Genomic DNA, 72,089 nt, shown 5'->3' on the forward strand with positions numbered 1-72,089 from the left:
GTTAAATCTTCAGTTAAATCACACCTGTTGTGTTAACTCACCTTGAGTTTAGGTGTGTCCCTGTGCACAGCTCCAATAATGCGAGCACTGATTACAACGCGTTGATCCCCAGCCATTGTGTGAAGGGTGTGTCTCAGCTCTGTGGATGAATAGCAGCTGTATGGTCTGCAGGTGAGCTGTTTCTTCTGCTGGATCACAGAGTCTGCAGCAGTACATATACCCTGCTAATAATGGAGGCGGAGTCAGAGGCAGGGAGAAAAAAGGATGGATACACAGACAGAGGCGGGGTCAGGTAGGAACTTCCACTTCTCCATCGATGACCAATACTGAAATCACACAAGACAATCACAAAGCTGTAAAAACTCGTTTCCTTAGAGAAAAACTCCCAGGTGATGAAATTCATTTATAAAAAAATGTTTTAAAACAAAAAGTTAAATATAGTTGCACATCTCTGACTTACAGACCAATTTATTTTAATACCCTCACACTCACGCAATTGTTGAATACTCAACAGAATTCTACAAAATAATCAGCTAACACAGAGACAATGGTCTTCTTTAGTATTCACAATGCACAAGAGCAGACAACAAACTAGTAAATTAATAGTTATTAAATGAGCAGCCAACAATCAAAATTATGAAGTTACTGTTTAAGGACATTACAGGCAAAAATATCGTTTTTTCATGTACTTGTTATTTTGGTCTATTTTGCTTCCATGTTTTCTTTCACTCTAATGGAAATAAAACTTCCAAGAAACACATAAATGGTGTTCGTTTTACTACCATGTCTGAATTCATCTATAGATTTAAAGCTAATCTGCATATTTAAACATAACATTTCAGGGGAAAATATTGACTTGACGTAAGTATCTATCTGGAGAAGTTGTGAGGTGATGTGTTTTTTTGTTTTATCCATTTTACCTGCAATGCCTTGGTAACTGCATGCAAATAAGCGCATTTTAATTAGGCCTAGTTAACGCTTAATTTGCATATCAATGTGGCGATTGTGATGACGTTATTAGATACACATTTTACTGTATTCACTTTAAGGCCCCGGCTCCACGAGGACAAATACGGCAAAACGCATCGGAGAAACGCAAATGCAACCGCAAAAAACCTTCCGTCCCCACGCAATATACACCGGATTGTGTCAAGCTCCACGAGACGGCTCCGTTTACATCCAAACGCTGGAAAAGCTACAGTACATATGCCGAACCTGTACGTGGCGCTGTAACTTCCTCCACAAAAGCAGCAACTTCCTCCACAAAATCAGCGAAGAAGAATGGTTGTCATGGCTGCACTTCTGTGTATTCTCCGCGGTGGGGGCCGACAGAACCGGGCAGAGTTTTTCGCCGGTCAGCGTGTGTTAAAGTTTAAATCTTCCGGACAAAATTATAAAAGTGCCGGTCAAAGGTCTTCATTGTTATTTATTGAGCTTTAAAACAAATGAATAACGACTATATAATGATATATAATCATCAAATACACAGAGCCTGTCTCTTTTTCCTCTCTTCTCACAGCGTCAGTGTCTGTCTCATGCAGCAGCTGATCCTGTAATGAGTGACCCGACAGTAAAAATGAACATATTTATAACTAGTTTAGGTAGTTTGAGAGGTAATTAAAATAGCTAAGGGTGATGATCTGACTTGAACTGTGTGTTTTGCTCCCGCTGCATCACAGCGGCAGGAGCTGCGTGTCTCCGTCCTGTCAGATTAGACTTCACTCGCGTTTATGTCCATATCGAGATAAAGATAAATAATCTGAATTCAAGGAGGAGCTCCTGTAGATGTTGCACAAAGAACTGTAGCATGGTCAGTAGCGACTGGAACACGATAGCAACCCTGCGGGGGAGAGGCGGGGAGAGGCGGGGCTATAAAAACGAATGACCGTATAGGCGACTCCACGGCCCCGTTGGACCCCCCAGAGCGCTCTGTTCCCAGATCTATCCACCTTTGGACCCGTTGTCGTTTGCGGGGTCTGTTTCTACGTTTCCCTTACGGCGTCGTGGAGCTTAGAGGGCTATACGCATGAGAAATATGCGGATTCAACCAGTTTTCGTCCTCGTGGAGCCGGGGCCTAAGTGTCTCCCCTTAAGTACAGTACATTAGCCTGTATGCCCATGATAAATTGCCTTAGCTAAACCTTCAGCTAATTTATCCATTAGCTAGTAGCCTACCTTAGTTAACTATGTTTGTTATTGTCTTTTAGCTAATTAGCTGTAAACTTGAGGCACTGGCAGTTTAGTAATTTGTTCATCACTACTCACCTTCAAAATAAACCAAGAAAAGCCAGCATAACATGGAACAGTAAAGTGGGAGGTGCTGCTACCTGTCTGTCTGAAGGGACTGCCCCGCTGTGCACGAGACGTGGAGGGAGGGAGGGAGGGAGAGCTACGGAACTGCACAGTCTAATCTCCCGACCTGATATGTTAATTTTGTATTCAATCCATATATTTTTGGAAAGGGAAACTGTGCGCAAACAGCAGTAGATATATATTCATTCATAAAAAATAAAAAGAAGGGGGAAAAAAGAACACTTTCTCTGGAAGAAGAAAAAGGGCAGGGGCTCAAGCCCACTTTGATGATGTCTATGTGTGCACGTGCTCACCAGACAGAAATAATGTTGTAGTGGTATCATTAACCCTTTATGGGATTGTTTTACAAAATACTTTTAACAATTTCATGTCATTTCTGACCAGAATAATGTCTATATATAGCATAATATCAGCTGATGCACAAGGAAACAAATTGATCTCTATATTATCTTGACACTAATATTTTGACCCCTATTTTACTAACCAGTAGGAGCCATTTTAACTGCTTTACTTGCCCAGATGTACTCTTCATGATAGTGTCTCTGTAATAATATCTTGTTTATGTTAAAGGACTCTATTTTGCAATACCAAATGGATCAAAACCCACATGATTGTGTGATAGTGTGAACAGAAATTTGACATTGACGTCCAACAAAAATAAATTCCTTTCATGAGCAAAAATCATACATTTTTAGGTTGGCTTGTTTTTTATCAGCATCCAAACTTCGCATAAATATAAACCTACAAAAAACTTTAAGTGTGCGGATAGGCTCAAATAGGTAGATGAGTCTGAGCTGTACTGTAGACAGAAAACCAAGTGAATGTTTTACTTGCATAACTCACTGTCGTTAGCTGTCACAATAGGCAGCTAAAAGCTAAGCTAAACTCAAGGCCCGGGGGCCAAATCAGGCCATTGGTGGATTTAATTTCGGCCCGCAGGATCATTTCTAATTACTGTTAGATCTGGCCCGCCGGTATATTGCACGCACACCTTCACTCAATCCTGAGGGTTTCCTCAGCTCAGAGCCTGACCCCAAACATTGATGAACTTGCACCCAAGATGAGATGCCAAGTATCTGGCTTGAACTAGCATCACAGAGCAGCACACTGAGTTTCAATGGATGTTTCCTTCTGCACTTTTTCTTGAGACAACAGGGCATGTTTGGTTTTTTCTTTGAGGGAAATAGTTTTTTTGAAGCTGTTGTTGGCCTGTGGAAAAATGTAATCATAAGAAATGACTCTGCAGATAGAGCCATAAGAAATTAATGCAACTGATTATTTAATGTTTAATGATTAAGCCATGCAAGTCTAAGTACACACGGCCGGTACAGTGAAACTGCGAATGGCTCATTAAATTAGGCAATAATTTAAGCTTTGTTAGTTTAATATGTGCAATAAGTTCACTTCAATAAGTTTTGCAATACACATTGAACCAGACCGGCCCTCGACTAGAACCGATTTTATTATTTTGGCCCACTGTGTATTTGAGTTTGACACCCCTGGGCTAGCCCATCGTAGACTTAAGTCAGTCTCAGACTTGATCCTGATAAAACAGGGTTGAGCCCTTAAACCTTTGTCATAACAAGAATTATCATGCCTCATTCGCGAGTTTTAGAGGTTCCGCTAGACAGAATATGTTACCTTTGAACAGAGATAAGTTAGCTTTTCCCAGTCTTAAATGCTACACTAAGCTAACAGCTTCCTTGCTGTGGCTTCATATTAACAGATAGACATGAGAGAAGTCTTTATCTTGGCAGGTAAGAACATCAGGGTAATTCCCAAAATGTCAACATTTCCTTCATCTGTCCAATAGTAGGGGCATTTTTATTTTCTGGGAGGCTAGCAAACATGTTATTACATTCTCAAGAATTGATGACATGCTCTCCTTCAATCGCTTCCTGGCATCTCCTGCATCTTCAACTCCCATAATGAAAACCTCTTTACACGTGCAATCACTTCACACTTGTCATCTGGCAGCAATATCCCTTATCAGGAGCAAGTGTGGAGAGCTGTGTGCGTTTGTTGAGACTGACCAAATACGTATGAGTGTGCATGTGTGTGTGTGTGTGTGTGTGTGTGTGTGTGGGTGGCGGGGGGTTCGAGGGTGAAGAAAGCAGGTGTTTCTTCAAAGTGAGGATTGCATCAGAGGTCCAGAGTCTAAGGGGGTTATCCCGACCTCTCATCAGATGGACGTGGGTGTGCAGTCTTTGTCTGAAGGGATGCCAGGACTTTATCTCACACACACACACACACACACACACACACACACACACACACACACACACACACACACCCTGCAGACCACTGTAAAAGGTCAGGACTGTCCAATTGTTATGTATAACCCAATAAGATGCCAACACCTGTGTGAAAGCCACATGAGGACAGAGAACAATTGAGAACCTTCACTCTGGATTTTATTGCGCATATGTTTGTGACGCAATAGATGACTTATATGTTGGCACGAAACAAAGGACATTCAGTCCAAATGTACACAGTCATAAAATCCATCTATCACCACATTATACATTCACACAAAGCATTAGACCAAATGTGGGTGGAGATGTGGAGTTTCCATTTATGGCATGATAATAATCTTTGCTATGTTTCTGACAGCGCTCAGATTAGATCAGTGAAGGTTTTAACATCATGAGAGACTAGTGGAGCATATGGCGTGTTTCCATTCAGTACAAATGTACATAGTGTCCAGCACATTTCAAGTGAGCTTTTCAATGCATTCAAGAGACATTCAATGCAAACACGATTGAATATCAATACAGAAAGTAAAATTATAGGACATAATAGAGATGTGTGAAATGTGACACAACAATAACCCATCCAAATATAGGCTTGAACACTAAACAGATTTACAATATAGCACTAACACATCTAGAATTGGAGAACATTCATGTATAAGGCAAGTTTATTTTTATAGCACATTTCAACACAAGGCAATTCAAAGTGCTTTACAAAAATGAAAGACATTAAGAGCATTAAGAAACATTTCATGAAATGACATTTAAAAACACTCGTTTAAAAGCAAAGATACATGAATAAAAGTTACAGTGCAGTGTGAGATACACACGCCTGAAATGTTTCGGTCTGACTCTCAATCATTGCTAACCTTTTAGCAGAAATAGTTTTCTATCACCTCCCTTTGTTTCTACTTTGTCCTCTTTCAGTTGAGACACTGTAGGTGAAGGATGCTTCAGGAAAAGACCAAACACTGGATGTCTTTCAGTCGCCAACATGTGTTTTCGAGACACTGATATTAACGGGGAACCCTGCAGGACTCAAAGGCCTAGGTTGCAGTTGAATAGTCCATTTAGCTTAGGAACCTTCCTAACGGAGTGAAATGACCCGGAAGTCCCTCAGTGGCAGCCATGATAAGAGCCGTTCGAATTCTCTAGATCAGGGCTCTCCAACACGTCGATCGCGAGCTACCGGTAGCTCGCGGGCAGCTTTTCAGTAGCTCGCCGCTCGATTATTGATTATAGCGTAGTAAGGTTGCTTATTGATTTTTCGGCCGCGGCTGGACAATAACGTTTTTTTATTTTAGAATTTTTTCTGTCACACGAATATCAAATGGTCGGTGACGCAGAGATCAAGGAACAGACGTGACAGCAGCACAGCGACAACACACACGGAGCAGTCTGCTTTCTCCACCAACACCAGTCCAGAACTAACAGCAGAATGACCCGCTCTGAATCAGGCCCTGTCGCTGCGCGTCAGAGACACACAGGGAGGGATTTGTGTTTTTTGAAAAACACTCGTTATCGTCATGTCAGGTTTTTGGTGGATTTAATCAAGTCTTGGATTGCAGAGTATGAATGTCCTCTTGCTATTTTCAGTTGATAAATACTTGTGTAAAGTTTGTGAAGGCAGGAGGAAAGCTTCCGCGATCACCGTCTCCTCTCCGTTCCTCCAAACCCCGCCCCCTCCCTGAAAATAATGAGTGACAGGCTGATAGTGACCCGATAGAAACTTTATTATTCACTTAATCACTGATTGAGATATGATGAAGCTAACTTAATCTCATACATTCATGGGATTTATGTAACAGTAAGACAGATAATGTAAGTGTGCACCCACATGCACTATTTTTGTTTTTATAATGCTATTGTAAATACTCCTGCTGTTTTCAGACTCAAGTCCTGTGTGTGATGCATTCAAGACATTCAGTGTCTTTTTTTTCAACTGATGAGGGCTATGTGAATAAATGTAAGTGATGTGATGCAAGTAGCTCTTGGCCACTTTCATTTTTTGAAAGTAGCTCTCAGATGAAGAAAGGTTGGAGACCCCTGAGTTAGGGGAACAGAGAGACTAGGGTTGCAGTCGAATGGTCCAAAAATCAGCTCTTAACGTCTATCCCTATCGTCTATCCCTTGACCTCTGTGAAACGTCACGGGGTTAAGGGATAGTGGATAGGAGAATTCAAAAGGATTTAGGAGAAGAGACTGCGGTACTTTAGAGAATCCGACTGCACTTTCACTATCCGACGTGTTTATGATGCGCCAGCTGCTGTGGGGAAACGATGGAAACTACAGTTTTCTATACAGCGGACTACAACATGGATGTATAATAAGAACGAGGGACTACTGTAAACTCATCTAGAGACTCTGCACCGTGCTCTGATGCTGTTGTTTTATGCTTTATGAACGTGGACAACAGAGAAACATATTCTTCATGACCAAAGTTGGAATTGAAATAAAAAAGGAAAGGGAAACTTATGCTCGTCACCCTCTCCCTCCGGTCCACATTAATACAAATGATCCCAATACGTATGATTGTATGAAAAGATCTTAAAATCAATACAAATGTATTTATTATAAACGTTAGTCCTTAACATCTATCACTGTGTATATCACCATTCAAACATCTTTTAAAAGTTGAACAACCCCCACACAGCTCAGTAAAGACTGTGAAATGTTGACTTTATTTGATCATTTCAGTAAAAACTAACGTTCATATTTCTCTTTTTGATTATAATACTGATGAACGTTCAAAACAAAGCACTTTGGCAAGTTACCACATACGTTTTAAAAAGCTTAATAAGCACCGTAACTTTCATGATATCATTTCTCGGTCATAATCGGTTGTTTCCGTGAACGGCCGAATGTTGTGTGACGGCAAATGCTGCGGCTGCAAGGCATTGTGGGGCAGCATTTTCTCCTCTCCTTTCGTAAAGGGAGGTCCAGTGGTTCCTAAGCTAAAGGAGGTTATAAAGGAAGTTTGAAACCTCCTTTCCTTTCATCTAGAGCAGGGGTCTCCAACCTTTCTTCATCTGAGAGCTACTTTCAAAAAATGAAAGTGGCCAAGAGCTACTTACATCACATCGCTTACATTTATTCACATAGCCCTCATCAGTTGAATTAAGCTATACTTTTGTACACGTGTGAAATTGCAATACCTAAAGCTTATCAAAATAAGGTCCAAGAAAACGAAGATTTCTCACATATTATTATGGCCCACATAATAAGTACATCACTGAACATTCACATAAGTGTCCTTAATCACCACCTTACAAGCATTTCACTCTTTTGTTAGTGAGATGAATGGCACTGCATGCAGTCCACCATAGATGTGTATGCTGGAGTCATAGAATAGAGTCATTTAAATGTTCATCAGTTGGTCTTGTTCTGTATTTAGATTTCATTCATGTCAGAAAAAGCTGCTTCACAAAGGTATGTAGAACAGAACCAAATAAAGCAGACATTTTCAGTGCTGCTTGGTGAATGTTCTATAGTTTTCGGGGTCTACAAGGCTCCAGAAATGTTGTGAGTTTTGCTGAGACTTAAGCGGAACATTATTTTGGAGATCTCCACAGGATTGACACTGAACAGTTGTTCAGCCATCTTTTTCTTCTTCTTCTTCGTCTTGACATTAAATTATAAACCATAATAAATTAATTGTATAGGTCTAGCCTCCCTATATCTGTGTGTGAAAATGGTTCCATCCTCAAAAACAAAAAACTAATACTTCTGCAGTCTAGCTGCAGCTTCTAGCTACAGTCTTCTGTTAAAAAAAAAGACACTGAATGTCTTGAATGCATCACACACAGGACTTGAGTCTGAAAACAGCAGGAGTATTTACAATAGCATTATAAAAACAAAAATAGTGCATGTGGGTGCACACTTACATTATCTGTCTTACTGTTACATAAATCCCATGAATGTATGAGATTAAGTTAGCTTCATCATATCTCAATCAGTGATTAAGTGAATAATAAAGTTTCTATCGGGTCACTATCAGCCTGTCACTCATTATTTTCAGGGAGGGGGCGGGGTTTGGAGGAACGGAGAGGAGACGGTGATCGCGGAAGCTTTCCTCCTGCCTTCACAAACTTTACACAAGTATTTATCAACTGAAAATAGCAAGAGGACATTCATACTCTGCAATCCAAGACTTGATTAAATCCACCAAAAACCTGACATGACGATAACGAGTGTTTTTCAAAAAACACAAATCCCTCCCTGTGTGTCTCTGACGCGCAGCGACAGGGCCTGATTCAGAGCGGGTCATTCTGCTGTTAGTTCTGGACTGGTGTTGGTGGAGAAAGCAGACTGCTCCGTGTGTGTTGTCGCTGTGCTGCTGTCACGTCTGTTCCTTGATCTCTGCGTCACCGACCATTTGATATTCGTGTGACAGAAAAAATTCTAAAATAAAAAAACGTTATTGTCCAGCCGCGGCCGAAAAATCAATAAGCAACCTTACTACGCTATAATCAATAATCGAGCGGCGAGCTACTGAAAAGCTGCCCGACGTGTTGGAGAGCCCTGCCCTAACTCATTTGGGAGTGATTACCCATCAGCCCCGGGGGTAACGCTGCCTTTCCTCTGCACGTTGATTCTCTTTCAGAAACACAGAGAACTGTTTGTATGATGGGATCACAGACACGCTGCAAACGATGTCCGCCAAAAGTCGAGTCCAGTGTCTATGTAGTGTCATTTTTATTTGTTATAGTTTGGGAAGATTGAAAATCGGTAGGGAAAGCCAGCTAAGTCGGTAGGCGGTAGAAACATGTCAAAAGCGGTAGACTACCTCCCAAATCGGTAGGGTTGGCAGGTATGAACATATTTATAACTAGTTTAGCTTGTTCCAGAGGTAGATCAAATAGCTAAGTGTGTAAGGTCTAACTCTTAGAGTGTGTTCTGCTCCGCTCACCGGTCCGTCACAGCGGGTGGAGCTGCAGGATTTCTGCTTCACACACACGTTGCATACCGCAATTTTATTGTCCTTTTCGGACACCTTAAAATACTGCCAGACTGGTGAAGCCATTTTGGCGAGCTTGTTTTGCCGTGCACTGAGAAAAGTGTCATGTATTTTACGTCATCATTTTACGTCATGCAATGGGCTCTCGCGATCCCCATTTTTAGAGAGCACCGTATCGGCCGATTTCGATCGGCGGCTGATCGATCGGAGCATCCCTAGTATCAACACAGAGCGGATAATTACTTGGCTTACAGATAAGAATGTGAGTCTTTGTGAGGATCAGTTTCACTTACAGTGGATCTGTGTGCCTATTTTTTTGTTATGATAAAAATGCTCCATCTGTCATATTGACAGCTTTTTAACAAGGATGTTCCACATAGCCCCACAGGGCATCATTTTGTTTGATTTGGACTCCTTCACAATCACTTCTTTGTTTGGATTGCCTTGAAACTGAAAATTGTGAATTATCCAGGTGCATGGCTTGTAGCTTTCATTTCTCTCTATCTCTCTTGTGGGTATTTACAGTAATATGAGTTTCACCATCCTGAAAGTTTCACAGTATTAAAACCAATGCTTGAATTGGGCCGGTACCCACCGGTTGATGCATTTAACTTCAATATTTAAAAAAAAGATCTTGTGTTAGATCCACTCCCCACTTATAGAAATAGCACTTTACCCCTGCACCCCCTCTAATCTCAGATGCACCCTGAGTCATTTTGTTTAAGTACAATGAGCCTTTCTAAAATATACAGTAAAGAGACAAACCCACCAGCATTATAGGATATACTATGACTTTGAGCCAAATTCTTGTTTTTGGGCTGTATAAATAAATTGACTTGAAACAGTTGCTGATTTAGAGTACTGGCACCTTTTTTATTCCAATTCAAGCACTGATTAAAACAAACATGAGAACATTTAAACCTGACAGATTCCTTTGCATCTTCGTAACTGTGAATAAATGTGACACATTCTCCTTTAGCTGTTTATTGAAATTTCAAAGAAGAAGGAAGCAATACAGAATTCTCTTCCTTGTTACGCCTTTTCTTACCAAGGAAGAAACGTTTGTTGTGATGCTTCTCCAATCATTAATGGACAGCTGTGGACGTGACATGTGGCACAGATACTTGAAACCGAGCAAGATTGTTGCAGAATATTATGTATGCTTTTAATTACACAAACATTAAGCACTGACAGTTTCTATACCTATATTTCAACCATATTTGATGTAAATATCGCTTTATTTTTAATGTTATTATAGTTTTCTTTAAATCGTTTTTTAGTTTACATTTTATTTTTATTTTTATTTATGTACGCACCAAAATATATATAGTATGTGTTAACCTACTTGGCAATAAACCTGTTTCTTATTCTGATTTCGGTCTGCTTTTATGTGTTCACTTTTGGAGCAAATTATAAAAAAATTATAAAACAAACTGGCGTCGATGGTCTTACAAATACTGGGGAATTCTTCAGTATGTTGACAATAGCTTCCTGTTTCTTATCAATATTTATTTTCAGATAAAAAATAATCACTGATAGTGTATCTAAACCAGCAGTTATCAATTGTATATTTTGGCCTCTAACCAAGAAGATACTGATTTCAATACGTGCTTAATCTCAATAACAATGCTACGAAGCCATAAAAGCAACCGTTAAAAAGCTGTATTACCAAGTAGCTGCAGAAAATAAAGTTGCATGATAACAGAATTGTTATTGCAGAGTATATAGTAAATTAATACACCTGTGGCTAAAGGTTGGACAGTACTCTGCAAAGAAGAGGGTGGAGTTGATGTTAAAGGGTGTGCAGCTTCTCAGAAGTGTTATCAAAACACGGATGTAGTTGCACGGTAATAGATATCCCAGTGAGTGTGATATAAATAATGTACGCTTTCAGATTGCTGTAGTTCACTAAACAGAGACATTAACGACATGTTTGTGTTTGGTGGTGAAAATGTCAGAAAAAGTGAAAGAATGGGAGATAAATATCCCAAAATGTTATTATATTTTTTGTGTGTTTGTGGTCCTCTTTCAGTTGAGACCATAGACTGTATATATGTTGAGACACTGTAGGTGAAGGATGCTTCAGGAAAAGACCAAACACTGGATGATCTTTTCATAGTTCATACAATCATACGTATTGGGATCATTTGTATTAATGTGGACCGGAGGGAGAGGGTGACGAGCATAAGTTTCACTTTCCTTTTTTATTTCAATTCCAACTTTGGTCATGAAGAATATGTTTCTCTGTTGTCCCCGTTCATAAAGCATAAAACAACAGCATCAGAGCGCGGTGCAGAGTCTCTAGATGAGTTTACAGTAGTCCCTCGTTCTTATTATACATCCATGTTGTAGTCCGCTGTATAGAAAACTGTAGTTTCCATAGTTTCCCCACGGCAGCAGACGCATCATAAACACGTCGGATAGTGAAAGTGCAGTCGGATTCTCTAAAGTACCGCAGTCTTTTCTCCTAAATCCTTTTGAATTCTCCTATCCACTATCCCTTAACCCCGTGACGTTTCACACAGAGGTCAAGGGATAGACAATAGGGATAGACGTTAGGAGCTGATTTTTGGACTATTCGACTGCAACCCTAGTCTCTCTGTTCCCCTAACTCATTTGGGAGTGATTACCCATCAGCCCCGGGGGTAACGCTGCCTTTCCTCTGCACGTTGTTTCTCTTTCAGAAACACAGAGGACTGTTTGTATGATGGGATCACAGACACGCTGCAAACGGTGTCCGCCAAAAGTCGAGTCCAGTGTCTATGTAGTGTCATTTTTATTTGTTATAGTTTGGGAAGATTGAAAATCGGTAGGGAAAGCCAGCTAAGTCGGTAGGCCGTAGACCACTGGCGAGCCGTCAGGGCCCTCTAGGCCCTCTGTGCAATAGTATGAAGCTGCAGCCTCGGAGGATGCACTCTCAGGACCGCATGCACTCTCAGGACCGCATGCACTCTCAGGACCGCACTCTCTCAGGACCCTAGTTGTTTTGCAACATCGCCACCTAGCGGATTGGATGACTGCAAAAGTACAACCAGCGAGTATTGAGTCTCATACACTGCGAGTCTCTTTAGACATTGTAATGCTTGTTATTAACCATCTAAAAATGCATGAAAATATGTTTTTCTTACTGAAATTACATTATTATTATTATTAACAACAAGTTGTTGTTAATATGTTTTTGATTTTTAATAACAAATGTATTTTGTATGTCAGATGTAAAAAGATAGTCTTTTATATTTGTCTTATCAAATTTGACATACAACATAAATATATATATATATATATATATTGTAGTAATAATGATATAATCTATTTATAATTGTAAATGTATATTGTATGTAGACATACATTTAGATGTATATTTTGTTAAAAGAAAACAAAACTGTTAATTTAGTTTTTGGGAGAAGGGGTGGGGTTAAATAAGTGTAAACTCCTTTGAATCAATTTGATACTGCTTATGTTTCTACAGTATCATAATTCTCTTGTTTCATTTCATTATTATATATATATTTTTTATTGTATTACACGTTCGAAATAAATCAAATCAAATGTGTCTTTGAAGAGGTGCTAGATTACTCAAAAACAACTGTTAGTGTGTTTATGCACCAGGCTGCAAAAGATAAACATGCAATTTGACGAGAGGAATTTCAGTGCAGAATACATTTTTATTTATTGGGCACTGTGGATTCTTCACTGGGGTGAGGCGGGGTCTGCTGTTCCCTCAACCACCAGACAACAGCTCCAGCTGCAGTACCCCGGGAAGCCCTCTTCTGAGTAAAAACCCTGTAATGTTCCTCGCCGTCCACTTCCCCGGTAGCCTGTGCCAACGTCCTTATACAGGTTGTCGCAGTAAAAGCACCTGGAAATTTGGTAGGCCTTCCTAAATTCCTGTTTGTGTCCCTCTGAGAAGACATTCCAGTTGACGACACCTGAAGTAGAATGTCATAAGAAAATTACAATTCAGACAGAAAAACAACAAAACCTTCCTTAATTTAGCTGACCTTACTCTTAGTCAATCAACTTCATAATACTAGGATAGTAGCAATATTACAAAACATGTCAAAATGATGAGACTGTCTGATAAACAGTAAACAGGCAGTCAGCACAGTTAAGATTATTTACAATGAATTCAAATAGTAATACAATGACTATTAAAGAAGCATTTACACTGAAGACAGAACTTATATTAGGCTACTGCTGATTTAATGTAGCGGACAGACAGATCATATTGACATGCTTTTGTCATCCTTTGAAGTTTAATTAATTAGCTGACTATAATTAATGATCAGGGTTGGGAAGTTTACTTTTTTTAAATGTAGGTTACAGATGACTAATTACCCTGTTAAAAATGTAATACGTAATGTAACTGACTATGTAACTATTTGTATTGATAATCTAATGTTAATTATGGTTATTTTATGTTTTTTGTGAGTCACTTTGGATAAAAGCCTCTGCTAAATAACATAACCATAACATACGGTTTCATTAAACAAATAAACAAAAAGGCTAACAGTTGGTTTTGCAGCGAGTCATCATAGGCTAACAGATGACATTTAGCACGTGTTGCTTGTATTGCTGTCCAATTGAATACACCAGAATAGTTGTTAACTTTAAACAAACAACATGATTCACATTACTCACACTCTTACTGTAATTAGTGATTAAATCAACAATTAATATAGGACACCTAGTTGGGCTTGCCAAAATCACGCTAGTTTCATTAAACAAATAATCAAATATGCTAATGAAGCTAATGCTATTAGCATTAGCTTTTGCCGAAAGCTATAGCTAACAAATAATTGTTTTTAGTGCCTTTAATACTGTTAGAAGCTATCATAAGCTAACAGATGTTTGTTTGTATTGCCTTAAGACTATCATAGTTAATGTTAGCTAATCACACTTCATTTCAAGACACCGGAATTGTTATTAATGTTAAACAAATAAAACTTTAAAAGCACTTCACACTACTCACACTCTCTGCGTTGTCGTTCATATTCATGTCTCCTGCTCACTAGGTGGCGATGTTGCAAAACAACTAGGGTCCTGAGAGAGTGCGGTCCTGAGAGTGCATGCGGTCCTGAGAGTGCATCCTCCGAGGCTGCAGCTTCATACTACTCCCTCTGTGAGGGCCTAAGATATTCCAAAAAATAATATTTAAAACATTTAAAAAAAATATATATTTTTTAAATATATATTTTTTTAATATTATTTTTGTTATATTTTTCATTAGTTTTACCGAAAAAAAACTTGATTTAATAAAATAACATTTCCAAATAAATAAATCCTGCGAATCTGCCTGTTCAGTCTCTGTTTGAATGTGAAGGGTTACATGAAAGGCCCTCTCTGCGATTCACAGAGGGCCCGCTATAGTAACTGAACGAGAGAGTAATGTCAAATGACAGTACAATTGACCAATCATATCTTCCCTCTAAATGGGTGGGTTTTATTATCGCAGACTAGATGACAAGTTCGGCCCGCTGTGAAACTTCTCTTGTTTCCATAGCAACAACAACTTCCTGTCAACAGCGTGAACTCGCCTTAAAGCTCCCATGTCATGCTTTTCCGGTTATTACCCGTCCCCTTGTGTGTTATGAAGGTTTTTATGCATGTAAACGGTGTGCAGAGTCAAAACCCTCAAAGTACACCCTGTAGCGAGTAAAACTCTAACACAGAAAATACCTCCCCAAAACGCCTCGTTGGAGATACGTCACTGCCCATTTGAGTCTTCCATTTAGTTCCGGGTACCGCCTGATGTCATGCGGTACCCGGAACGAAATGGACCAATCCCGAAGAGCTATGGCCACACCAGCAGCGGCGTGTTCCTCCTCCAGAGGTTCGAAGAACCGGCATTTCACAGACGAAAGCTTCCAAAACATTGCCCAGTTTGAGGCCGGATATGCACAGCTTGTTTGGACCGTTTGGAGCAGGGGAAGATCTGGGTATACAACCTGTAAGTTTGCATTGTTATTTGTGTATTTATCAAACAAGACTGTTTAAATGTGTAAACTGTGTTGGACTGCTAAGCCATTGACACAGTGCTAACTGTGCTAACTAAGTTGCTAGAGTTTCCATATATCAACTCTAATATCAGCAGATGGCCTTGCATACATGTATCTCATAGCAGGAGAATGTCTGCATTCACACACAAAATACCTATTGACAGTATACTGCGGGTGATTTGCCGGTCAGTCGCGAAACGTAATTACATTATAGCTGGCGTAGCGATCTAACACACGGAGCTTGAGCTAGTTTTGGTCAGAAAAACATTTTTGTGATGCTACGTTGCTAGCGTTTAAATATATCAACTACAATGTCAGCAGATGGCCTTACATGTTTGTCATGGCAGGAGAATGTCTGCAGTCACACACACGGAATACTCATACAGTATACTCCGGTTTACCGTACATTGTGACCGTACATATACTGCATGTAGCTAACGAGGCTAGCTGTATGCTAGCGCAAAACAATGTATTCATGCAAGTTACATTGTATGGTAGCAGAATACCCGTATACGATTGCAATTATAAACACGTTATTGCTAGCCTAATATGAACCACTAGCTTTTGTTCATAGTAGTTTTATTACACTGCATTATAGTTGCCTTTCCTCCAAGCTAACGTTCATATCGTGTTAGCTACCAAGGTAAACAAAGCTAGGTTAGCATATTAGCAGGCAAGCTGTTCATTACACAACTACTACTAACGAATCTAAAACAACTAAGTTTCTCCAATATTTTGTGATTTGCATTTGATTTCGTCCAGCCAGATCCTGGCGGACAATCCATGACGGGGAAGGGATTCTACTGAGGGTGCTAAAAGGCACCGCACCGCACCGGCTGTGCGCAGGCAAGAGGAGGAGGAATGGATGATATACCGTGTATATATGTATATTTATGTTCATTTTGTACATTTCTAAAAATAAAGTTTAATGGAAATACTTAGTAGGCCTATCCTTTCTTCCCTGAATTCATATATAGCAAACCATGATTTGATTTCTCATCAAACAGTAGTAGTTTATAACGGGTAAAAATAACTTACTCTTTGTTATGAGAGTAGCTCGTAGGCCACAAAGACAAGGAGACATACACGAGTTTACAAAACCACGGCACATTTATTGTGGTAAATGCAAAGATACGTTGAGAGGATCGCAGAGTTAGTCTTCCTGCAGCCGCTTTGGAGAGAGACTGGGGCCGTAGTGTCCGGAGGTGTCCGTGATCGTGCTGATTACCCTCTTCAGCTCCACCCCATCGTAAGACAAAGGCCCTGGGGCCGTCACACTCTTCTATAACAACAGTTAAAAATATATATGTATATAAAATATACCGCTGTACCGACGCCATGATAAGACTGATGTTACGCTGAGAGCAGCCGGGAAAAGCACTGACATGGGCGCAGCCTCTCTGGTGGTTGACTAATCAGAACGAGTGGCCGAGCTGACCAATCGGAGCACACTAGGCTCACAGGGAGGGGGGGGCAAGAGCTCCAACGAGTCGTTTAGTGGAGAAAGTGAATACTGCTGAATACACATGCTTGACAGAGATGCTGTATGCGAAACCAATGTGAGTTTGGAAAATTGCACAGTATAAATCTATTTTAGTATACCTCAACAATGTAATTATGATCAGTGGAAATGGCCATGACATGGGCCCTTTAAAAAAAAAAGCATGCCAAATTACACTTAAGACATACAACTGCAACGAAAGTAACAAACACAATGCAATATCATTTTCAATGTCAAAGAACACAAATTGGGTTCACAGGTGTTGTTTTGTGTGGTAGAGGGTCGCTGTCATTGATGCGTTTTGCACCCTGGGCCGTTGTTTTGATATTCCGCTGAAGTATACGCTGTGACGTAATAACTCTTTTTTTTTCTTTTTTTCGAGGGAAGGGGTGGGGGTCAGAGGGCCTAGGTATAAAGCTCACAGCTCGCCACTGCCGTAGACACATGTCAAAAGCGGTAGACTACCGCCCAAATCGGTAGGGTTGGCAGGTATGAACATATGTATAACTAGTTTAGCTTGTTCCAGAGGTAGATCAAATAGCTAAGTGTGTAAGGTCTAACTCTTAGTGTGTGTTTCGCTCCGCTCACCGGTCCGTCACAGCGGGTGGAGCTGCAGGATTTCTGCTTCACACACGTTGCATACCGCTATTTTATTGTCCTTTTCGGACACCTTAAAATACTGCCAGACTGGTGAAGCCATTTTGGCGAGCTTGTTTTGCCGTGCACTGAGAAAAGTGTCATGTATTTTACGTCATAAGTTTACGTCATGCGATCGGCTCTCGCGGTCGCCATTTTTAGAGAGCACCGTATCGGCCAATTTCGATCGGCGGCTGATCAATCGGAGCATCCCTAGTATCAAAACAGGGCGGATAATTACTTGGCTTACAGATAAGAACGTGAGTCTTTGTGAGGATCAGTTTCACTTACAGTGGATCTGTGTGCCATCATTTTTTTTTTGTTATGATAAAATGCTCCATCTGTCATATTGACAGCTTTTTAACAAGGATGTTCCACATAGCCCCACAGGGCATCATTTTGTTTGATTTGGACTCCTTCACAATCACTTCTTTGTTTGGATTGCCTTGAAACTGAAAATTGTGAATTATCCAGGTGCATGGCTTGTAGCTTTCATTTCTCTCTATCTCTCTTGTGGGTATTTACAGTAATATGAGTTTCACCATCCTGAAAGTTTCACAGTATTAAAACCAGTGCTTGAATTGGGCCGGTACCCACCGGTTGATGCATTTAACTTCAATATTTAAAAAAAAATCTTGTGTTAGATCCACTCCCCACTTATAGAAATAGCACTTTACCCCTGCACCCCCTCTAATCTCAGATGCACCCTGAGTCATTTTGTTTAAGTACAATGAGCCTTTCTAAAATATACAGTAAAGAGACAAACCCACCAGCATTATAGGATATACTATGACTTTGAGCCAAATTCTTGTTTTTGGGCTGTATAAATAAATTGACTTGAAACAGTTGCTGATTTAGAGTACTGGCACCTTTTTTATTCCAATTCAAGCACTGATTAAAACAAACATGAGAACATTTAAACCTGACAGATTCCTTTGCATCTTCGTAACTGTGAATAAATGTGACACATTCTCCTTTAGCTGTTTATTGAAATTTCAAAGAAGAAGGAAGCAATACAGAATTCTCTTCCTTGTTACGCCTTTTCTTACCAAGGAAGGAAGAAACGTTTGTTGTGATGCTTCTCCAATCATTAATGGACAGCTGTGGACGTGACATGTGGCACAGATACTTGAAACCGAGCAAGATTGTTGCAGAATATTATGTATGCTTTTAATTACACAAACATTAAGCACTGACAGTTTCTATACCTATATTTCAACCATATTTGATGTAAATATCGCTTTATTTTTAATGTTATTATGGTTTTCTTTAAATCGTTTTTTAGTTTACATTTTATTTTTATTTTTATTTATGTACGCACCAAAATATATATAGTATGTGTTAACCTACTTGGCAATAAACCTGTTTCTTATTCTGATTTCGGTCTGCTTTTATGTGTTCACTTTTGGAGCAAATTATAAAAAAATTATAAAACAAACTGGCGTCGATGGTCTTACAAATACTGGGGAATTCTTCAGTATGTTGACAATAGCTTCCTGTTTCTTATCAATATTTATTTTCAGATAAAAAATAATCACTGATAGTGTATCTAAACCAGCAGTTATCAATTGTATATTTTGGCCTCTAACCAAGAAGATACTGATTTCAATACGTGCTTAATCTCAATAACAATGCTACGAAGCCATAAAAGCAACCGTTAAAAAGCTGTATTACCAAGTAGCTGCAGAAAATAAAGTTGCATGATAACAGAATTTTTATTGCAGAGTATATAGTAAATTAATACACCTGTGGCTAAAGGTTGGACAGTACTCTGCAAAGAAGAGGGTGGAGTTGATGGTAAAGGGTGTGCAGCTTCTCAGAAGTGTTATCAAAACACGGATGTAGTTGCACGGTAATAGATATCCCAGTGACTGTAACACTGGAGTCAGTGTCAGGAAAGCACACGTATACATTTAGCAAAAGCAACTTCAAGGAAAGGAATTTAGCTGCAATTATATTACGTGTTACACCCTGAGAGGAACGTGAGTCACACCGAAAAAGAATAAGCAGTAAAACAAACTCAGATGACCTAATGCTAACTGTAAATGTTTCTTCAATACTTGCTTCATCGAAATCAATTTCAATTTTAAGGACCACCCTAATCTGCAGGTGTATTTTTCTGCCAAGCCATTATTTTTGGCCTTTGTAATCCTTCACTGATCTCTGGGTGTGAGAGCGCAAATCATTCAAATTATAAACCCATTCATAATAACTGCACCTTCCGTATACACACAAGTAAAACAATACATAAGATAACACTATATTATTCATGCTAAAACCAAACAGAGGTAGCTCTGTCCTGATTCCTTGGTATTAGTTTTCCTTTGTGTATATATCTTTTCAACTTCAAGGCGTTTAGTTTGGCTTGATATTTCTGATGCTCTAATTTGAAACAGATCAACTTTCCAACATTTGTGCATTAATAAGCTGGGCCGAACAGTGACGGAAATACTGTACATTATGTCACAAAGAAATCATTAGTTATTTTTAGGGTGTAAGACTGACACACATTTAATTGAACTCTGTGGGGTGTAACCTGTTCTTCAGGAACTTTACGTCTAAGACAATGAAACGTGTATGAATACTTACCCTCCCACTCATGAAAGTATGAATGAAGTGGAAAGTTGTGCATCGTTCCACATGGCTGCAATGCTTCCAGATTAGAATCAAGGAACTTTATTTCTGTCCAATAACGGGAAAATTGGAATAACTATCTTAAAAAACATGTTCTGATTTGTTACATGATGAAATGAGGAAATGCTTTTGGAAAAACGTCCTTAGTAAAACCACTAGAAGTCTATAGCTAGAACATGCTTTGAGAGAAATGCTAACTTTAGCTTTGCAATAGTATCACAAAGACAATGCTAACATGCTAGCATTTAGCAGATGGGGTGTTTTGTTCCTCTGCTCTTTTGGGAATGTATTTCCTTTCTTGTGGACAGGATGTTTGCCATGCATGCTCATCATCCTATTTCAGTATTTTAGCATGCTAACGCACAGCTAACAACGGTTAAGGCTAATGGAAATGTCATTACTTGTGCAGCTAGGCCTATTTATCAATAGCATTCAATAGCAGTTGTAACTTTTAAAATGGTATTAGCATGTACTTTAACCACATATAAATTGTTACATTCACAAGCGTACACGTGTCACGTGTGGTTATGGATAGAAGCCAAATTCCAGGTCATCAGTTGCCAAAATAAAGGTTACTGGAATATTGTCTCATACTTTCCTTACCAAAAGCAGCTTTTGCCTCATGCCAACGATAGGGTGTTTCTCAATGTCGAGGAAAGCTGCTCCAGAGCCACTAGATTTGCAAGTATGCTGGAGATTGGAACAGTACTTCGGCGGCACTCGATGACATAGTATGCTTGAAATAGTGGCTCTGCAGCAGCTTTACTCGCGATTGAGAAACACCCATTGAGTAAGAAAATGTTTTTATGAACCACACAGCTTCCAGTCTTCCAAGACCCGACCGGACAAAAAGACGTGGTGCAGGCACGAAACATCCTACCAATAGAAATACATTGCTTTTAATCGTTCTGTGTGACACGAAAAAATGGGAAAATCGTGTTGGTGAACACGAATCAATAGATTAAATTAATTTTGTGTCATTTTAACACGAAATGCCGTGAGACTGGGTTGCTCATGCTCATGCTGTCATTGATGATGCGATTTTTATTTCTTTTAGCTGAGACAATAATATCTTTGTTCACTTAAAAGGAGTGCAATGTACATGGTTAGTTTGAGAAAGTAAAGGAAAGTCAGTGTGGGCCAAAGCAACATAATTTGTTTTGAGGATGATACACATTAGGGCGTACAAAAGATATTTGGATTTAATTATTGGGCTGCTGCCAAGTCATCTTATACTTAAAATCATGAGTATCACTGTGTGCACATGCCCCAAGCCTTTAACTGTCAAGCAAAGCCCTGAGTGGAAACAACATTTCCATAATGACAGACTAAACAATGGGCAGTTAGTTTGGTAATTTTATGTGATCCACATCCAGTCAAGTTTATGTTATGGGAAAATCGTGTTGATGGTGTTGTTCTGAAAAGAAATGTTAAGCACTTTATAGAGCAAGCCTTTCTTCATGACTTAGTTCATTTTAAATGGGATCGTATTTTATTGATTGGTGATGTTGACCATGCTTGGAAGTATTTTTATGACAGTTTTAGTTATTTTTTAGATAAACATGCTCCGTTTCGCCGGTTCAGGGTGAAGGGCCATTATACCCCCTGGTTCACTTCTGATCTGGCAGCCCTCTTACGCAAGAGGAATCTCCTTTGGGCTACTGCGAGGAAGACAGGCTCTGAGGCTGACTGGCTTCTTTTTCGTCAACTGCGTAATCGCTGTACTGCTTCCATTAAAAAAGCCAAAAGCGATTTTTACTTATCCCAGACCACAGACAGTTTGAACGATCCTAGGAGATTTTGGCATGCCATAAAATCCCTCTCTGCCAGCTCTCGCTCCTTAGAGCTGCCTCCAAACATTGTTGTTGACTCCACCCCTGTGTCAAATAAGACAGAGATGCTTAATTGTTTTAATAAACATTTGATTGCGTCCAGTTCCTTGTTTGACACATTATCTTTTGGTAAATCATCTCCCTCCATCGCCAATAGTCATGCCTCCAGTAGCCACACTTTCTCCTTCAACCCCTTCAATGTTGGGGAGGTTTGTAAGGCTCTAAAGGGCCTAGACCCCAACAAATCAGCAGGCCCGGACGATCTCCCCCCTTATTTCTTACAGCTAGCTGCAGATATTATAGCCAAACCACTGTGTCATGTTTTTAATCTTTCTATAACAAACAATGTCATTCCAGATGTTTGGAAAACTGCAAATGTTCTCCCCTTATTGAAAGGTGGTGATCCCATGGTGATGAATAATTACAGACCAATTTCCAAGCTCTCTATTTTAGCTAAAGTACTTGAAAGGCTGGTGAATGATCAAATCAAAGAATATTTAAGCTTGAACAACATTCTAACTCCTCACCAGTCAGGCTTTAGGAAGCAGCACAGTACAGTAACGGCTGCTTTGAAAGTAGTGAATGACATTGTTGAAAGCTTGGACGCAAAGAGCTACTGTGCTGCCCTTTTTATAGACTTATCCAAGGCATTTGATACTGTGGACCATGGCATTCTATGCCAGAAGTGATCTTATATAGGCCTGTCTGACCAAGCTGTTGGTTGGTTTGCAAACTATCTTTCGAATCGCAAGCAATGTGTAAAATTCAGCGGTCTCTCCTCAAGCTTTCTTAATGTGCCCAGAGGTGTTCCTCAAGGTTCGGTCTTGGGACCGACCCTTTTTACTATTTATATAAATGATGTGGGTCAAAGTATTGATGCCTCTGTACATCTATATGCAGATGATACTGTTGTGTACTGTTGTGCTAGCACTGTTGCCCTGGCATTTGAACGTCTGCAGTCTGCTTTTGACACTTTTCAGTCACATCTGTTCCACCTTAGGTTGGTGTTAAATTCAGATAAGACAAAAGTCATGTTGTTTTCCAATAAGAAAAGGTTACCAACTGTTCTTCCCTGCATCATGTCTGCACAGCATAACCCCATTGAAGCTGTTAACACCTACAGATACTTAGGCATTACTATAGATGACAATCTCTGCTTCAAACCACATATTGACAATCTCTTAAGGAAATTGAAATTAAAACTGGGATTCTTTTTTAGAAATAAGGCCTGCTTCTCCACAAGTGCGAGGAAACGGCTTGTAGCTGCTACATTTTTGCCGCTCTTGGGCTACGGGGATGTTGTGTACATGAACGCCTCAGCTCACTCCCTTCATCTGCTGGACGCTGTCTACCATGGGGCTCTGAGGTTCATAACCAACTGTAAACCCCTCACACAACATTGCACGCTGTACTCTTTAGTCAACTGGACATCATTATCAATGCGCAGATCACTGCACTGGTACAAACTCATCTATACCGCTATGCTTGGACTGCTGCCCCTCTACATATCCACTTACATATCACACAAACAGTACAGCTATAGCCTACGATCTCAAAATTACATCACTCTGTCCGTCCCCTCAGTTCGCACGGTGCTTGGGAAAAAAGCCATATCATACTCTGCCCCCTCGACCTGGAACACACTTCAGCAGGAACTTAAGCTGACCAGTTTGATACCCATCACGGATTTTAAACTAATTTAAAAAAAGCTGGAGAAATCATCTGTGGGTGTTTGCACCTGCTATATCTGACTACTTTATATGGATTTCAATGACTACTTTTTTTTTTTTACGATGTTGTATTTTATTGTTGCCTCTGTGTTTAGTGTCCTGTCTGTCTGTAACTTTGTGTGGTAGTGTTACCACTGACAGGTCTCTCTTGTAAATGAGACCTTTATGTGTCTCAATGAGATTTTACACCTGTATAAATAAAGGCTAAATAAATGTATCATTGACGGCATGCAGGGAAACACTCACACTCACACAATAGGGCACAATAGAAAAGTACAAATTGTGCTGGCTGGTGGAAATGTTGGCATTCAGCATTTTCATTGGTAACCTATGTAGAGGAATAAATCTGGGAAAAATTGACCTGAGGAAAATGTAAAAAGAGCATTTTTAAGAAACATCAGCCATGTTTTTGTTAAAGGATCTGGGGATGGAGATGTTGATCTTGGTCCAACACTTTGGTCCAGACAATAATATATCTATCATAATACTGAACGTTTGTGATTGCAGGGTTTTTCCTCTGTAACTGTATGGAGCTCAAATTGAGAGTGTTTATCAGCATCCTGATCTTCTGGCGACACCATGTGATTTGGAGTGAAATGGCTCAATAACAGTTAGATGGACTGCACTGAAATGTGCTAAGGATATTCATGCCCTCCTGGGGATAAATTATACTGTACTTAAGTACAAATGTAAGGTACTTAGACTCCAATTACTGAGTATTTGCTTTTCATGCTGTTTACACCAGACTACATCTCCAACGGGAATATTTGTAGTTACTTTACTAATTTTATCGCACTTAAACAAATAGGAACTTGTAAAATATAATGTTGTGATGTAGATTAAACTATTCAATATTATAGGTTAGTACATCTGAAACAAGAAGTGGGTTGAAAAATGTACTGGAAACTTTGTTTGTCTAAGTTTTCTTAGACAAACAAAGTCATAGTTTGGCCTTTTTGCTGCTTTTTTTTAATAGTTATTATTTATTTCCAAACTGGGTTTTGCGATTAGTACTTTTTGTAAATGTTGAAAAATAGTTAACATTTTATTTTTACTGTATAGGATGGACAGCTTAAATAACTTCATAATTGACATAAGATGTGGTTTCAAAAATATCACTTAAACATGTATTTCGGTCAAACAAGCAAGACACGTCAAAAGATGATTTGATATGATTTTTTAAAATTCATAATCCATTCTTTACAGTCACACCATCAATCAAATCCAGGCTTATTCTCAAACAAACAATTAACACAAATATTTCCTTTATTGAGGATAGATTCTTTCTTTTCTTTCATATACTATGAGAATAGAATAAAATGTTGTCTCTGAAAACTGCAGGTTTTGTGTTTGGACAGTGCCATGTTGAAAGTGTTGCATAGTCAAAGGGACAGAAACAAAAGGATGGTGGGGATCTTAATTTAAAATGACACATGAGGGAGTAAAAAGCTCTTTGTTTAACGCAGAGTGCAGGAAAAAAATACTCTCTTATTAATACTTGTATGTGATTGTTTTGGCTCTGAACTCCCCTCACAGTCAAACCCTTAAAAACAGCTGTGAGTGTAACATCCTGGCTCCATGCCAAAACACGTTTGGATTGAATTATTGGGCTGCTGCCAAGTCATCTTATACTCATATAACCTGAGTACGTGCACCTTCTCACCCCAAGCCTTTTACTGTCAGTCAAACATTTCCATAATAACAGACTAAACAATGTGCAGTTAGTTTGATATCCCTGTAATTGTAAGTGATCCACATTCCAGTCGAGTTTATGTTGCATCATTGACGGCATGCAGGGAAACACACACAAACGGACGCATAAAGTGCACACAAAGTACAGACATATGTGAATTCTTTAAATGTCTGCAAACCAGATGTAATTGAGCTTTTAAGACATTTAGACTTTTCTCTTTTTCATTCTACCTTTTGGGGGTCTGGGCTTAAAGGTTTGTTTGGCTAATTTATTTTCTTTCATCTTTCTTTCTTTCTTGTGTGAATACTTTATGAGAAACTGTCTAAAGCTAAGTGTGTTCAATCTATGCAGTTTTCATGGGCACAATAGAAAAGTACAAATTGTGCTGGCTGGTGGAAATGTTGGCATCCAGCATTTTCATTGGTAACCTATGTAGAGGAATACATCTGGGAAAAATTGACCTGAGGAAAATGTAAAAAGAGCATTTTTAAGAAACATCAGCCATGTTTTTGTTAAAGGATCTGGGGATGGAGATGTTGATCTTGGTCCAACACTTTGGTCCAGACAATACTATATCTATCATAATACTGAACGTTTGTGATTGCAGGGTTTGTCCTCTGGCACCACCAAGAGGTCAATATTTAACTTATCGTGTTTAATGTCCAAAAAACTGTATGGAGCTCAAATTGAGAGTGTTTATCAGCATCCTGATCTTCTGGCGACACCATGTGGTTTGGAGTGAAATGGCTCAATAACAGTTAGATGGACTGCACTGAAACGTGCTAAGGATATTCATGCCCTCCTGGGGATAAATTATACTGTACTTAAAGGTGGGGTAGGTAATTTTGGAGAAACCAGCTCGAGTGCGCTAGAATTTGAAAATACACAGCCGGAAGAAATCTGCCACTTCCTTACAGAGCCCCTCCTCCAACACACACGAACACACACATGACCAATGAGGGCACGAGATAAGTTTGTGCACAGATGGAAGGCTGACAGGCAGGTAGGCCATCCAGTCATTTTAGCCGGGCCGGCTAAAATGATTGGTCGTGCTTTTTACAGTACTACGGCTTCCACAGATGACATTCTTTATGGATTTTTTGTCAAAGCACTTAAGATATTCATTGCTATCGGGATGTTAAGAGCATTCCATGGAATATAACAAAAAGTGTATCTCGAGCCGGTTTCTCAAACTTACCTACCCCACCTTTAAAGTACAAATGTAAGGTACTTAGACTCCAATTACTGAGTATTTGCTTTTCATGCCGTTTACACCAGACTACATCTCCAACGGGAATATTTGTAGTTACTTTACTAACTTTATCACACTTAAACAAATAGGAACTTGTAAAATATAATGTTGTGATGTAGATTAAACTATTCAATATTATAGGTTAGTACATCTGAAACAAGAAGTGGGTTGAAAAATGTACTGGAAACTTTGTTTGTCTAAGAAAAAGTCATAGTTTGGCCTCTTTGCTGCTTTTTTTTTAATAGTTATTATTTATTTCCAAACTGGGTTTTGCGATTAGTACTTTTTGTAAATGTTGAAAAATAGTTAACATTTTATTTTTACTGTATAGGATGGACAGCTTAAATAACTTCATAATTGACATAAGATGTGGTTTCAAAATATCACTTAAACATGTATTTCGGTCAAACAAGCAAGACACGTCAAAAGATGATTTGATATGATTTTTTTAAATTCATAATCCATTCTTTACAGTCACACCATCAATCAAATCCAGGCTTATTCTCAAACAAACACACTGTTATAATACAACTCTGATAAGCTTTAGAAACATGGCACAATCACATGGGGAGGGAACATGATTTAGGGAGTGCTTTCATAGGCAATTTAACAAAAATATTTCCTTTGAGGATAGATTCTTTCTTTTCTTTCATATACTATGAGGATAGAATAAAATGTTGTCTCTGAAAACTGCAGGTTTTGTGTTTGGACAGTGCCATGTTGAAAGTGTTGCATAGTCAAAGGGACAGAAACAAAAGGATGGTGGGGATCTTAATTTAAAATGACACGAGGGAGTAAAAAGCTCTTTGTTTAACTCAGAGTGCAGGAAAAAAATACTCTTTTATTAATACTTTTATGTGATTGTTTTGGCTCTGAACTCCCCTCACAGTCAAACCCTTCAAAACAGCTGTGAGTGTAACATCCTGACTGCAAGCATTATTAACATATAGTCCATCTCTGTGCAAACGTAACTCAATAGACCCACAGCAATCACATGTGATAATAATCTCCCAAGCAGTTGCATGAACATGGGGGGGAAAAAGCTCCTCACATTGCAGCTTTTAAAAAAAAGTATCACTCTGCATCCATCATTAAGAATCAAATGACAAAATAAAGAAACAGCTTAGCTTAAAAAAAAAATACTGTCGTTCTAGCTTAAGGGCTGATTAAAGCTCCAATCAATCAAGAACCCAAACTTTTATTTTTCCTTGGCGATTTTCTTTCGTGTTAATGAGAGCGGACTCCTCAGAGGAATCCTTGTCCGACCGTATCAGCGAGGGAAGTCGCTAAACAAGGATGGGAAATCCCAACTCAGCTTGTACGGTTTCTCGAGATGCGTTTGATTTAAAAACCAGACGTTAAATGATGAAAGGGGGCACGCTATATGAGCCACACCCAGTCTCTGCTGCTGCTGCTGCTTCTTACTTTAAAAGCTCCAGCCAGGGAGCACATCTCCACTTTCTTGTCTTTCTTCTCATCCATACATTCATTTGTCCGATATCCACCTATTGGGAACATGTTAGACTTTTTCATTTCTCCAAAGCCTTTATTCCCATCCCTGCTCGTTATCCTCTTCCTCCTCTTCCTCCTCAGCAGCATCTGCAGACCTCTGCTTTACCTCAAGTCTCTGTCCATGAAAAATAAGAGATCCACAACGCCGGGCCGGGGTCACCGGAACTCATAGATGGCTGCACTGTGCTCGGGGACGTGGGTGAGGTTTAAAGACTGGTACCTGCAGCCGGACAACAACACAGTGTATGTTAGGATAGGTATGTGTTAAGAGGTACACATGGGGTTGGATATGAACAGCAAATAAAAGGATTACAGGTTCAAATCCCATGTAAATCTCAGCATGTTTATCACATATTGAAAAGCATGTTTATGATGTATCAGAATCAGAATACCTTTATTAGTCCCACAGAGGGGAAATTAGTCATCATTGTTTCTGCATTGGTGCTTTTAGACTGCATCAAGCCGTGGTGAAAATCATGCATTTCCAGCCGTCAATAGCTAAAATAAGCTCACTATCAAAATGCACTTCTCAGATATAAAAGAAAGAAGTATTTATCCAGTTTAAAAATACACAATCTTTTAGATTTTTGTATGAAATCAAACCCCTTTTTGATCTTAGCATTTTTTCTAAAACAGGCATTCAAGGTATTTAAATTTAGAAATTAACTTGTGTACATTAGATGTCATTTGCCTTCATATTTGATCACCAGGCCAGGTAAAACAATATCAGGCATTTAGTTGTTGCGTTAAAATGAGCTTATGTGAAAAAATGTACTTCGTTTGACTGTTCTGACACAACTGCAGTCCAGTTTGAAAAAAAAAAAAAAATGTAGTCACATAAAAAGATGGATGTCGACACTTGAAAGGCAATAGGTAATAAAAGCTGAGTTTAAGGAACAAAATGTCACAGTGGAGGTTCATATGCAGCCTTTTCTTCAGTGTGGTTTGTCGAATTGACACCAGTGTTTGGTAAAAGGCAGCAAAGAGCACAGAGTGTATCCTGTAAACAAGCTATTTATAAGTTCATAACAACATTCACATTGCAGTTAATACTGTTTTCATTCCTCTCAATAATGCCAAACACTTACAAGTATGACATTATCGCTGGCTGTGTATCATTCTGCACTTTTGAAAAACAACTTAAAATACACTAATTCTACTACAAGAAAGGGAAACAAAACTGCTTCCAAGTATTTTTGGTCAGAGAAGGGAATTAAAACAAAAAAACGAAATGGAATGAAAACAGAGGGCTTCTTTTACAAAAGCCAAACCGTAATGTGGAAAAGGATTTGAAAAAAACGCCAAAGAATGTCAAATGAGATTGAGAAGACTATGATAGAGGACAAGCAGGCCTCAGTGTTTTGCGTATAAGCAGGGAGCGACCATATTCATCAAATGCAGCAAACAGAGTTAGATCGTTCTTCTTCATGCATATAAATGGTTACACACAGTCTAAGTTTCACCAATAATCTGAGCAAGGGGAATTTGAGAATTAAGCAGGGTTCTTACACCTTTTCCAAAGTCAAATTCAAGCACTTTTCAAGCATTTTCAAGGTGCATTTTCAAGCTTTTCAAGCATCTTACAGCTGTTGTAAATTACATATTTATATACACATACTTATACTCAAATGATTATTTCCCTACCTCACATTAAATCAGATGTTCTTTATGCTATAAAGTATAAACAACCAAATGTGTGTTTCCTAATAGCATTCTACATGAGGATGAAAAATGAAAGAAAAGAAAACTAAGTTTAATATTTCAAAATGAGTGACCCATCTGTACGTAGACTGGGCATCCCCATATAACCTGGCTGAGCCAATATAAAACAATCAGCCAAATAACTTTTCAATACATTATTGATTTTTGAGGTACTTTTAGGTTGGCAGTAAACACAAGTCAGAGGTACATGGTGTACTTCTACTCCACTACAGTTCAGAGGTACATGGTGTACTTTTACTCCACTACAGTTCAGAGGTACATGGTGTACTTTTACTCCTCTACAGTTCAGAGGTACATGGTGTACTTTTCCTCCACTACATGTATTGAATACCTTTAGTAACTCTACAGATGTGGATGAATGATGTGAAATATAACCAAGTGTTAAATCAGACTTTAGTTCCACCTGGAGTAAATTCACAAGCTACCCTGCAGTATACAAAGTCATTCAAACTAGCTGCACCTTTACCAGCTTTGAGAACACTTTCATGATCAATCATTATAAAACATATCATATATATTATTCTGAAATGGACCAATCTGCACAATGACTACTTTTACTGTCGCTACTTTCACTATATTTTGATGATAATACTTTTCTACTTTTACTTGAGGAACATTTTGAATGCAGGACTTTTACTGTACCAGAGTATTCCTACACTCTGGTACTTCTACTTTTACTAAGTACAACATCTGAGTACTTCTACTTTTACTCAAGTATAAGATCGGAGTACTTGTACTTTTACTCTAGTACAAGATCTGAGTACTTCTACTTTTACTTGAGGAACATTTTGAATGCAGGACTTTTACTGTAACAGAGTATTCCTACACTCTGGTACTTGAGTACAAGATCTGAGTACTTGTACTTTTACTCAAGTACAAGATCTGAGTACTTGTACTTTTACTCTAGTACAAGATCTGAGTACTTCTACTCAAGTACAAGATACGAGTACTTCTACTCAAGTACAACATCTGAGTACTTATTCCACCTCTGGTAGTGTATTAGCCTGAATTGTAGCCACAAAATCACGCAGAGCTGCATACAAATACTCACAATTGTAACAAATGGAAAATAATATTTACAAATGTGTACAATGATTTGTAGGTAATGCGGACTACTCAAGACACCTGACTTATAAATCTTCAAAGGAAGACTGTGTTCATTCTACAATTACATGGGATTAAAGCTACATTTAGTTTTACTTGTATAATACTTCAAGATGTTATATTAAAGCCTGTTTCTAAAAGTATCAACCATAGCGACGCGGTCAAATCCTCAGTTTATAATTTATAACAGCTTGTAAAGGGAAGAAGAGGCACCTCTCAATTCGCACCCTGCTCTTCCGCAGCGCCGCTCCCCCTCCCTCCGGCTGAAATTATGAAGTAAAGGCGTATAGTAATCATAGATAACACGACAGGGTCCGGGACAGTTTGTTTTCAAATAAACAAAGTATTGGCTTTCAGAATATTAAACTTGTTTCAGCAAATTCAGATGATAAATACAACTTTGAAGCTTGTAACGGCATAATTACAAGCGGAGAACGGAGTAACTTAACATCAGAACAAGCATAACAACAGCCGGTGTTTCTTGTGAGTGTTTCCCCGGTACACAAACACAATAGGCCTACATACAAACGCAAAAATACACAAACAAACACCCTGATTAAGGGCACCTTGACATAAGCAAAATGTTTTTTTTTTGTGTTAAGGACTTTCCCCACCCCGATTTTCCAGCCAGTCTGGGCTCTGATCCCGCAAATTCTTACTACTCTACACCTCAGCGTAACTAGTGTTGTGTTGCCTTACCATTCAGAGCTCCTGTGGTAGTAGTAGCCCTCGATCGTTGCTGTGGATTTCTGGAAGCATATGTAGTAAAATCCGGCAAAAGAAGCTCCGCTGATGTCTTTTATTGTGTGGTCAGGGACCAGGAACTGCTCCTGTGGGGACGGAGGGACAGGGTGAGGAATAGCAGCAGCTGCGGTTCATGTGCGGCGACTTACTTGAACATATGGTCAAGCTCCATTTAGGCTGGACCTTACCTTCCACCTCATGAAAATAAAGTCAGAGTTCTTCAGATCCTCGTAGTCGAAATCATCCGAGTTGAACGTCTTTGCATACTGGTAGAAGGCCTGGAACTTGCCCTAGACACAAAAAGAAAACGGATTATGGCACGGTAAACCAGCCAGATGTAGAGTCTGTGTGTAGATTATTAATGGAGTGTAACAATCTATTTATGTGAATTAAAATATCCCTGAAATGATCAACGATCCAGTTACAATGTCGCAAATTGCAAACATTGATACATCAAGGTTCTTTATTGTCAAACTGACATAGCTACAGAGTAATTATGTGGTTGAAAATCTTATGTCACAGGCTTCTCCAACAATGCAACATAATAATAATACAGATAGTAAGAGTAATACAAAAAGAAAAATAGTTATAAAATAAAGTGAGTATGTGGAATAGTGCAGTACGAGTCTATATACAAGTTATTGGAATGATATATACATGTCTGCTCTTTAAGATATGCACTCGTTTTGAAATTCCTAACTGATCGACATTTGCTATTTAAACATGACACATGTGGCACTTTATAGAAAAGAACAGAGGTATTTTTAGTTCATTTTATCACGAAGAATATGTTTTTTTAGTACCTGGAAGAGCAAAATCAAATCATGATAATGGAAACAAATCGTTTAAGACTTTTTGATATCTGATCAAATTGTATCGTGTTTAAATCTTTGGTATACACCTCTAAATATGAATGAACATGTTTTCTCCTTACCCAGTGCTTACGATCCACATCTTCATCTGCATCCCATTTCCGAGTGAGAAACGGCCGCTTCCTGCTGATGATCTCTCCAGCGAAGAACGTGGTCAGAGTCGGGTATTCCTGCGAGAGTGAAACGCAACAGGAAGAGATTGGTGTTTTGTTTTGCTCCGGTGCAACTCATCTGATAAATGTTGGTTTGTTTATTTAAAAAAAGTATAGGTTATAATTTGACTACTGATATGAACTGCTTATCTTCAATCACTGTTGTCATGCTGTTGGATTTGCATGATACTGTAGGATAGTAGTATCTATAGTAGCCTAACATGGAACACAGCTAGAGTGGACAAGTGTTTATAATAGGATCCAGTATAAATCATTAGTTTGTGTCTTTAAAAAATCGATTTACTCCACTTACCTCTGTCAGTCCTTTTATCTTTAGGTAGCCACACAAGTAGGAATCCTCCATGGTGACATGCTTAGAAGGAAAAACACAATCAACAACTGAGAATGGGAACATTTACCTCATATCAGTTGTCATTTGAATTTAGGACACATTTAACAGACATAAGGTTGGTATGGCTTTTCCAACAATGCAGAAGGCAAACATGGTTAAACCTTTATTATTTAATATACTCCATGGTAACATTGAATAACATGTCTCCTTATGATTGAAAATGCTAGTAAACATTAGCTAGCCCTGCTACATGGACAGCTAGTCGAGTTACTCAACCACAGGCCACAGGGCTCACTGATTCCCCAGCTGTCAATCATCACACCGCCCGTTTGACAGATCACCAAATACCCCCCTTTGACAGCTTACCTAAATAACAAAAATATCTACTTTTAAGAAGCCTCACCTGTAGAACAACCTCCACGTCGTACGAGTTCCCTTTGCTCTTCTGGTGGCCCCTGAACCTGGAGCCGCTGTACAGAAGCGAGGTGACAACACCGGGCTGCTGGGTGTTTATCGGCGGCGGGGGGGATAAGCGAGGCCGAGGATGAGAAGGCCGCGGCGGGGCTGAGGTATCCAGCGGGGACAGGCATGGCTCCCGGTCGCTGGCTTGGGCACCGACCGCAGTCGATTGCCGTCTTAGCGATGGACTCTGTCGTTGTCTACGGAGAGGACTAAAGAGGTCCAACAACATTCAAATCAACCCCCGATCCCTCCACAGTTTAGTTTACCAGGCGCTTCCAGAAAAGTAAGTGGACTTCGACGCGGCACCGTAGCCAGCAGAATCGGGCGCTCTCATTGGCCAACTGAATTCACCTTGGTAACATCCTCAACGCTCATTGGTTCGACGTGCGGAAGGCTTTATGGGAATATTTGAGTGTAGTTTGTTCCAGAAGTACTACGGTGATTTGAAGCACTTGTACAACTACATTTCCCAACTGTGATACATTTTTCGCTGTCTTACTAGTAACAGAAGGTCACACGCATCATGCTTTTGAACGAAGGAGCTGCAAAGGAAGACATACGAAGCAGTGAATAGAGACATAACTTTATACAGATAGCCAAAACATTATCAACAAGAACTGCTGCTAATTTGCATTCATATTCACTCGTTTAAAATGTGGCATTTAATTCATTGACGAACTGCGGTCAGAAACGGGTAGTAGCTTAGCCTGTCAGCTAGCATTTCCTAATAACATTGTATTTTAACATAACTGAAAATATGTTTAGGCGGCTTGTTAGACTTCAGGGTCCGCTCGGAAATATCCTCTCTCCAGATAAAGTGTGCCCAAGAAATCAGCAGCTTCGGTGTGCTGTGAATTATTCCTCAGCCTTAGTAGGTAAGATGCATCAATTACATTTTTGATTAAAATCTGCTGCAGCAATACATTGTATAACTTAACCTTTTTGTGCTGATGTGATGATTTCTGCTGCTTACAGAAAAAGGAAGATTTTATAAAGATGTCAGTATATCCCAAAGTGAAGGTAAGTCAAACAGAGTATGATAGTTATTTGATTGAGAATACTAAGTTAGATGGTGTAGAAACAAGCACTCTCCACTGTTAAATGTGTTTATCCTAGGTGTCTTTGTTGGTGAAAAGAGCACTTTTAATCATTTAATGCGTTTGATATTAAGCAAGTCTCTCTAACATTGTTTTCACTTTCATTAAGGTGGTCTATATGAGATAAACCTAGACAGAAGGAAATTAAAAACTCCTGGAGGAAAGCTGTTCACAGCACCAAATGAAGCCATGGCCATCGCTGTGGCAACCGAGTGGGATGCTCAAAAGGACACACTGAAGTACTACACAATGCACCTGGTACGACTTTGACTGGGAACTGGAAGGGGGTTTAAAGTGTCTTCCTCATTGGATCAGAGCCCAATTGAGTGTTTCTTGATATTCTTGTGTTGTGTTTTTCAATTACATACATTATGCATTTGGGACTCCTTCAATGCTATTGAAAAATATGCAATGTGTTGATTTACATGTCATGATAAGTTGAAGGTTAATGTGCGAATGTGAGAAGAATTTGAGACCAGAAAACTAGCTCTAGGTGACACTCGATAGTTTTTGAAGATGTATGAGAAGCCTTCATTTAGTGTATTGACGCAGACACATTTTTGCCATGGTTTTTAGTTGTTTTTTCTACTCCTAAGACAATATGTTCAGTTAAAAATGTAATTGACTGAAAGAGTAATGTTGTAAATTCTTCCTGCAGACTACACTTTGCAACACAGCTCTGGACAATCCTACCCATCGTACCAAGGAGCAAATGATCAGCGCTGCCCTGAAGTTCCTGGAAACTGATACTGTCTGGTAAACAACTTATTTAATTATTCCATTTTCAAACAGCATTATATTGCTTCTAGGGATAACAAGTTTTTTGTAAATCACTTATACAGCTGGAGCTAGTGTCAACACTCTAGATCAGTGGTCGGCAACCTTTTTGATATGAAGTGCCATTCTAAAAAAAAATGTTTTATCAGCGTGCCGACGATCGTGAATTATCAACTGGGGGGGGGGGGGGGGGGGGGTGGATTTGAAGAGCTCGACGAAAACACTCGTGAAAAGTGATGTTTAAAACTCAGTTAATGGGGCTCATTCACTGGCGCTTCCACAAACAACAACCAACATAATTGTTACATTCAAATGAAGTACATTATTCAAGTTTACATTAACTTTGGATAATAACACGGGGGAAATGAGCGGAAGCTCTCTCTTTTCCTCTCTCCCCCTCTCTCTCTCTCCTGACAGCCTGTCAGTATCTCATGCAGCTCACTGATCCAGTAATGAGTGACAGTGAAGAATAAATATATGTATAACTAGTTCCAAAGGTAGATAAAATAGCTAAGTGTGTTAGGTCTAACTCTTGTGTGTTTTGCTCCGCTCACCGGTCCGTCACAGCGGGTGGAGCTGCAGGATTTCTGCTTCACAGACTTTGCAAACCGCTATTTTATTGTCATTTCGGACACCTTAAAATACTGCCAGACTGGTGAAGCGATTTTGGCGAGCTTGTTTTGCCGCACACAGAGAAAAGTGTCATGTATTTTACGTCTCGCGATCGGCCTTTTTAGAGAGCACCGATCGATCGGCAGAGAGTGAGTATCGGCCGATATCGATCGCCACGCAAAAACTGGGGCATTTTTACAGCTCCTTATGGGTAATGCAATTTGTGAAGTGCTTTCCTCTGTGGTGAAACTATCAGCACTGCATTACGGAGGAAAGCGGCAGAAAGTCGCCTGGAGTTAAAGAGAGTGGGGCTGCATTGCGTGCATGGCTTCCTTCTGCAGGTAACGGGGAGACGCGCTCTGGCGGCGGTCTCGTTCAGGATCCGAAAATAAAATAAATATTTTGTACACTTATTCCACTTATTCCTAGTGTGCCACTGGTTACGGTGCTGCGTGCCATTGGTGGCACGCGTGCCAGGGGTTGCCGACCCCTGCTCTAGATTTACGGTCAGTATAGCCATAAATGCATGTAATGACTGCTTTAGATGGGTCATTTTGTCATTTAATCCTTGACTTGATTCCTTCTCAAGATGTGCTGTCCTGCATTCTGAATAGCTTGTTGACTTTACCTGTTTTTGGTTATTTGCAGAAGTTCTTGGTAAATTGTTTAAAGTGCGACCCTTTCAGTTGTTGATTGAACAATTAATGGTGTTTATGTTTTGTGCAGTTACAGAGTAGATGAGCCCCACAGTTTGGTTGAGCTGCAGAAGAATGAGTGGGACCCTGTGCTGCACTGGATTGAAAACAGGTAACGGCAGCATTCGTTTCGGTAGTAGAAAGGGCACATACAGCGATATAGACCTTGTTAATTAGGCTATTGTAATACACTTTTTTCTAATTGTCTTTATCTTCTACTCTATTGCAGATATAATGTCACTATTGGATCCTCGTCCAGTATTTTGGGTCCTGAGATTCCAAAGGAAACAAACGACACGTTTCGGCAACACCTGAAGTCTTACAACTTCTGGTCCATGACAGGTAAAACAACTGATTCGACATAAGCATTTTTAACTATAGAGTGCTGCACGGATGGTATATCTTTCTAGGCCAACCTAAAAGATGGCCTTGCGCTAATTGAAAACATAAAGCCAGTGGGATTTTTTTTCACCTGATTTTGGATAATAGCAGAAAGTAACTATGAGTCAAACAACAGTCTTGGAAACAGCCAACTTTTTAAAGACATGTTAATGCTTCAAAATTCAAGTTTGGGGTATTCTGTATTTCTTACAATGCTACCAACGTAGAAAGTTACCAAATGTCTTGATTTTCAAACTCATTCCTGCAGCACTCTATTATCTGCTCTTTTGTTTAGATGATTTACCTGTAGTGCTAAATATTATCTTTCATACTTTGCTGACAACGTATCTAAGGAAGATACTTAAGGTGTTTGTAAAACATGTGAAATAATTGTGATATTATGTAAATTTTCTTTGGTAATGAGTATTATAATAAGCTTTTAAAGTATACTTGAGCTATACAGTAATATGGTTTCTCCTGCGCAGGGCTTGAGTTTGTGATCACCCAGCTGAAGTCTGTTGTCCTGGCGATCGGGGTGATTGACAGACATCTGAGTGTGGAACAGGCTGTGCTGCTCTCCAGACTGGAGGAGGAATACCAGGTAGGAGGGTAGCAGATTACAATTTGCAACCACATTCTTTTATTCAGCGTTGTTTACCATATTTCTTTACTAACCATAAACAAATGAGACCTTGTGAACCTATCTTATGACACTGATATTGTCATTGCTAGTGTTTCTGACAATCCTGAAAAATCCCATCACTTCTCTTGCTATTACAGTCATTGCTTCTGCGGTAAAAGTTTTAAGTGACTCAATTGAAGAGCTGTTGGAAGTGTTTTTTTTTCTCTTTGCCACCCCCATCTGTTATTACAAGAAACTCAAAAGGTTTGCTTGCTTTTTTCTGGAAGAACGGCGCCCTCTTCTGTTTTTTTAACATTTTACCCATGAACCCTATGCTGGTAGCAGTTATCATTTGTTCTATCTTTTACAGCTGTATAAAGTTGCTTCAGTGTAACAATGAAGAAACACTAAGGATGACATGGTGCTTGTCCTGCAGAGAGTCTTATTATTTTCTGTATAGTCATCTTACTTTTTTTTCCCCCTCCTGCACAGATAAAATACTGGGGAAACGTGGAGTGGGCCCATGACTACGAAAGTTATGAGCTGAGGGCACGGACTGCTGCTGGAGCTCTTTTTGTTCACCTCTCATCTGAGAGTTCAACTGTCAAACGCAAACTTATGCAGAATTGAAAAGTGTGTGCCCTTAAACTGAGAACACCTCAGTTTATCCATGCTTCTTTATCCATTCAGACAAACACACATACACACCCTGCTTGTTCTGTTTAGCAGTGACAGCTGCTGTGTCTGTGATCTGTTATAGAGTCATCTCACTCCAGTGAAAACATTGGCTGTCTTTCTGCAGTGTTTATACGTGGCAGCTGCCAAGTGTGCCACCCCTCACCGAGTTTCCAGCCGGTTCTCAGGCGCCCGTGACATTTTGGGCACTGCGCATGGTTTCAGGAGGATAATGACTAATGCTGTTGTCTATTTGGTGGATGAATGTTAACTCCATGTCTGCCTTCTGTCTGCCACATTTTAATACTGCAAAGTGCATATGCTATTGTAATAGGAGCAACAGATGGAACATACTGTATTCCAATTATTTTCTGTAATTTAAATTCATTCATGTTTTAGGTATTTTGGCTTTTTTGTGGTAACTAATGAGGTAAAAGATTATGTACATGGATTAGTATCATCTCCACTTCACAGTTCTGTTTCTTCAAAAAGTAGTATTTAAGCAGAAAAGTATATTTTCTGCATCCTCATACAGTAGTCATGTTCACATACAGTGCTGAAGGTGTTGTTGCTTTCCCGGCTGGAGATAAATTCAAATAATTACTTGTTTGTCTGTGCCCTTTCCACCTATTGTAAGCAAAATGTTATTAAACTTTATTGTGAATTAAAACCCAAACAATTCAAAAGACTTGTAGATGTCTGTCATTAATGTGCATATTCAATGTCTGTATCATTTCGAGTGCTACGGTCATAAAAAAGCAATTTCATTGGTATTGATGCAACCTTTACTGCTTTTTATTTACAATTAACCCAACTGTCATGATGGATGTTCTAACCGTCCAATCACACTAAAGGTCAGGATCTCTTAGCCAATGACGTTGCTCTGTGGGCGGGACTTAAGGGACGTTTCCTCATGTATCATCATCATCATCCCATGGACTGACTTGTTTGTTGTCGAGCAAGATGGAGTTCCTTTTGGGAAATCCTTACAGTACCCCTGTGGGGCATTGCATTGGTATGTAAACCAGATGTTTAGGAAGCGACAACTCGCAAAGGTTGATAATTATGTCCTAGAAATGTGTATTATGTTGTGCGGTAGTCATTAGGCGTTACGGCTAGCTACATTTAGCATGCTAAGGTCTCTGAATGAGTTACAGCTGGACCGTTAGCCGCCTAGCTAACTAACGTTGGTAGTTAACCGTATCATGTGTTGTCATTGTGCTAGCGATACCTACAAAGACTTAATGTCTGTTTTCTTTCAGTATATACTCGTATATTCAGTGTTAACAACAATAACGAAGTCAATAACCTAAAGGAGGACTGTAAGCTACGTTAGCTTAAGCTAGCTAGCCGCTTGTCACCGCCTTATAATTGGTCTGCTGTGTTTACCTTAGTCGTCCTTAAAGGTTATTTTCGTAACTGACTACTTGTCTGTTTCCAGAGAGAGCTACTGATGGCTCTCTGCAAAATGAAGACTGGACCCTTAATATGGAAATATGTGACATCATCAATGAAACAGAGGATGGGTGAGTACCCTGGGAAAGAAAATCAATGAATATCCTAATGTTATTGATTAACTCTCTTATATGCACAGGTGTGGTTCTGTCTTCCTTGATCCTATGCTGTTGATATACTACATTGCTGTAGAAAGATATGTTATTAAAGTATTTTCTTAATATGTGTCCTCCTAAGAGAAGAAGCCCTGGCTGTGTAAAGTGGATTTATGTCAGGCCTCAGTGCTTATCTCACTCCTCCATTAACCTTGTACTGTATGTTTGAGCTGGCCAGGTACTGTTTGAATAGTAGGTTGTAAACTGCCTTAGGTGGTTCTAGTCCAATGCAGTGGACCATACAGTATTTCAGCAGTCTATAAAAAGATGTCTGACTCTACTGTTTTTCTTCTCTCTGGGGAATATAAGGGGTGTGATTCACACACTGTGCGAGGCTGTTTTGATTTGATAACAGTGGTGAAATAATCCAAAAGTTAATTATTACTATCATAGAGATTAACAGACACATTGTCAATGTTGCAGAGAATGTAAAAAAAGTCAAAGAATCATTGACATGTTCTTTTGCCTGGTATTTGCTGTTTTGCTGTTGTGTCAATCATCCTATCAGGGCCATTTACAAGGGCCATTTACAAAGGCCATTTAAGCCCACACCCATTATGTTTTTGGTAGGCATCTGTGCTCTGCTTTGAATGACTTACCAAGAATGTAAAACATGTGGTAATCCTTTTATTCCAGTGTGTTAAAGATGTGCTTTTCTGTTTGTGTCTGCAGGCCAAAAGATGCCATTAGAGCAGTGAAGAAGAGGTTGAATGGCAACAGGAACTATCGGGAAGTGATGTTGACTTTAACGGTGAGTTAAAAGTGGGCTAGAGGAAGCTTTATTTACATGTTGCAGTAATGCAAGTATTCATGTTGTCTTGTTCTCTTACGCTAAAGTTCACAGAGAATTTGCAATCCAAAATATAATTCCATTCTATTTCTGCAACACTCGGCCACACGAAGTGATTAATAAATTATTCTCTTCTGCATCCATCAGGTCCTGGAAACGGGTGTGAAGAACTGCGGCCATCGTTTTCATGCATTGATCACTAGCAGGGACTTTGTGGATGGCGTTCTAGTTAAAATAATCTCCCCTAAAAACAACCCGCCTACAATCGTACAAGACAAAGTACTCGCGCTGATTCAGGTAAGATAGGTGGCTTGTGTGTAGGTAGGTTTGTTGCCTTGTGTTGTACATGTCATAAAGCTTAAAGGCTGGTATCTCTGAGTAAGTCAGTTATTGAGAGGTTTAGTCAGGTTTTCATTGAAGGTGTTTAGTAAAGTGTGTGTGGGTGTGTGTCATGTCATCCCCAGGCAGAGCCTCAGGTAAAGTACTGTGTCGTCAGGGCTTCTGCCAGGAGCCGCTCTAGTTACCTGTCAGGGCTCGGGTTACGCTGCAGGCTCATGTGGGCTGCTCTTATTTCCACCAGGGGAACCATGTGACTACAGCTTAGCATGGATCCAGGAGGGGGGGGGGGGGGGGGGGGGCACAACAGTAGCTGTGAGGCAGAGGAGAGGAGCTAATTGTTTCTTGTTTGTCTCATCATTAGGAGGTTCAGCTGGGAAACTGGTGTTAGAAAATGTACCGAACAGCATTATTCCCTTAAGGCAAAAGTATTGTTAATAGGAGTGTGAATCCTTCAGTGTCTCACGGTTCAATAAAGTATATAAGGGTGCTAATTTCAAGATCTACTTAGGTCTGCTTTGGGCAAATTATGTAATGAAAGCAGATTAAAGTGTGCATAAGATCATGGAATATATCAACTGATTGCAATAATGCAAACACACCAAAAGGCAACATTTATTCTTTTTAAACTTGCACTAATATACATATTTTCACTAAAAACATTCAAGAACAGCATTGAGTTCAAGTTATGCAAAGAATGAAAATACTGCCTGTTGCATAAATCTGCCTTTTTATTCCTGGCCAATTTTCTAAACCATATTGTAAAACGTTTTGCGTGAATTTTCAACTAACACATAATCCAGATTTCCCATTAATTATATCCAGTTGTGCAGCAGACTGATGTTGTGTAGTTAGCTGTCTAACTACTACCCGTCTCATCTCTGAGGCGTTAATGTGTTTACATTGGAAGTGTGCACAGTTGATATTCCTTATTTACGTTTATATATTCCATCAAATCAATTCCATCTCCCACCATCTTTGGTTAGAATTGTTCACACTAAGTAGGGAAGCTGTGTTTTAGTTCAGGCTAGTTTAGGCTTTCAGTTGGGAGTGACTGAGTGGAAGAATTTCAGATAAAGAACACCCTAAAAGTCTAAAAGCCCTTGTATTTTTCAAAAGTGTGTCATGTTTTTTAGCTATTGTAGTGGCTGAGTTTAGCTTTAACCTGCATACTGGTTAGACAGAAAAACCAATAGCTTTGTGGTTTACTGAATGTGTTCAAGGGAAGGCAAACAAACAATAAGTATCAGAGGTCTCTTTAACAATTCTGTTCCAATGCTTTGTTTGCTTTGTCAGCCCTCTCTTAACCCCTTGTCTTTTTGTTCAGTCTCTCTCGCTTTCCTTTTAATTATTTTCTAATTCTCCCTACTCCAGGCATGGGCCGATGCGTTCAGGAGCAGTCCAGACCTCACAGGCGTGGTCCAGGTCTATGAGGAGCTAAAGAGGAAAGGCATTGAGTTCCCGCTGTCAGAGCTGGAGACCCTGTCCCCGATACACACACCTCAGAGGGTATCAATCAATCAATCAATCAATCAATGTTTATTTATATAGCCCAATATCACAAATGTTACATTTGTCTCAGTGGACTTCACAGTTTGTACAGAATATCAGTATGACAATACGACACCCTCTGTCCTTAGACCCTCACATCGTACAAGGAAAAACTTCCAGAGAAAAACTCCACAGTTTAAAGGGAAACATGGGAGAAACCTCAGGGAGAGCAACAGAGGAGGGATCCCTCTCCCAGGACGGACAGACGTGCAATAGATGCCGTGTGTAAATCGAAGAGATAATACATTTTACAGCGTAGGTAGACCAAATGTTTGTGTCTATAATAAGAAGATGAATGGAGCCATCAGGGAAGTAGTATGATGAGAGTCAGGCAGGACCACAGAGACAGGTTCAGCCACGACTCGAAATCCAGGACTCAGGATAGAGGATCCAGGACACAGGACCACAGCAACAGGTTCAGCCACGACTCAGGATCCCGGCGTAGATATAGACACCAAAAGGAAATTTGGTGGAAGCTGGGTTATTCTGAACATGAGAGTACACAGGTACAGACAGACAGAAGGAAGAAGTAAGGTGTCCCCCGACAGTCTAAGCCTATAGCAGCTAAACTAACGTGTCTCCGTACATGCACATGCAGGGTAGGAGGCATCACACTTGGATCTGTACCGACGTTTCTGTGTCCAAGATTTGATCACCTATATTATCTCTTACTTCCTAGCTGACATCTGCTCCAGAGGGAGACTCCACCCTCCATACGTTCAGCGCCCCTCCTCAGCCCCCCCCACAGGTGGTCCCTCCGGCCTACATCGCCCCTCAGGTCCCAGTCCTTCAAGCCGCTGGATCCATCAATCCCACACCTGAACAGGTACACTGTTTCTCCCATAAACAGACTCAGTGTCGGTTCAGATAAGATATGTATATAATATATAATACCTTGCTTTATATCTTGTTATTGTTAATTTGTAAATTCAACATGTATATTTTCTGCTTTCTTGTTAATTTCTTGTCTTTTAATTTGTATTGTACAAAGCCATGTCTTTTTATGCTGCTGCAACACAAACATTTCCCAAATTTGGGTCAATAAAGTACTATCTTATCTTATCTTATGAGGAATCACCTAATAGCAGCCTGCAGTTTCCTTTAAAATAAAAGGACTCATTTTAAGTATCTACTTTTGTGCAATGCAAGAAAATAAAGTGTTCTCCACCTGTCCAACCTGACCAATCAAAATGATTAAATACTAAAGAGTTTGAATACACTGCTGCAAAGTGACATTGCCCTCAGCCGACCTCTTTGTATCAGTGTTGCTAGGCTAAGCTTGTGTTAGTATTAATAATAGACAACAGTGAACCCATTGCCTTTTAGCAAACCATTTCAACTCTTTATTCAGTACTTAGTTAGTACTTTAAGCTAACTATTTTAACTGTTAATTCATACATTTAGGTTTACTATTTTCTCTGTTTATCTATCACTTTTAGCTTACTTTAATAAACACATTTTAGCCAACTATTTAAACTTTTTATTTGTGACTTTTCACCGTCTATTACTAATTATTTCTCACTCACTAGTTTAAATACACTCTTAATCGCAACACATGGTCTTTTTTTCTGTTAAATCAGACTTGTGTTGGTCCGATTATGTAAGTTAACTAAAGACTTGTAAGCCTTTTTTGCTTTTAATCGTGGTCCTTAGCACACTTCATTCAAAGCAAAATCTACATTATAAGTTGAATTAAGATGAGTTATTAGTTACGCTTTCAATGGTACTTCTGGTTTGGATTCCCTGTCTTAATGCAATACTGTTCATTTGATCTCTTAAACACCCGTTGCCTCTTTCACACAGATCTGCCGGCTGCGCAGTGAGCTGGACGTTGTGCGTGGAAACACTAAAGTGATGTCGGAGATGTTGACAGAGATGGTCCCGGGCCAGGAGGACGCTTCAGACTACGAGTTATTACAGGCAAGGAAACACTTGTGTGTGGGTCTACCTGTCCGTGTATGTGTGTGCGTTCTAAATTGTGCTTGAGCAAACCTATGGCAAAAGATTTGTCAGACATGTACAAAGTAGGGATGCTCCGATCGCCGGAATCAGTATCAGCCAATACCGATCGCCGATCCGATCGAGTGGGCGGGGCCTATGGGGATCTTCCATTTAAAGTGATGTTTAAAACTCAGTTAATGGGGCTCATTCACTAGCGCTTCCACAAACAACAACCAACATAATTATTACATTCAAATGAAGTACATTATTCAAGTTTACATTCACTTTGGAAAATAACACGGGAGAAATGAGCGGAAGCGCTCTCTTTTCCTCTCCCCCTCTCTCTCTCTCTCCTCACAGCCTGTCAGTATCTCATGCAGCTCACTGATCCAGTAATGAGTGACCCAACAGTGAAGAATAAATATATTTATAACTAGTTTAGTTCCAGAGGTAGATAAAATAGCTAAGTGTGTTAGGTCTAACTCTTAGTGTGTGTTTTTCTCCGCTCACCGGTCCGTCACAGCGGGTGGAGCTGCAGGATTTCTGCTTCACACACGTTGCATACCGCTATTTTACTGTCTTTTTCGGACACCTTCAAATACTGCCAGACCGGTGAAGCCATTTTGACGAGCTTGTTTTGCCGCGCACAGAGAAAAGTGTCATGTATTTTAACGTCATGTGATCGGCTCTCTCGATCGGCATTTATAGAGAGCACCGATCGATCGGCAGAGAGTGAATATCGGCCGATATCGATCGCTAGATACATCCCTAGTACAAAGCATTATGAAAATACTAATCTGAAACTACTATGCCTTTGTGTGTTTAGGAGCTGAACAGGACCTGTAGATCCATGCAGCAGAGGATAATGGAGCTCATCTCTTGTGTTTCCAATGAGTCAGTGACTGAAGAGCTGCTGCATGTCAACGATGACCTCAATAACATTTTCCTACGCTACGAAAGGTTAGAAAACAATCAAATCCAGGTTCAACCTTTGGAGAAAATACGTATGCACATTGATAGAAAGAAATGTAATTTAGATTATATCAAATGTATTGTTTTGAACTGTATGATAGAAAAAAAAGCCTACCTATCCTATCTTTACCCTGATATCGTATGTTTACTCAAATTTGGTAAGGTATATTTTTAGAGGGGGCTTTGTAATTTATTTTGCCTTTTCTTTGCCTCAGGTATGAGAGGTTTAGATCTGGAAGGTCCTCGGCTCAGAGCGCCAACAACGGGGTGAGTCAGCGTTAGTAACTCAGTGGTTAATAACACCCGATGGTTGCATCACTAAAATACCGCGGTGTCTAAATCCTCCGAACAGTCCTTTGTTTATTCTGTGCTTTTGTTTCCTCTCCCTCTGATGTTGGCATCTTTCAGTGTCAGTAATGTAGACATGCATGTTACATTACCAGGCAGGCTTTACAATCTGTCTGTTACCTATCAAGGATTTACCAGATCTACATGTCTGATTAAATGGAAACCAGGCAAAGACATTTAGTTTCATAATAAAATACAAACACATATCTTTTTGATATTCATTTTGGTCTTCCACTGTTTTTCTACAACACAGTCGGAGCAGGCCATTTAAGTTCTGTCCTGTAGGGGGAAACCTTGACTATGGTTATACATTAGTCAATGCAAGGAAAAGTTATTGCTCTTTGGGAAGTCCTGAAGTAGAGCTGGTTGTTTTTTTTTAAAGATCCACTCATGTTTGTGCCAGAATAAAGGCAATCGGCAGTCCTGTCACAGCTTAGGAGCGCGGTGTACGCCACAAGGGTTCTTTAAGATTTAGGACAAAAGACCAAGACCTGTTGAAAGCCCAGTCTCAGAATCACTTTCACATCTCACCAGATTAAGCTTAGGCTACTCTATTGATATTATTAATGGTAATACACGATTTGTAGAATTAGATTTCAGTGGTGGCTGCGTAGAATCGTTTTAGACTCCTATATTTCCCATAACTTTAAAGTGCAAAAGTCTACAACATTCAATAAGTAAAAGATGGATGTCATATATATTTTTCGATTTTCATGTAGAGATATATTCTGCTTGAATCCATATTTGTTACAGTTTTATACCTGTAAGTATAAGAGCATACATATCTAAATCTAGATGGAGGCACACATTAGTTGTATAGGTCCTTTTGCTTTAAAATGACATGCCTGCAGTCCAGTTGAGGTTTTTTCTGACTTCAGGCTATTTCCTGTTGTTTCCACCTCCTTTAATAATATCTTACAATGTACTAAACCCAAAATCATGTTCACACACACACACACACACACACACACACACACACACACACACACACACACACACACACACACACACACACACACACACACACACACACACAGCTCTTCATTGGGTTTCCAGTTCATCAGCCATGCTATATCTTCCATAGTTTCCATACCATGACATTGTGTCCCTGCACAGCATGCTAATGGTATTCACTGTCTCTTCCTGTGTGTTCTTCTGTTCTCCTGTTACTGTGGCTAGCTGAGACAGGCAAGTATGAAAATATTGTCCCTAAATGCCCAGCGTCACCCCCCCCCCCCTCCCCACAACGAAACATGGCTAAATAATATGGGCCCCTCCTCCACCAGTAACCATCACCCCCATATGGCATGTTTTGACTATGCAGCCCCCAAAGATACGAGGAAAACTAGGGATAAACTGATGGTGACACATTTTTAAAAAGGCACTGAAGCTATTGTTTCTCCTACTATTAGTGTCATGTTTTGCATTACATCAAACATCATGGTTTGGGTTTTACAAAATGTTCTAGATGTGTTTGCTCCTCCACAGCCCACAGATTAAATCTCCCCTCCTCCTACCTCACTGTACATCGACTTTCTCAAGGGGATTATCTTTCTTTAAAGCACATTTAGGGACAACAAAATACTATTTAACAACAGTCTAATATCAAAAGCTATTCTTTGAATGCCCTTAAGAAACAGTACTTCAGAAAATAACTCCCCTGCTATCCTGAGTTACAGACATTTTCATGCTCTCCTGAAGCTAACCATGTTCACTTATTCACATCACGCACCCTCATCTTTTTACATTTCCTTTCCCCCCGACACAGTCAATGAATCTGTGCTGTATAACCCTGCCTTTCCTTAGCTTCCCACACAAGGATTTGTTTTGCTGCTCCCTCTCGTCCTCTGCATTAAGATAAGATAAGATAAGATAGGACTTTATTCATCCCGAAGGAAATTGTTCCACAAATGCAATAAACACAGCAGCACAATAATAATAAAACTGTACACTAACAGTGCAGTAAAAAGAGCAATTCAATAACTACAGGAAACATAGACGGTCACAGAATGAATGTAACTATTAACAGTATTAGTATTTAGATAGACAGACAGACAGACAGCAGCAGCAGCATAAAAAACACAAGGCAATGTACATAAGAGAAATTAAGACACAAGAAATAAACAGTCCAAAATATTTCAGAAATAGAAATACAATAGCATTAAAAAGTTAAAGAATATAATATAAAATAAAATAAATGTGTAGTGCAAAAACCGTAGTGGTAATTGCGTGATTTCACGTTATTTATCGAACATTAATAATAATAATAATAATAATAATAATAATAATATTGCACATGTTATATAGCAGAGTGTTTTGTAATGATGGTAATGGTATTTATATTGCACATAGGGGGGGTGTGGAATCTCTCGAGGTTTTCTTAAACGAGAGCGACTCATCAGTTTCCTGTCCTTCAGGTCCTGAGCGAGGCGACGGAGGACAACCTGATCGACCTCGGCCCCGGCTCCCCGGCGGTGGTCAGCAACATACCCAACGTGCCCAACGCCCCCCCCACCAGCCTGCCCCCCTCCATCACCGCCCCCCCCAGGGAGACCCTCCTCTCCGGCCACCCTGGCCTCCCGCCTGGCCGGCCTCGGTGCGTACACTCACACACTCTGAGACGACACATATGACTTTCTGGGCGAAGTTTTAACGTTTTCTGGCAAAAAAAGTCACAGTTTGTCGTAAAACTGTTGAAATATAAGACTATGAAAAATACGCAACTAGAAAGACTACAAATCCCAGAATCCCGGTCCCGCATGCTGGCTCTTACGGAACCGCCTAGCTCCCCTTGTGTGTATGTACAGCTCTCAACATGCCCAGACTTGGAGTTAGGGCTGTGCGATTATGGCAAAAATCATAATCACGATTATTTTGGTCAATAATTGATATCACGATTATTAAATACGATTATTCATGACTTTGAAAACATCCATTTATTGAACAGCATCTTTTTAACTGTTGATTTCCCTGAGCGTATAATTCAACTGAAAAACCAATACAAAAATAAATAAAATAAATGATACATTTATATCTACATTTAAATAAATAATATCAAAATAATAAATACCAATAAACAAGATCAACAAATATGTTTGCACTTCAACAAGCTACTAAACATATATAAATATGATAAATACAAATACATTTGATCAAATATGTTGTAGTGCACTGTCACAACCTAGCAAAGCAAAATAATCGTTTTTTTCGATTATGTTGTTTTCGTAATTGTGGCAGGCCAAAATCGTAATTGCGATTAAAATACGATTAATTGCACAGCCCTACTTGTAGTGATTTTCACCTCTTTTAATACTTTTCGCCTCATTCTGAAAGAAAGAAGTGAAATGTGCCAACGTGACGGCCGTTTTGGTGTGTGGTGCGAGACGGGAGATGTAGGTCATTGAACGGTTTCACACAAAAAAGTGTTACTTCACAGTTTTACGACACAGTTTTATTTTCTTGACTTGTAAAATTATCTTTTAAATTGACAAACATCATATGTGTAATTCGTGGCACAATTCAAACGGGATCAAAAGATAATCTTTCTCTCCCCATTGACTTCAATACATACTTTTTCCGAAATAAGGTCCCATGGAGGTCCCCGGGAAAGGGAGGGACTTCGCCTCTCTATAGGATTTTAGTAGGAATTGCAACCGTGCTCGGGAGTATCAACCGGAAGTCTCACAAATATGACTTTCTTCTGCGACAACAAAGTGTAGTTGTCTCGAGTTATAAATGGCAGAAATTATACTTAAATCAATACATAAATTAGAATACTTTATTTATCCTGGAGGAAAGTGGGTTTTTGGACTGTTGCTTCATTTTAGAATGAAATAAAATAACAGATAAATAAAAATAAGAGTGAAAATATTTATATAAACATAATAAGTTAAAGTAATAATGTAGACAGATAAGAGATGTTCATTTAAACATTCTAAGAACATAAGAAATTGAAGTAAAATGTGCAATCAAAGATAAAATTGAATAAAATTATCACTTAAAAGTAAATTAGTCATTATTTTCCTTATCAATAAATCATCAGTTTATTTCTACATTTATTGATTTATAGTGTCTGAAAATTGTAAACAATGTTCGTCCTAAATGATGTCTTTAAATGTCCAGTTTTATTAGATCAATCTGCTATTAAAAACAAAAAGCAGGACATCTCGATATTTTCCTAAAGACAGCCTTTTCAAGAAAAAAAAAAAAAGCCTGTGTACAAACCTAAAAGAATAATAGACAATTCTCTATTAAATGTGTTATTAATGCAGTTCAAGACAATAACGTGTGTTTCCCTCCAGACATGGGAGCTGACAGTGTGAGCAGCACCCTGAGCTCTCTGTCCAGCTGTCAGCCGCCGGGTCAGGACGACTTCGACGTGTTTGCTCAGACCAGAACCGGAGCCAAGCCCGAACCACGCATCACGTAAGGACTTCAGAAATTCATCGTTAACTCTGTTTTCACATTTTAGGCACACGAGTTTAAAGTGTGTGCTGTTTGAGATACAGAGTGTAAATTAAAGGTCCCCTATTACACTGTTTTTCATCAATATATTATAGGTCTCAGATATATACAAACATGTCTCTGAAGTGTTTGGCTCCAAACACCAAACAGATCATTGCAGCATCCCATAATCCCCTCTGTTTCAGCCCTGTTTCAAAAGTGCTGATTCTCTGTCTGTTACTTTAGATGAAAATAAGGAGCCCCTCCCCACGCCCCTCTGAGAGATATTTGGTTAAAAAGAACGCAATGGTGCTCTAGGAGGAGATTCAGGTGATAAGGTGTGGGGGGGGGTTACCTTGGTTGGTGATTGGCTAATGGTTACACAAGACAAAACATCGTTATGACATCATAAAGTGGCCAAAATCTGATCAGCTCGTTTTCAGACAGGTTTTTATATAAATGGATCAGGACAAAAAGAGAGAGAATCTTTTTTCCTGAAACTTTCAGAGTCTCTTTACGCAGAGGGGACACATGTTGATGAAGAAGAGGGGACACATGTTGATGTAGAAGAGACATGAAGAAGAGGGGACACATGTTGATGTAGAAGAGACATGAAGAAGAGGGGACACATGTTGATGTAGAAGAGACATGAAGAAGAGGATTTTGCATGATAGGTCCCCTTTAAGTTTCTCTCCGAGGTCATTTTGAGGCTCAAATGTGCAGATTAATTTGTAAAAAAAGATATTCAAGCGATGATTCTAAAAGCCAGTTTTGACCTGTTTCTCTCAGGACTACAGCAGAAGACAGTATCACCTCTGAAGACCCCCCCCCAACTCTGGACGTGCAGCAGCCGACTGCAGGAGTGGTGAGTCTCAGTGACACGGGCTTTATGTCCAGCGTGGGCTTTAAATCTTACCGTGTGTTTTCAAAATCACACAAACAACTTTCAGAGTGTGTTTGTATGTGCGCCACACAGCTGTACCGGACACTAATGCTTTGACTTGTGCTACTAACCACAAAGTTGAAATAGAAACAATTTTGCTTTAACTTAATCATTATGAGCTAATGTTGATAACACAATCGAATGGCTTCAAAGAAGGGGCATAATCTGCTCTGAGAGTGGATCGTGTAAGCCTCTTTTCACCTTGCAATTCTGCTTGCCTTTGGGTATGATGAAGGTTTAATTTAACGGCACAGGAAATATGCATCGACCGTTGCGCAAACAAATCAAAAAGATAACTTTTGTTTGGGAATCAGTAGCTGTATCGAGTACCAAAGAGAATCTATATAAGCTATTTGCAGTTACTATCCCAAGTAGTGGAAATGACAGATGGTGGAGGGTTAGGTGTGTAAAACAAAATGCAGTGTGTCCCGTTCAGTTGGTATTTGCTTGGCAGTAATTGGGTGCCAAAAATAATATGATTTGTAGACTGCGCGGGAAAGAGATATCTTAAGTATTCAGGCTACACCTCGAGCTGTTGCATGTTTGTGCATGTATCTGTTAAGGTATTTTATTTAATGATCTTAAGGGCTACTTATTTTGAGCTGTTTTGCAACCTTTACTAACAAGACACAAGTCACTTAACCCTGCTGTCACACCTGACACTTGAGCGTATAATCTGTTTGTTTCATGAGCTCTGTGGGTCATTGACTGTGTAAAAAAATGATGAAATAAAATAATAAAGCAGGTGTTTACTGGCTGTGCTGTCAGTTGCTCGCTATGCTCCTCATCACCAGCTTTAGTGGATTCTCCTGCATATTAACTCCATTATCGTCACTGTGTGTGATGATCCACGCCATACAAACATCCCCATTTCTTTGTTTATTTTTCTCACAAAATACTTATGATTTAAAAAGTTCATTTAAGTCATATTTTCTGTTGTGTTCGGGGCGTTTCCCCCCCCCCCCCCCCTCCCCTTCCCCTCTCGATGCGGCCCCTCAGGGTGTCGGAGGCCAGTCCTCTGTCATGGATGACATAGAGGAGTGGCTGTGTACTGATGTGGTGAGCACGTCATGATTATTATTTCTGCCTGCAGTTCTCTCTCCTCTCTGATTTATCCCCAACTTTTTCTAAACCCAGAACATAACACATTCCTCCTCCATAACATTTCCTCACGTTTGACCAATCACACTTTAATATGGTGGTTCACCCAAAGTTACTAACATGTGTTGTGTGTGGACGAACTGACATGAGCATGAGGTCTTGAATGCAGATATGCATACAGCTTTCCCTCTAAAAGACTCACACCATGAAAGTGTAAATAATCTGGTTTTAGTCTGACCCTGAGATATCATGACAGACACTGAGTTGTTTATAACTGATACAAATAGTAATTCATGAACTTTAACACCCACATAAAACGTGTCTTTCACTGTTTTTATTTTTAGTTGTTGCTGCATATGTGATAAAATATTTCTTGTTGCTCAATCTTTAACTAACAACTGAAGGCCACATTCCTTGGTGAAAGACTGAAGGTGCTAGCAGGAGATGAAACAGTGCACATCGTGTCATTAGCCTAAGCTTAAGGGTGCATTTCACTTCGGTTAAATGGATTCCTTGCGTCCCTCACTTGCGTCATTTCCCTGCGACTAGTCCCTCCCACCAGGGAAGCATGGAGAGACGCAAGGAAACCACGAGAAGCAGGGAAATGAGTTTTAAGAGCAATGGGACGTCGTTTCCATCCGGAGCGTCACGTGAAGCGACGTCCGTTTGTGATGACGCCGCACAGCTGATCGTCTGACAGCAGCCAGATCAGTGCATGCGCTGCATCGTCCAATCAGTGAGCGATACACAGTAAGGGGGCGGGGCGAGTGTCTGAGGATTTCACCGGAGGATGGTCTGGTAGTTCCTCGATTATCTCTCCTCTGTTATCGCTCCTCGATCCTCGGTCCTCCGGCACGAATAAGGCCACTGGGACGGTACTCAAGATGGCGCAGACTAATCAACTTCCGGTGATACCGAGCCCGAGGAGCGAGGAAATGAAAAATAAGAGAAGTGAAACGCACCCTACGACATGTATAATTTGGTGTTTGTGGTCCAGAATGAGTGATCAGAATCAGAATACCTTTACTAGTTTATTAGAAAATGTACATTGTTATAGCAAAAATATTAAATAAGAGGCATTTTAAAGATGGAAATATGCAAATTAAAACACATCCAAGTGGATAACAATATTTAGCAGTATTTAAAAATATATATATATATATATATATATATATATATATATATATATATAAATAATTGTAGCATGAAGAAAGTAGTGGGAAAGCAGCCAGAAAGTAAACTTATATTGCATATTGTATTTATATATAAATATGAAGCATTGTAAGAGTTCATGCTCATTTCACACAAATGTATGAGACTGTGTTGCCGTACTGAATACTAATAACACCCAGTTGCTTTGGTTGAGAAACAACTGGTGGATTTGTTTTGGTATTCATTGGATTTTCAATGAATGGAAAATATATTTAAAAAAATCCAATATTATTATTATTTCTTAATTTATTTGTTCAATTTTGGGCAAGTGGTTCTGACGGGTAAGTGGCTCCTTGTAATGCAATCAAAGTGGTAAGTGTGTGTTAAATAATAATAATAATAATAATAATGGCCACATGCACAGCTTGGTTTTGTTTGTGGTGGTTTTCAGTGGACTAACTTCAGCAAAGTGACTCCCAGGTGTGACGGTGTTGTTTTTATTTCAACAGAAAGGAGATGAAGGGGAAGAAGGCGTGACCAGCGAAGGTAAGACATCACACATCTCCTTTTTCTCTCCAGGGTTGGGATCAAATAGTAGGGTCTTGTGACCTTTTCCTAACCTCTTTAACTCAGTGAAAAACGTCATGGGGTTAAGGAAAGATTTGAAGGAGAATTCATCACAATTTAAGAAATTATTTCTCTCTTGTTTTGATGAAGAATGTCTAAAATATGGAGCGTAATGTCATCATAAATTAACAAAGAATAGCAGGTAAAATGCTTGCATGGCTTAAAAAAAAAGTCATTAAGTCATTCATATATACAAATATGGTAATGTGTGCTTATCAGGATACATTTGATCCTGGAGAACCATGCTACTTTTTTAAAATCTAGTTTAAAGGTAGCAATGAATATCTTAAGTGCTTTGACAAAAAATCCATAAAAAAGTTTCATCTGTGGAAGCCGTAGTACTGTAAAAAGCACGACCAATCATCTTAGCCGGCCCGGCTAAAATAACTGGATGGCCTACCTGCCTGTCAGCCTTCCATCTGTGCACAAACTTATCTCGTGCCCTCATTGGTCATGTGCGCGTTCGTGTGTGTTGGAGGAGGGGCTCTGTAAGGAAGTGGCAGATTTTCTCCGGTTGTGTATTTTCAAATTCTAGCGCACTCAAGCTGGTTTCTCCAAAATTACCTACCCCACCTTTAAGTGGGCCACTAGATTTGGTATACTTGTAAAATTCACACTTGACATATTTGATCAGTTTTTATTTTATATTAGCTTTTTTAATTTGATATATTAATAGGTTGTCAGTTTTGATACGTTTATTTCTGTCTTTTGCACACACTTGTTCCTATAAGTTAATTTCTAAAAGCAGTTTTGTGTATATATATATATATATATATATATATATATATATATATATATATATATATATATATATATATATATAGATAGATATATATTATATATACATATACATATATATAATAGATATATATAGACGATATATATATATATATATATATATATATACTATATATACTATATATATATAGTATACATCTAATGAGTTATATATATATATATATATATATCTATATATATATATATATATATTATATATATATATATATATATATATATATATATATATATATATATATATATACATACATAAATGGGATGTGTCTTTTTTGAATGTTGTTGTTGAAACTGTTGTTTATGGAGCCCCTAAGGGGACACGGACAAAACAACAACATAGAGCCCTTCCTAAGTAAAAAAAACACGACTGCCGCCTTCAGTATTTTTCCTGCTGTGTTCCAACATCTCCTCTCTAATCCTCCTCTCCCTCCTCCTCTGATCCGACCCCCCCCCCCCCCCCAGAGTTCGATAAGTTCCTGGAGGAGCGAGCCAAAGCCTCGGAGATGATCCCCGGCCTCCCCTCGCCCCCCCGCGACGAGCCGGGCGCAGCGCAGGGGACCCCGAGCCGCAAGAAACCAGACCGACCGGAGGACGCTCTGTTCGCCATGTAGACCTCTGACCTCTGACCCCCAGCCTAAAACCAGCCGAACAGCACCACCAAGGACAGACTGACCCGACTAAACACACCCACCTCCGCTCTGGTTATCACTCACACTACACTCCTTAAAGAAAAGGGAACCGTTCATACTGTTCATTTCCAAAACCAAACAAAGGCCTATTTTCCTACGCCACCAGAGGATGGAGACTTTGAGGCAGAGCGCTTTAATTCTCCTTCTTCTCTGTGTGTGAAGAATATCCCTCCGCCTGCTGTGGACTGCAGAGCTTCATGTCGCAGCTAACATTTTATAAAATCTGCTTTCCTTGTCATTCTAAGTAGGATTTCTTACCCTCAAAGCATGCATTTAAACCCCCCCCCAAAATCATTTATAATTATAGAAACCCCCCCCCCCGAGATAGGTCGTTATTGCCCACTGAGAGACATGATATTGTTTTGGTGTTTGTATCGGTCCCTTTGAAAGTCAGTCCGAGTTGTAAATCTGTAAATGACAAATGTCACGTTTATTAGTCGTGTGTATATTTAAGCTACAGATGTTTAAAAAGAGGTGTTGATTTAATGTTGTTTTTGAAAAAGGGGTTTATCTTCCAGCTGCTCTGACATGAGGGATGTACCTCGCGGGGTTTTTCAAAAGGGAAGAGTATACATTTGATAATCTACTAAATTAATTTAAGAAGAAGGGAATGCCTGATCGGCATAATTGCGCACCAAACCGACAAATGTGTCCTTTTACCCTCCTCGAAAATCACATATTGTTGAGGTATTGACATTATTTTGGAGAGATTTTATTCACCTTAAGCTGCCGTCTTCATTTTTGCAGGGAGATAATTCAATCTGCTGAAAGAAATGCCGTTTAAATATCTCGGTTTTATCATTTTTTTTTGCTGAGAAGTTGTCATGAGTTAAAGAGACACATGCTGTCATTTACTGTGGATTCGTTAGATGTATGATTTATGGTTTAAAATTCAGTTTAGAGGACCAAAATGGTGCTTTTTAATTTTGAATTAAGCTGGAAAACACTTGGATAATTAGGTTTAACTTTACATAACTGGTCCTCTCTTTGTCTGAGTTGAACACGCTGTAATGAGAGTTCAGTATCACACTACAAAAGCTGTTTGCACATTTTTTATTTGTGCATTTTCTCCGTTATTTCCTCACGCCGACACCTTAAAAGGGCCTGACCTTTCCCCATGACATTTGTTTTCAGAAAGGAGCCGGGCTGCAGAGCTACAAATGAGATATTTAACAACGTTAAATGCAACATGTTACACAATCACGACAAGCTTAGAAACAAGCGTGCACTCTTGACAGCGCGTTACCTTTCAACCTGTACTGTAAATCAACAGATGTAATTAATAATAATGAGTTGGGAAATATTTTTGAGCAGAAGTGTAGAACTAATTTATTCAGCGCTCTTGTTTTTGTTGTCTTCGGATCATGTTATTGTGCAAAAGAAAAAGGGAGAGAATGAGGGATTGTCATAACGGCATGTGTTTTAGTTTTTATGTTAATAGAGTTTCATTGAAAATCCTTTTTTTATATACATTGCTGCTGGCTAATGGTTCTTGATTATGTGAGTATTCTGTTAAAAAGGGCGGTCCGACACGGAGTCAATCACACCAATTATCACATGAAGAATACATATTTGTATTGATCTCACTCGCAGCGTTACCTATCCTGTAACAAAGCATCAACATTGCACATTTCTGAAAGGGACACCTCACTTCTCCCTGTTTGTTTTAGTGTTCAGTGTGTGTGTGTGTGATCTGTAACGCAGAAACATTTTATCTCAAAAGAAGAGAAGAAAGAAGCCTCCAAATGTGTGTTTTTAAAAAAAAAAAAGAAGAAATACATGTTTCTCTCCCGTTTGACCTGGTTTCTATCCGTGTGAGCTCTCGTCAGTGATTTGTAACTGAATCTCAGCATCAGAACAAACCGTGTCTTTGTCCGTCGTGGACCTTACGAACAGAGATGCTGATAAAAGAGGCCGTGCTGTGCGACTGCTGCTTTCTGCCTCATTTCTCTTTGTGTTTGACTCCCGCATGAACTCTAATAAAACATTAGCAGTGTGTCCGAAAGCCTGTGTCTTCATTTTGTGTTCTGCAGTGCCACCTCTTCAGCCCTCTCCTTGGCATACCACCATGCCTCTTCAGATGGTAATATCTGAGGCTGACCTGCAGTAAACCCTCTCCTGAGGCCCCATGGGCCCCTCACCCTTTCCCCATTGGTCCTCAGGAATCGCCTCATCCCACAACATGGCCCCACACATTCAGCCTCGGTCACTGGAGCGTTTTCCCGGTCAAAAAGAGAGAGAGGGGTGTGTCTGTGGGACAGAAGAGCTCAGGAGCTGTTTCACTCAACATGTGCTGCTTTTCAATCAGACTGCACAGAAGAGCTGCTGGACTCCTCAACAGGTAAATTAAATGCGTTTGTGTCCTCAAGTTACTCAGGGGAAATGTTCACTTTTCAAAATGTTTAAGAAACAAGCTCAAAAATTGTGTTTGACTTCAATTTCCTCTGTGCAAGTGTTTTGGTTTATTTAAAAAAAAAAAAAAAAAAAAACGAATTTATTTAAATCTGAAGTAAAGAGGTCAAAAATGACACCATGATCTCTCTTCCTCCTTTCATGTTTTTATTTGTAAAAAGATAAATGTTAGTAAATGCATAGTATTGGTAGACGTCTTGTTGAATGTGGTCCTAATTAAGGAAATCAGTCACGTTTCCCAGAGGCACCATGTGCTGCTTGTGTGTGACCACAACTGCTGCTGTAAACACTTCTCTGGACAAAAAGAGAAATGTGAATTTAATGGTGTTTTTCTGTGCAGAGTTTTTTAGTGACATATGGGACTCATTGTGTGCATGACATCAACCCTAACATCTCTACATGTGTCGCAGAGGCCTGAGCGTGTTGGACCTGCAGGAACCGGCTCACAGAGGAGCAGAAACTCAAAGGATCTACTTTTTCTCTGCCTCTACTCCCCAGATTGATTTCTCCCCCCCCCCCCTGGTGTTTGTGACTCTTTTATCCTCCAGCAGTGCGTTTGTTAGTTAGTGAGCGCTCCCTGGTGGTGGGACTACAGAGCTCACACGTGTCAAAGGTCAGATTAACCAGAAAAATTATACAACTAAGAGCTGTTTTCTATATAAAGCAGGATACAACAATTATGTAAATAATATGTTTGGTAGTGCTGTTCCTCGAAATTAGAACATAACTATAATTTGCAATTTGATTAGGCAAATCAAAGAGATTTAATATAATTTATATATTATTTTAGATTATTTGTATGTATGTATGTATACATATTTAATTTACAGCTGTGTAAAATAAAATCTAAAGAATATTCTCTACAACAACATCCGAATTGAATCATGTGAAGAATGCACAGAGGGAGAAACTGGCCAGCGCTGTGGTGCATTGTAGTTGCATTGCATGTTGGGTAACTCAGTGCAATGGATCTGCTCTGCAACACAGAACTCGCTCATTCAACAACTCAAACAACTCAACCAACAACAACTCACGCACAGCAACTCAACAAACAACTCAACCAACAACTCAAACAAGTCAACCAACCAAGACATGATCCATTATTCTACAACTGATGTGACGTATCAAGTCGTTAAACTTACAAATACTATTGAAATACTATCTTTAGATAACTTATGCCTTAATATATATGTATTTACTGTATACAGAGTTGTTATAAACCCATGTTTCGCAGGTACCTGTAATCAAACTACATTATAGTTTTAAACTGTGAGTGAATTAGGGGTACATTCACAAATGACCCAGCAATAAATGAAGTGTTTCGAATGTTGACTTCATCAGCTGTTACATTAACATCTTCACTTATTCACAATATAATAGATATATGTGTAAAATTGACCATTCTGCATAATGACTACATTCACATTTGTTATATTTTAATGCAAATACTGCACTTTTACTTCAGTTACATATTGAATATAGGATAGGATTTACTTCCACCGTGCCTTTTATGTATATTGAAAGGTATTTCTGTAATGTTTGTGGTATTCTGCTGCAGCTGATATCAAACACAGGGTCAAAGGTCAGATCGTGACCCCTCTGGTGTCGAACCGTTCCCTGAAACTCTACCACAGGGGAAGTGTTTATCAAACGACTACGACAACTGACACATTTAAACAGATTTCTGGCAGATTTCTGAGTTATATTTTCATTTGAATGTCAAATTCCTGTTTCCCATTTGCTCTCCGGAATAAAACGCTCCTGGTATTCCTGGCAGGGATTCTCTCTAACAGGAGGAGTGTAAACACGCATCCAAACTGCCATTGATTGACATGCAGTGTTGATTTCTCATTACTGACACACACACACACACACACACGCACACACACACTTGAAGCCATTTAAAATATAATAGCATATTCCAGCTCTAAAGTGCATACTGGCTGTATACCTGTGTGTGTGTGTGTGTGTGTGTGTGTGTGTGTGTGTGTGTGTGTGTGTGTGTGTGTGTGTGTGTGTGTGTGTGTGTGTGTGTGTGTGTGTGTGTGTGTGTGTGTGTGTGTGTGTGTGTGTGTGTGTGTGTGTGTGTGTGTGTGTGTGTGTGTGTGTGTGTGTGTGTGTGTGTGTGTGTGTGTGTGTGTGATGCCTCTGGCTATTTCACTGTATGAGCTCGTAGCTGATACAGTCTTTACAGAGGATGGTTCATGGTCCTCCAACACAGAGACACAAAGTGTGTTGGTTTGATGTAATGATAGTGATATAATATAACGGAGAACCATCATTAAATGCAAATGTTATTTTCACATGTCACTCAGAGCCCATTTTATTTTGGTAAAAGTCTGTTTATTTTTTTTATTTTCATTACCTTTATTTCGTAATTTATTCTTTTGTAATTTGTAATTTTTTTAATGTAATTCTATTTGTATTGGATTTATCTGTATACTTATTATTATCTCTATTTATTAATTATTTTAATATTGACTAATGTATTATTATTGTTAATTTAGTTTTTGTCAGGTCCTATGTGAAGAAATATCCCCTTCTTTGTTCAAATGGAAAATTAAATTAAAAAACATCTGGAAAAATATTGTAAACAACAACAAAACACCTATATTTACCTCCTTCCCCATAATCCTCACCACAGCCTGAGTGAAATCCAATCGCTTAAACAAACACTCGAGATTAAATGACCTATTTGTGTTTATGATTTACTTTATATTAACGTCGCAGACCAATGCTTTCCCAATTTCCTCTACCTGTTTCCCGCCTTGAGCTGCACATTTAATGAGACACACACACACACACACACACACACACACACACACACACACATACCATGTATACATCACTTCAGGGGACATTACATTGACTTACATGCATTTCCTGGAGACTTATCCTAACCTTAACCATAACCAACACATGCCTAACCCTTACCCTTACCCTTACCCTTAACCTTAACCTTAACCTTAACCTTAACCTTCGCCTTACCCTTACCCTAAACCTTAACCTTAACCTTACCCTAACCTATTCTTCACCCTAAAATTAATGATTCCCCTCATGTGGACCTCCATTTTGTCCCCATAAGGGAGGCGAGTCCCCACACGTGACTGTGTAAACAGATTTAGGTCCCCACAGGTATAGTAATGCTAGGCCACACACACACACACACACACACACACACACACACGAACACACACAGCAAATGAGAAAGATTACTGTGTGCATGATAATAACAAACAGAAGCATTAAGTAGGAATGAAATCAGACGTATTTATTTAATAGAGGTTCATTTGGACGCCAGTAGCTACACTCTCTCCCACAACATCACGTGTGCATTGACTTTTCGGGCCTGACATGGTGCCTTGCTTTCTCTTCAGCTTTCCTCAAAAGACCCCCGTAGCCTCGGAGCACTTTATGCAAAGTTAATTTACCCAAATATATCATGGCGGCTGCAGCCCCCGCTATTCAACATCAACAACTTTGTTAATGGAAACTTGCTGATCCATAAACGCCGCCGTTCGCTGGGGGGCAGTTCACATATGAATGTTAAAAACCCTCAGATCGATGAGGGGCATTTGCAAAGGAGGCATAAGGTGTGTTTAATTATAACTGCGTCGGGAGGTGTGTGTGTGTTGTTGTCGGGGGAGGGGTTGCTGTTAAAGGCATGCAGGGGCCTCCGTATTTAAATAGGGTCACATCTCGGCCTCACCTTGCAAGTGTTATGCTTTATTAAATGCCACTCATGTTAAGTGCGTTGAAACCCTCCTCCAATGTAGTCAGACATAATATAAAGGTTACATTGAAAAATGTCCCTTCAGCGCCATGATTGATCTCCCGTGTACAGGCAGGCAAATGTGAGACCTCGTGTTACGTCTCTTTTAACTGTGTGAATACCGTGTGTATAATCAGGATTAGGATTTAAGTGTCAGTCAATCAGGATTTCCAAAGGTCAATGAAAAAATTAAGGAAATGTTTGCAGAAGGGGGTGCGAAGGCTTTTTGTTGTACAGCAGACATTCATAGTGGCAGAAGCAAAGGTGTTATTGATATTTTTGTTTAAATTTGCACTATGAAAGATGCTATCCGAGCTAGAAGACCTTCTCTATCTTTGTGAGAAACGTGTAGGTATCTTGTGGAACGATAATGTACATGTATTCGATTCCTTAGATTTATTAGATTAGATGCACAAAATGACACTTGCTGTACTGTATGTAAAGCACTTTGAATTGCCTATGTGTCTTAAAGTGTGCTTTACAAATAAACTAACCTTAAAAAAACATTTCAAAAACATCCCTGTAAAGACCCCTGTTTTTTAAACTGTAAACATGTGTATTACTTGTTTTTCTGCATTTGAAAAAATTATATTTTACACTTATTTTATGTTTAAATGCCTAAAATGTTGTGGTGATTTTTTTTTCAATGTGCTATCTTTCATTTAAGACATCACATTTACATTTGTTGCAAAGGTAAGGATTCTGCACTTTGAGAATATGAACTGCTAAACTGTGTACTTTGACAATCAGTATGTAGTAAATACTGTAAATAATGTGTTATGGATTTTGGACACGCTGACTTTGTGCCTTCATTGATTGGTCAAAATGCCTCTGTAATAAAGGTCTGGTGCCAACTTAGTTAAAACAATGACATGTGTTATTCCTCGTTGATAATGTACTTAGATATTAAAGTTTCATTGTGCAGAATATTTTAAGTGATGAGTTTAATACTAGGACATTTGTTTTCAGCAACTGTATTCATACACATCTTTTAAAAGCATCATAGATTTTTCAACGAGTGACAGGAAGAAGATGATTTTAAATGTCAAATAGACTTTACTTATATAGCGCTTTATCAGGTTTACATGCTACGAGTCATTCACACGTTCACACCTCATCCATGCAGAGCAGTACCACTTGCTCTAGGGAAGCTAACACGCACGCACGCGCACGCACGCACGCACGCACGCACGCACGCACGCACGCACGCACGCACTCACACACACACACACACACACTCACTCACTCACTCACACACACACACACACACACACACGCACACACTCACTCACTCACACACTCTCTCTGCTACACAACACACACCACAACACAATCACCTCACACTCTCACAACACGCCCACACACACACACACACACACTACACCCACACACACACACACACACCTCTCACACACACACACACAACACACACACACACACACACACACACTCACACACTCACACACTCTCTCACACACACACACACACTCTCTCTCACACACACACAACACACACTCACACTCACACTCTCACACACACACACACACACACACACACCCACACACACACCCAACCACACACCACACCACACACACCACACACACACACACCACCTCACACGCACACCACACACACACACACACACACACACTCCACACACACACCACACACACACACACACACACACACCACACACACACACACAACACACACACACACACACACACACACACACACACACACACACAACACACACACACAAACACACACACTCACTCACTCGCTCTCACACACCAAACACACACACACACACACACACACACACACACACACACACCCGTGCCCGTGACAAAAGGAATAATTGAAGAAAACTTAATTTGTGGAAAACTAGTATTTTGTATGTGTCTTAAAAAAATAGCAGAAATTACAAATAATGACAGTCGGCAGAGGAGTCAGAATAAATACTTATTTTATGAAGAAAAACCATCTCAACTTGTGATCATCTGACTCTAAATAATCCAATCATTTTTACATAATCTGATTTAAATCAATTCCAGCACAGCATACTGCTCACAGATCTCATGTATATAGAGAGTAACCTAGTCTATGTCAGCACTGCACACACAGTATGATGACAACATGAACGCTTCACCCTTCACATCTTATCTTCTGGATGTCTGCATGATACTTTCTTTAAGTTACGTTCCTCTCCATCCCACTTACTGTACCTATAAATGTTCCTCCAAGTCAGTTTTAGAGTCTTCTCTCGTAGGGTTCCTCCTCTCGTTGGATGTCCTTGTGATACCTCCCAGTTGTGGACATACAGAAGGAATGGGATTAGTCTCTGCTTCACCTGCAGCAGGGGTGTCCAAACTACGGCCCGCGAGACATTTTGAATCGGCCCTCAGCTAATTCAAAAAGTATAATGAAACATGGCCCACAAATGAAACTTGTGCTTGTCTTGTACTTCTTAAATATAGATGAAAACACATATTACACAGTAGTATTCATGTGTTACGAAGACATCTTAAATACATTCAGTCAGTTAAAGCTGAAAACAAATGTTAGTTGGTAAAAAAAAGCCCAATAACTTATTTACTTGAAATAAACTCTTCCTATTTCCTCTTATGATAAGCAATCTGAGGCTTCTGTTTTAAGGAATGAGCTGCTAACACAATAAATGAAACCCTCTGGAGAGCTGTGTTTTTTAAAAGCATATTCAAATATGAAGCATAATTGACCTACATTGATTTTGCTAACTGAACTTATGAGGCAATATACCCCGTCTTCAGAGAGTCCCAGCCCTTCCTATATTTTTCTGTTTGTGGCCCTCGGTGAAAAAGGTTTGGACACCCCTGACCTACAGAGTCCAGAAGTGCAGGTTCAGATGTGGTTGAGGCTCCAGGAGGTGTACGGGGGGTCCGGCTGTGAGGAGGGTCCCGTGGGAGGATCTGATCCCGAGGAGAGGAGGGTCCGGAGTGGACAGGATGTAGTCAATGCTGAACTTGATCTCTGATTCTGGTTTCTGGGTGTTGTTTGGGAGGAGGGGGTCCGGCCTCGGCCTCTCAGGGTTCAGAGGGCAGAGGGGGGTCTCTGGGCGCCGGGATGGGGGTACGTGTTGATCGCTGTGGATCTCCAGAGGCTGGAGGAACGAGGTTTCTGCTGAATCTCTGAAGCCGATCTTCATGTTCCTCCTGCGCCGGCGACGCCGAAAGTTTCCGTTTTCAAACAGGTCGAGCATGGACTCACAGCCGGTGGCAAACGTCCAGAAGTTTCCCTTTCCCTTCTCGTTGCCCTCCGTGCGAGGAACCTGCAGAACATGGGAAGAACACTTATAATGATTAAAATCACACAAACAATAACAGTACGTTAGAAGAAGGACACACTGTTTTACTTACTGTGACTTTTTCAACACACAAGTTTCAAGTTTCAAGGCTTTTATTGTCATGTGTGCATAGCTACAGTGTAGTTATGACAATGAAACTCTTAGGTCACAGGCTCCTCCAACAGAGCAACACAATAAAACAGATAAAATAGTACAAGTAAATTAAATAGAATATAATAGAAATAGTGCAGAATAGTCTATATACAGTAATTGGAATATTGATATATGAGTTGCAAACAGATGCATGTTATGGATGTGCTTTCAAAAGTGCAGGTGTTCAACAGTCTTACACTATACTTTGAGTTGTGTGTGTGTGTGTGTGTGTGTGTGTGTGTGTGTGTGTGTGTGTGTGTGTGTGTGTGTGTGTGTGTGTGTGTGTGTGTGTGTGTGTGTGTGTGTGTGTGTGTGTGTGTGTGTGTGTGTGTGTACCTTGATGAAGCAGCTGTTGAGGGACAGGTTGTGTCTGATGGAGTTTTGCCAGGCTCTCTGGTTGGAGCGGTAGTAAGGAAACCTCTTCATGATGAACTCGTAGATCCCCGACAGAGTGACGCGCTGCTCGGGGCTCTGCTGGATCGCCATGGCAATCAGGGCGATGTAGCTGACACGCACACACACACGCACACGCACACGCACACACACACACACACACACACACACACACACACACACACACACGCACACACACACACACAAACTTTAGTCAGGCAACACCGTGACATTTTGACAGTAGGAAATCTCTTAACTCTTTGATTTGTTGACAAAAAGTATGATTTTTTTCCAGATATTTCGACATACTATAATATGATTTATTTCCAAATCACAGTCAAATGTGTCATAAATGTTTATTGTCTTCTCTTCTGGCCGTATGTAAGCCACAAATACCATGCACTTATTTAGTGGTGACCTTCACCTTTGAAAGAAACTGGATTTAACTATTTCGAGCCTACGACACAACCCTTTAATTACCATAATGAACTCTAATTATAATAAGTAAAACGGACAGTATGAACTTATTTTGAAAGAACTCCAATAACAAATATCTCATCACTTGTTTGGGTGTTAGACTGCGCAGATTATAGATACATTTTCACTGTAAATTCACTTCATTCATTACATGTGACAAAATATAACTGTTACATTTATAAGGATTGAATAACTAGAAGGTTTGATTTGAACAGAGGCACGTAGTCACAAAAAACTGGATGTTGTGTATATAAACACGTTCATATTTATTTCGACAAAAGACTGTAAAATAATAAAACCACTTTAAGAACAATTTAATGATAAAAGTCAACAAAAAAGTTAATCTTTAGTGCACCACAAAAGGGATATTAGCCACCCGAGTCAAAATAGGACACAACTGTTCAAAGCGACGTATATTGGTCATCATTTCTGTAATAAATATATCATAGTTATTGTTTTAAAAGCCACTGTGTTATACGGGAATACCATACTTGTGTACAATGTTGAAACTGAAGTTGCCTATAAAGAGAGATTAAAAAACTGAAGGTTAGTTTAGCCTAAACTGTCAAACTTCAGTGGGAACAAATCTTTGACAAACACTTTGAAATTGGAAGAAATAAACAAAAATATAATATAAAATGTATTTATTTAAAATGTCACTTTAAATAATTTCAATAAAGCTCCTCACCTGTACGCAGGTCGGCACATCTTCTTCTCCTCGTCCGTGCTGGAGGAGGGGTATCCGTCCCCATCGTAGTTGAAGCAGTTGAAGGGGTAGCTGGAGTTATTGAACATTTTTAGTATTTGAGGAGTGGGCTCTGACCTGTGAGAGTGTCCCGGCCTCGGCCCTGCACCCGTCCTGCTGCTCTGCTCCAGCACCATGATCTGCTCCACCAGCTGACTGTGAGCTGCTGACGGGACGCCTGAAACCCCCACACACACACACTCTCCCACACACACTCTCCCCCCTCTCAGTGATCGGCTGCAGGACCTCCTCTCTGACGGATTTACACTCTTAATTCTCATCAGATTTATTTTCAGATTCAGATCCAAGAATCTAGATTTCCTCCTGCAAACACCTCGACTAATTTTGTGTATTTACAGCCAATGTTTAGACTGATTAAATACATGTTTTGGGACTATTTAGTCGTTGATTATTTCAGATTTTAACATCATTTTGGGGGCATTTTGTGGATTGTTGAGTAGAACATGAATATTTCCTATACATCATTTTCTGTTTTGAACATTGAAGATTGCAGACTGTATGTCTCATCAAATTAATGTACCATAAAAGAATATACTTTAAATCATATTACACTCTAAATCTAAAGACTGTATCTAGGTAACAGAAGATATTCATACACACATTCTACTTCCTTGGATAATAAGCAATAGTGTTGACACTCTACATATGGCTTAAGGGATGAGAGGATAGTATTTTAACACAGTCTGCTAAACACTCACAATAAGATGTTCATAACATTAAGATTTATTTTTCATGTCTTTTATTGTGAGATTCAAATGTGTTTAGCTTGTTGCTACTGTAACCTTTAGCCGTTAGCTTCAAACATAAAAGGGGATCAGGCTACAGGGGTCCGCTAGCTCTTTAACTTAACACCTCCGTAATAAAAGTAAAACTTGTAATAATTAAACCCACATTGATGCTGATTCGAGTCACATGACTTGAGGCACCTTAACAGGTTCACCTTCCCAGAATAGCTTTAACACGTGAAATTAGTAGCATGTCATTTAACCTTGTACAGTGCAGACAGTCTCACAGTAGCAGTCTGATCGTCTGTGTGTGTGTGTGTGTGTGTGTGTGTGTGTGTGTGTGTGTGTGTGTGTGTGTGTGTGTGTGTGTGTGTGTGTGTGTGTGCTGGACCAACACCTCCCCCCCCTCCAGCTGCATTCTGGGTGGTCCACTTCATGTTTTATTTTGCCTCTTTTATAGCCTAATCTCTCGAACTGTACTTAAAACAGCTATCCCCAAACCAACAAACAAGATCCCTTTGCATCTGTGTGTGTGTGTGTGTGTGTGTGTGTGTGTGTGTGTGTGTGTGTGTGTGTGTGTGTGTGTGTGTGTGTGTGTGTGTGTGTGTGTGTGTGTGTGTGTGTGTGTGTGTGTGTGTGTGTGTGTGTGTGTGTGTGTGTGTGTGTGTGTGTGTGTGTGTGTGTGTGTGTGTGTGTGTCTGGCAGACATTTAGTCAACAACGGGAAGTTTTGGAGATGCTATCTATAATGCACTGTAATGGCCATAAATTGTTTCCGTGTCTGCAGAATGTGTTTTGATGTGAGCGGCGGGGGGCAGTCGGAGGTCTCCCGTGAGGCAGAGGGAAACAGCCCGGGGTCTCGAGGCCTCCTGTGTGGCCCCGCTGCTGCAGGAGGGGCTTCAGGAGCTACATCGGTCCACCAGGGAGACATGGAGCAAATCTGTTTATATTCCTGACAGGCTAATGAAGCAGCTGAAAGGTCATGTGCTCCAGATCAGGAGCAGGAGCAGGTTTGAAAGTGGTTTGATGAAAAGCTGTGGTGCAAATTGTGTTCAATTAAACTGGATTTGATATCTGAGATGTCTAAGTCTTTCTTGTATTGTTTCTAATTATTTTTTCCTAGCAAAATGTGGTTTTGCTGTTAAAGTTTGATGAAGGCTTCCAACTTTACCAGCTTTAACAAAAGGGACCGACACATACATTGGTGATCGGTGAAATGTAAAGGTTCTTTCTCGGCCAATGCTTGAATGCTGAATTTGTTTTTGATGAACAGGTGCCATATTAAATAGTAGAACATTAAAAAGGGGAAACAAAATATATATGAGACGCTGTGACTTTTTAACATATTTGATGACATAATATACACATTTTTGCTTAATTAACTTAACAATGAAACAATATTCATTCATTAAAAGAGAAACTGTCAGGTGCTGGGCCTCCTCACTCCAGACTAGATTGATTCATAAAAAACTGTAAATGAAGGAACAGAGAGGAAGAGGAGGAGAGGAGGAGATGAAGAGGAGAGGAGAGGCGAGGAGGAGAGGAGGAGAGGAGAAGAGGAGGAGAGGCGAGGAGGAGAGGAGGAGATGAAGAGGAGGTCTCAGTATCAGTTGTCTGACCTCAGATCAGATTAGCGCCTCGCTCCCATGACGAGGTTTCCTCCTCTGGTCACTCTGATGTTGTCTCAGACTTCCTCCATTCATAGCGCTGTCTACCAGTGTGTGTGTGTGTGTGTGTGTGTGTGTGTGTGTGTGTGTGTGTGTGTGTGTGTGTGTGTGTGTGTGTGTGTGTGTGTGTGCGTGTGTATGCATTCATGTAAACTTAGCGAGTGGTGTTTCCGGGGGCTGTTCTGTGAGGAAAGGTTATGAAAACACAGCGGTGGGGGGGGGGGGGAACAGTAAACACACACAGAGCGGCTGAGGGCCATTTTCTGTGCAGCCATCCTCAGCGCCTCGCTCTCTGTTAATGACACCCACTGCGCTAAGATAAGGTGAAGACAAAGATATGTAACTATTGCTCATGCCTGGGGAGATAACGTACATAGATGCATTACATTTCAGTTTTTTTTAAACTTTCTGATCAGCTATTGGTTTCTCCATTTTCATTCAGACGGTATTTAAACAAAGCAAACCCGCATACTTCTGATAAAAAACAGACGCGTTATAACATTCTGCTTATTTTAGTTTTATTGCACTTTAACCATGATGCAAAGAAATGAAAACAAAGAAATCCACAGAAAGTTGAATAAAAAACAAAGAAGCGTTTTCCCTTTAAGAACGTCATCTTAAGGTTCTCCATGGATACACACACACGCACACACACACACGCACACACACACACACACACACACACACACACACACACACACACACACGCACACACACACACACACTGACCTGACACAGGGCGATGTTAGTCAGCACACACACATTTATGCACACCTCCCTATCTTTCCTCTCCGCCATGAAACCAGACATTCAAGTATTTCTATCATTGCACAGGCACTAGATTTTCCTACTTTATATATTAACTTTCCTCCAGCGACCGCACCGCTGACAGTTCAAATCTGTCAGCTGTTGGTAATGAATGAAATATACATCCTGAAAAATAATCTCTCCACAACAGCAACATCTGGACATCAAATATATTACAAACAAAACTAAAATATAAAACTATTAAGTGTCACATTTGGCTTTTGGTACTCTAAATCTGTATCACTGAAATAAAGGAACACCGTAGTTTGAATTTAACCAATACTTTTGAAAGTTTTTTAAATACGGAGATTTGACTGAGAGGCGCGGAGCTTTTCCACGTGCTCAGTTCGCCCTCTTGTGGACAAATGAGGAAGTACACCACTGTGTTGAAACAGAAAGTGATTTCAAATAATAAATAGGCTTTTTTTTAAATAAATACTCTTATTTATGGGCAGATAAATCCAGGAGTAAACCTGCACTCCACTATTTCCATCTTGAATACCAATGATAGAAGCTAGAATACAAATAATAAAAGACACTATGCAATAAAACATTTTTTCAGCAAATCAATACATTTGGATAATTAAGACAACGGGAATCTCCTCGTCCACCGTGAACCGAAACACTTCAATACCAACGATACGTATAAACACATAATTCAGCTCGTGAAGAGAGAGGGGGTAACTTTACAAGTCCCTCAGAATTCACTGAATTCAAAAGCAGGGTCCTGAAGACAGAGAGAAGGCGTCTCTTTCAAGACTTTCGTGGTTTCGTAGTGCTTCAGGGTGACGCTATGACACTAGAGTCAGGTGGGGTGTTTTTTTTAAGGAGTCCATGTGTGGGGCTCAGTTCAGTTTGTGACCCCCACCCAGGTTCATCCACACGTCACCCGTGCAGCTCAAGTCAAGTTTGTAAGTCCCATCCAGCAGGCTTCACTTCCAGGCAGCGGTAAAATAAATCCCAGTGCAGACGGAGAGCATCTGAGTTTCAGGGTTTTTTTAAGAGAGAGACCGGATCTACTTTCTGCAGGGAGTCAGTGAGTCGGTCCTGCTGCCAGCGCCCCGGGACAGCTACCTCTGCAGGGGGGGCGGGGCGGCCCCCTGGAGGTCATCCTCCACAACGTAACTGTAGCCCTCCTTCTCTACGCAGTCTGACAGCACATTCAGCACCTAGTGACGAAGAAACACCACAGGATAAGAGAAAAAGGTTAAGTTAATAATAATAATAATAATAATAATAATAATAATAATAATAATAATAATAATAATAATAATAATAATACATGAGATTTCTATAGCGCTTTTCCTCATGCTCAAAGACGCTTTACATACAAGATAAGATATATTGTTAACTTAGGACATTTTGCTTGGGTTATAATGCAACAAACAGATGCAATCAAATAATAATATAGACAATTAATCAATTCATTACTTAATGATTGAAAATGCCTTGTGAGATACAAGATATATAAATGCATTGGGGCTGTACCAAATCACTTTGTTAATACATTTGAAGCATCTATTGAGGTTTCCAAATGAATCTATGGAGGTCTGTTGTCATAATAGACTTTCAATACAAATCTGGGAAAAGTAAAAGCATCGTATGCCATACAAGTTGTCCATAGTCATGGTATGTCACAAACATGTCACAAACATAGATTGTATGCCAATGCCATGTCTTAAAAAGAAAGTCATAACAGTCACAAATAAACAACAAC

General features: G+C 39.7%; 6 protein-coding genes across 6 annotated transcripts in view; 2 read left to right on the plus strand and 4 right to left on the minus strand.

Moving 5' to 3' along the window:
* LOC117473944 (NADPH oxidase organizer 1-like) overlaps positions 1-191 on the minus strand; it is a 4,185-nt gene extending 3,994 nt beyond the window's left edge. Inside the window, exon 1 of the mRNA XM_034119912.1 lies at positions 42-191. Coding sequence (XP_033975803.1) covers positions 42-116 — 75 coding nt within the window. The 5' untranslated portion in view covers positions 117-191. The remainder of the gene's footprint in view (positions 1-41) is intronic.
* Positions 192-27,229: 27,038 nt separating this feature from the next.
* LOC117473992 (glucose-induced degradation protein 4 homolog) lies at positions 27,230-34,038 on the minus strand. Its single transcript, XM_034119976.1, is given in 7 exon segments — positions 27,230-28,531; positions 31,837-31,967; positions 32,070-32,171; positions 32,816-32,923; positions 33,219-33,278; positions 33,661-33,783; positions 33,785-34,038. Coding segments are annotated over 7 exon segments (651 nt in total). The 5' UTR covers positions 33,848-34,038; the 3' UTR covers positions 27,230-28,467.
* Positions 34,039-34,208: 170 nt separating this feature from the next.
* On the plus strand, positions 34,209-39,264 carry atpaf2 (ATP synthase mitochondrial F1 complex assembly factor 2). The gene is made up of 8 exons (XM_034120144.1): positions 34,209-34,594; positions 34,695-34,739; positions 34,926-35,074; positions 35,475-35,572; positions 36,932-37,012; positions 37,130-37,242; positions 37,767-37,882; positions 38,396-39,264. The coding sequence occupies exons 1-8, from the start codon at positions 34,477-34,479 to the stop codon at positions 38,531-38,533; spliced, it is 858 nt and encodes a 285-aa protein (XP_033976035.1). The 5' UTR covers positions 34,209-34,476; the 3' UTR covers positions 38,534-39,264.
* A 243-nt stretch (positions 39,265-39,507) lies between these two features.
* tom1l2 (target of myb1 like 2 membrane trafficking protein) lies at positions 39,508-57,881 on the plus strand. The gene is given in 16 exon segments (XM_034119562.1): positions 39,508-39,593; positions 40,020-40,104; positions 40,861-40,939; positions 41,126-41,275; positions 42,689-42,823; positions 43,545-43,691; positions 44,669-44,785; positions 45,633-45,766; positions 45,994-46,045; positions 48,544-48,666; positions 48,668-48,722; positions 50,428-50,551; positions 51,359-51,434; positions 52,512-52,571; positions 54,275-54,311; positions 55,650-57,881. Coding segments are annotated over 16 exon segments (1,575 nt in total). The 5' UTR covers positions 39,508-39,541; the 3' UTR covers positions 55,799-57,881.
* A 6,821-nt stretch (positions 57,882-64,702) lies between these two features.
* Positions 64,703-67,324, minus strand: foxl3 (forkhead box L3). Its single transcript, XM_034119734.1, has 3 exons — positions 67,097-67,324; positions 65,875-66,043; positions 64,703-65,370 (listed from the first exon to the last, which is right to left on the minus strand). The coding sequence occupies exons 1-3, from the start codon at positions 67,288-67,290 to the stop codon at positions 64,921-64,923; spliced, it is 813 nt and encodes a 270-aa protein (XP_033975625.1). The 5' UTR covers positions 67,291-67,324; the 3' UTR covers positions 64,703-64,920.
* A 2,748-nt stretch (positions 67,325-70,072) lies between these two features.
* The window catches only part of fam20cb (FAM20C golgi associated secretory pathway kinase b), a 62,280-nt gene continuing 60,263 nt past the window's right edge, over positions 70,073-72,089 (minus strand). The window contains exon 11 of the mRNA XM_034119902.1: positions 70,073-71,541. Coding sequence (XP_033975793.1) covers positions 71,443-71,541 — 99 coding nt within the window. The 3' untranslated portion in view covers positions 70,073-71,442. The remainder of the gene's footprint in view (positions 71,542-72,089) is intronic.

The sequence above is a fragment of the Trematomus bernacchii genome, unplaced genomic scaffold (genome assembly GCF_902827165.1).
Source record: "Trematomus bernacchii unplaced genomic scaffold, fTreBer1.1, whole genome shotgun sequence".
NCBI lineage: Eukaryota > Metazoa > Chordata > Actinopteri > Perciformes > Nototheniidae > Trematomus > Trematomus bernacchii.

Excerpts from the sequence above, each read along its gene's own strand:
- atpaf2 (XM_034120144.1), top strand. The coding sequence starts at position 34,477 with ATGTTTAGGCGGCTTGTTAGACTTCAGGGTCCGCTCGGAAATATCCTC. Across the intron at positions 37,013-37,129 it reads CTGCACTGGATTGAAAACAG|ATATAATGTCACTATTGGAT; the intron begins GTAACGGCAGCA and ends ACTCTATTGCAG. Across the intron at positions 37,243-37,766 it reads CAACTTCTGGTCCATGACAG|GGCTTGAGTTTGTGATCACC; the intron begins GTAAAACAACTG and ends TCTCCTGCGCAG.
- foxl3 (XM_034119734.1), bottom strand. The coding sequence starts at position 67,290 with ATGGTGCTGGAGCAGAGCAGCAGGACGGGTGCAGGGCCGAGGCCGGGA. Across the intron at positions 66,044-67,096 it reads ATGTGCCGACCTGCGTACAG|CTACATCGCCCTGATTGCCA; the intron begins GTGAGGAGCTTT and ends TGTGCGTGTCAG. Across the intron at positions 65,371-65,874 it reads TCAACAGCTGCTTCATCAAG|GTTCCTCGCACGGAGGGCAA; the intron begins GTACACACACAC and ends CATGTTCTGCAG.